The 72,089-nt window shown below is 44.0% G+C and overlaps 1 protein-coding gene across 3 annotated transcripts; it reads right to left on the reverse strand.

Moving 5' to 3' along the window:
- Positions 1–215: 215 nt before the first annotated feature.
- KMT5B (lysine methyltransferase 5B) lies at positions 216–51,318 on the reverse strand. 3 transcript variants are annotated; one of them, XM_065881448.1, is made up of 11 exons: positions 50,953–51,318; positions 32,899–33,134; positions 26,175–26,322; positions 22,488–22,556; positions 17,979–18,144; positions 17,504–17,613; positions 15,451–15,617; positions 15,156–15,175; positions 14,938–15,074; positions 9,186–9,382; positions 216–2,284 (listed from the first exon to the last, which is right to left on the reverse strand). In XM_065881448.1, the coding sequence occupies exons 2-11, from the start codon at positions 33,056–33,058 to the stop codon at positions 807–809; spliced, it is 2,652 nt and encodes an 883-aa protein (XP_065737520.1). In that variant the 5' UTR covers positions 33,059–33,134; positions 50,953–51,318; the 3' UTR covers positions 216–806. The 3 variants fall into 3 exon arrangements, with proteins under 3 accessions (XP_065737520.1, XP_065737521.1, XP_065737522.1); XM_065881450.1 differs by lacking the exons at positions 216–2,284; positions 50,953–51,318 and adding an exon at positions 8,105–8,139 and having other exon boundaries at positions 32,899–33,058; XM_065881449.1 differs by lacking the exons at positions 22,488–22,556; positions 50,953–51,318 and having other exon boundaries at positions 32,899–33,058.
- Positions 51,319–72,089: the final 20,771 nt, after the last annotated feature.

The following is a 72,089-nucleotide window of genomic DNA, read 5'->3' on the forward strand; positions in this document are numbered from 1 at the left end:
TTTTTGAAAAAATAAGCACCAATCATTCTTGCAAAGAACAATTTTATCTAAAAGGATTGAAAAGTGTTAAATACAAGGTCTTTAATTTACATGACGAGCAATAAATACGCTGTATCGAAACTCCTCCTGCACACTGCGACCCTCGTACATATAACGTACTGAAAAGTTAGCTGTCACGCATGTAATTGTTTTTTGTTTTTTTTTTTTTTTTTTTAAGAAACCGATTTCACTCCCACCCGACCGATGGTCTGCTATTTAACCAAGGTCACAAACAGTACACCTGGGCCAGCAAACTGTGAAACTGACAAAACTCCAAGGGGGAAACATCTAGCAAATAAATCAAGCCAAAGAACATTGCTGGTGATATTAGCATATACTAGAAAACTTTAATATGCTGCTACTGTGATTTGTTTTAAATTATTTTTAGTCATATATTAAAGAGCCAGCTGATGCTCTTAAAGTTAAAAAAAAAAGAAAACTGTGCAGCCACATTATTGTTCTCAACGTCCTGTGTGGAAAGTTGCTATCACTGTACAATTTTGCTTGAGCCTTTATTTTACAACAGGGCTTTACCGCTAACTCAGAATTGCACATAAGAAGGCTATTTAAAAAGTACAATAAAAATTTGCACAAATCAGACTTTTAAGAAGAGTCAGTACGCTGTACACTTTCTACAGTATTATGCTGATAAGTGAAAAGACAACAGAAGTGCTGCCCCTAAAATGTTTGCGGTTGAGGAGTAATTGACTGGAATTGTTTATTTCTTTAAAGTAGTTATCCCGGGTCAAATCAAGACCAAGAGCTTACTATGCGTTAAGCCTCAAAGACTGATCTTCTCTTCTCCTGGAAGAAATGTCAATATCTATAGAGTCTTTTCCGACTATGAGCCTCAGCCGCTTCGCCGGAGGAAGAGGGATAAAGTCGTCTTCAAAGTCGTCATCATAGTCATCCTCCTCTCCATCTCCCTCTGAAGAGGAGGAATCAGCGGTACTTTCTTCCTCATACTGACTATAGTCATCGACTTCCATGCGAGACTCCAGGAGAGAAAGAGGATCACTGCAGCACACCCCATTTTCGTGAAGCCCCTCTGTATACGACCCCCTACTCTCCTCGTCCCGTTTTAGCTGGATTTTTAATTTTGTAGAGCTACTGCCTGATCCTGAGTTAAATCCATTATTAAGCTTTGCTACATAGAGATTATTATCATTTTCATGGTCTTTACTTAACTTGATGCTTATTTTTGAGGAATTCACTCCATCATTCTCTTGGTCATTTGTCTTGCTGCTGCTGTCATGACGCCTGCGAAGAGTCAATTTGGGAATCCCGGAGTTATTTTCTAGGATTAACTGTGCATCATACCTAGTGATCCGCCTCTTCTTTTTACTTTTTGCAGTTCGGAAGCTGTCTTTTGCTTTGAAGCTGTCTGATGCGACCACAGAACCGCTAACAGGAGAAGGGGGCCAGTCCGTGTAGCTCCCGGGCACGCCCTCCAGGCTGCTGTGCTCGCCCTGGTCAGGGTGGGACCCCACCCCCTCTCGCCCCGCGCCAGCTCTGCCAGGGGAATCGTGCACCGCAGCGGATTCCTCTGCTTCTGCCAACTGTCTCACCAGTTTCCCTTGCCGTGACTTCTTCTTTGACATGCTGCTGTCGCTCTTAGGACACTTGGCCTCCCCCTTCTGTGCAGCTTCATGCGCCAGTTCTTCCTCCTGCACCGCAGGAGACGGTTGCTCGCCGCTGTCTGGGCAAGGTTCCGTCAAGCTGCTTTTGTAGCCATCCAACGTATTTGGTTCAAGCTTGATGTCGGAGGTCTCCTTCAAATTCATCCTCGTCCTCAAGGACCGCCGGGTTGTGTAGGTGCAGGGGGCGCCCTCCACGTGCGCAGGGGCGCCTCGCCCGGAGTTCTGCTTGTGCTCTCGTGCTGCGTGTCTAGTTAAGCACCCACTGGCCGCCGTGGCCGGGACTGGTCCCTCTGGCTCCTTATCTTTTTTAATGGGCAAATTTTTGTACAGAACTACTTTAGGCTCTTTAAGTACTAAGTTTCCCATTTCGAGTTTTCCCGAAGCACTCTTCTGCTCCAGCCGTTTGCAATGATTTCTTAGTTTTATCTTTGAAAGTAAAGGCTTTGCAGGTTTTCTCAGTTTCTTTGGTACCCTGGAATTACTTATAGGAGTTAGCTTAGATGAGGTAGAGTTGGAAGGAGCTGGAATTCCTGACAAGGACTGCCTTGTCAATGCTCTGCTCTTGCTGTTCTTTTTCATGCCAACGGAAGATTTTCGGTTAGAAGCTGCAAAGTTTAAAAAAAAAAAAAAAAAAGCATGAAAAACAGTCTTGGTAACACGGTAATGTTCAACAAAACAAGGCCAACACCCAGACGATTAGCTATGAAATGTTTAGATTATACAAAAAACATGGTAGACAGACCCCAGTTGCATTTCCGCCAGCACTCCTACAGTTCTCCTTTACATTCGCTTTCTAATTTCTGCCTCTAATTTAAGAAGCATCTATTCACTTTCCAGGTACGTAATTTCAGGGTTAAAGAGCTCTTAGCACAGCAACGACCTGGATTTCACTCTAAGTGTCCTTAATCTATCACGACATTAGTCCAAACTGAACACTTCTTTCCCTGATTTAGTCTTTTACCACATAAAATATCTGAAGTAAAAGCTAAGTAAAAATAATATTTTTCTTTCATAGATTCTTCTTAAAATCATCATTTAAAATGTTTCTAAAATCCATTATTCATTAACTCAAAGTATGTTATTTGACTAGTAATCCAGAACTGGTGACAGGTGACCAACGGGCTCTCAGAGACAAATTCTATCACGATGTTTTCAAGTAAGAAAAAGAGATCCTAAGAACCACATATTGTTACCCCCACTAGACATTCATCCCCAAATACCGCACCTTCTAAGCCGTTCCCTTCAATGCTGTGAGGACTAGCAGAGACTCTGAAGGCTGCGGGACTTACTTGGCCCCATCCCTCCGCTGACTGCCCGCTGCCGACAATCAAACCGAAACAGGGAAGAAGCGCGCTGCTAGAGTTACACTCTCGGGACAAGGGGGACCCAGCTTCCTTCCTCTGGACAAGGGGATGACAACCTGAGAACATGACAACTGGACGGCTTCTCAAAAGGCTTATATGTGACTCAAGTGTAAGGTGGCCCCGTGGTGAGCCGCTGACCTTGCCACCGACTTTCCTTTCCGCCATCTTTGTTTTTCTCTACGTCTACATTTTGGATTTCTAGTCACAGTGTTTTACGTGAGTCACTTTCGCCATCACTTAGTCTGCTCCCCATCCCCCACCTGAAAAGCTCTTCCCATCAAAATACCCCTTTAACTCATTCACTAGGGAAGTTGAGATGACCGAACGAATCATCACCACCTCTCAACAGAAAACAGAGGGAATAAAAACCAGTGAACGTGGGTAAGCCCAGCACGCTGCCCGACAGGACTGCTGCTTCCTACACCCCTGAGGGTCGCCAGGGTGACTGCTGTTCCTTCTGCATGGCTGAGCGAGTCAGGCTACCATTAGTTAGTTTTTATTGAGGGAGAGGAGCAAGAATGCACAACAGCATTCCAAAAACATCAACCCGCCAAGAACAGAAGTCTCTGTACTCAGGAAGACGGGCTCACAAATGGCTCTGGGATCTCCAAACCAGAATTCCCAGGAATGAGACCCACTGACTGAACCAAGAACATGCTTATCTGTGCCGGATGCTACCAGGGAGGCAACTTTTTTTTAAGAACAGTAGTAGCAGTAAAGTTTGGGTGCCACCCAACTTGAGAACCACCGACGTGTTATGAACTGAATTATACAGATCTTACCAGAAATAGTTTTTTAAATATAAGGATATTTAGGGAGTGCTTTTGCTAAAGGATTTCTTTGTGCTTACAAGGCTTCCTACGAGGTGAGAGTAGATGTGCTTATGATGTAAACACACCAGTGTTGGTGTCTGCCTTTCTCAAATGTGGCTATGGTGAGACTTTGCTGTCTATGGCTCTTCAAGGACCATTCTATGACCAAGGTCAGCGGTTCTCATTTCATACCTGCAACCACCCCTCCACAATGATCACTTATACCGTGTATCCTTGACTGCAATCCCCCTGCAATCTGGATCCAACCTGTCCTCCTAAACAGCGCCTTTGCCAGTCTCCCTCACAGACTCCTTGTCGTGAAATCCGGGGGGCCCTTTCAGCCCGTACCGTTGTTTCCTCCTCTGCAGAATGTGACACTGCTAACCATTATTTTTCCTGAACCCCCTCCTGAACCCCCTCTCTCCTTGGCTGCTCGCGAGAGCACACTCTCCTGGCCTTCCCTCCGCGTCCCGACCCTCTTCCTCCATCTGCCCGGTGGACTGCACTCCTCAGGCCTCTGCTATCCTAGGCCCCTTGAAAACTCTACTCAGTCTCCAGGCCATAAGCAGCCACTCCTCCACGGCTATCACCATCGATATGCTGGCAGTTCCCAAACCAAAGTCTCTAGCCTGATTCTCGCCTTAATTACAGATCCGCATCACCGAAGGTCCACTGGGACCTTGATCGCCCGCTAAGATTGTCTCATGAGCCCCTCACAAGTCAACATGCCCAAAGGGAACTCAACACCAAGCCTAAGTTCTCCATCTTGGTCAATACCACCAACACCCAGCCAGCTGCCCAAGCAGACACGGGGAGGTCATCCATGACGCCTGCTCTCGCTAACTCTCACCAACCAGCCACTGGTCCTGTGGAGTCCACTCCTGCCGTGTCGCTGGAACCACCTCCTCTCCATTCCTGATGCCACCATTTCCTGCCTTGACTCCGGCACTAACACCCGCCTTTCCTTGCCTCCCTACTGCTTCCCCGACATTCCATCCCCCACCACGCAGCCCAGATGATTCTCCTAGTACGCCACGTCACTTCTGGGCTTTAAACCTGCCAATAACCTAATACCTCAGAATAAAGTCCAAAATTTTAAATTATGCTCCTATCCCTCCTTCCCACCTTCTACTCCAGCCCTGATGAACTTCACTGACGCAAATCCCGCACTCGTGCCTACACGTTCATCTGTGACGTTCCCTCGGCTTGGAGCGCGTCTCACTTGGCCACCTTCTCCTCCCCTTTCAAGACTCAGCTCAGCAAACACGTCTCTCAGGAAGCCTTTCCCGACTCTGCACATGCCAGGTGACCCTTCCTATGACTCTTCATGGCACCTGAGATTCTCCTCACTTGGGCACTGATTTTCAATCACTGGATGGATCTCACTTACGGTGATTTTGAATCTGGGCTCTCCCACTTCCACCCCTCCTTCCGAGAGGTTCATTGTTAGCTGACTGCAGCGAACCACTGACAAAGCACTTCAGTGTGTGTTTTAAAGAGCACAAGAGAGGCTGAATTTGATGCTACGTGTTATTCCGATAGAGAGACTTCACTTACATATTTATGTATTTATCAGTGTGTTCTCATTTTGTTTGAAAAGCGTTATCTCAACAAAAGCCCAGCTAAAAGGTGTGCTCAAGTCAAAGGGCACAAAAGGCACAGTCCGGCTGGGCAAGAGAAATGCGGGCAACGTGACTGAGCACCCAGGGCTCTTCGCGGCGCCACGAAGGTGCTGCTACACTATCGCGGGGGGATGGGGGGTGAGCGCCAGCAACAGCAGGCTGAGGGAGAGATGGTGGTCACAATGGCAAACTAAGAAAAGTCTGCCATGAGACTGAGGACCCTGACACAGTGGAGGGAAGGCACGGCCACGGCTCCCCTGGCTTTGGCACTAACACACCACGTGTGGCTCTCTTCCCTCACGGCTGGGACAAATCCCAAATGCATAAACCTAGACAGTAATTTCACGTGAAGGTACACATTCTTAGCAGTTAGTATATACTAGGTACAGCGCCAAGTGGGCAGATCAGTGTGATCTCCATCATCATAAGCATTCCCTGAAGTAAGAGCTATGACACTAAGTGAAAACCAAGCTCAGGTGGGCTAGCGTGCCTGAGCGCGTCCATCCGGTCAGCGGCAGAGATGGGACTCGCACCGAGGCCTGTGGCTCCAGATCTCAAGCTTTTCCCCACACCATCACACGGCCTCTAAGGGACACCACAGAGCTATTACGGGGCCAGTCCCAGCTCCTGGGAAAGGACCCGTGGTATGGCTACCGCGGTTCCCTCAGGGTGTCCTCAAAATCATAAGGCAGCTCTGTGTGGGCATCGAGAATGACAGCCAGACACAAGAGCAGCAAAACGACATCAAAGCTTCCAGAACGCTCGGGCTGCACCCGTGCCCTGCGCTGGACAAGCCCCAGAAACACACACGGTGGAGCCAAGGGAACACGAGGGCCACACACAGCCTGGCATGTTCCCAACACGAGGACCCAAAAGCCCTCAATAGGATTTTAAAGACTTCAGTTCAAGGAGGCTGTCAGGCACGAGAAGCTGGCTCCACCTCATGCAACCAACACAGGAACGAACGGCTGGAAAAAGGTGCTGGAAAGGATTCTGAAGCAGCCTGCAGGCTCAGCAGGAAAGTGTTCAGACCAACCAGGGATGTCTGCGGCAGGCGAGAGAGTGACAGGTGGTGGCCCAGCCCACCGTCTCCAGGACAGGCGCTCCTCAGTCCAGCTGAGTGAACTTATTCCACTGGTGGGAGTCCTCTGGGACTTGCACCAACTCGTGGCATTTTCAGTGGCTCACATCCAGGACGCAGCACTATGGGGGTGGCCTAGCCGCTGAGGCACAAGAGGCCTAAAAAACCCGACTCTTCTAGTAACGGCGTTATGATTCAGGTCTGTGGACTGAATCTGTGAAAATGGATTTCTTGTCTCCTCTCTGGATGCTAAAGCAAACAGTCAAGTTGTGGTTCTTGAGACACCTTCCAAAAAAGGACCTGCATGGAAGGAAGAAATAATTTTTTCTTCCAACTAGGCAGAAACGTTTCTTTAAAAAGAACAAACACGCTGTTCAGAGAAAGCAGTTCCTCTATAGTTGTCAGCTGCTTAATTCTAACCAAACTGCAGGATAAGATGGGTACTCGGAATCTATACACAAGATGTATGCCCACGCCCCTTGGGAGAGAGGCTTGGGCACCTCTGGCCTTGCATCCACTGCAGTCTCAAAAAGTCTTTTTTTCTTTCAAACAGGTAGAAGGGTTTGGTCAAGACACAAACAGCAAAAGAAATACAGCCTAGAAGAACACATGTAAGAGCCCGAGAAAACACTGCTATGAACATACTTAGTGCACAATGTTCTCAGAGACCGCTGGAGTAAACCTCGAGCTCCTTCAGAGCCCTGAGCCATGTCTAGCAACTGTCACAATGACCCTCAAAGCTACTTATGCCAACCCCTGAATTACTCCAGACAATCACTGTGCAGAAAAGTAACCTGAATAAAGTAAGCACCCTGATATAAGCAGTCATGGTGAAGGGCTGTATTTCTGTTCTGTAATGCTGAGACTACAGCGCAGAGGGATTACCTATTCCCTCTAGCCTTTAGCAAGTGGCATTTACGGTCTGCTCTGCGTAGTTACTGTGTACTGGTCCCATCCTGGAGCTAAGGCATAAACTCCCCAAGGGAGGGGCCCAAGTCTCATACACTTTTCTTTCTCTTTTTAACAACTAGCAGGCTTTGAACATGTATTTGGTTTATTAATAAATATCCCATAGATGGTCACATAATAGAACACTCAACACCTTCCAAAAATTTTTCCTATTTTGATTTTTTAAACTGAGTGGCGTACTGAGTTCAGTATCTACACATCAGTGTATGGTTAACGCGTAAGAACACAAAGCACCCGCACGAACGTCACAGAGCCACGTGGACAGTGCCGTGGCATCTCCGCGTGTGGCTGGCAGCACACTCCTGGGTGTTCTATGCAGACATTTATAAAATGGGCCTCACAAGTCGCCAGTTTCACCAAGGAACCAGACTCAGAAAACAAAATGTTGATTATGCTGCGTTTATTATTAAAACCAACAGTCAACAGTGAATGATGAACTAACTGCTCTTCTTTGCTCACTCTGGACGTTAAAGACTGGAATAGGAACGCGGCATCGCTCTTCCACGGCAGAGGTTACCCCTGGCCTCTGACCCCCAGCAGAAGGTAGAGTCAGGATTCAGGGCAGTGACAGTCACCATCATGGGAGACATCTTCCCTTTTCTTTGGGATTTTCTGTAGTGGAGAGGAGTACCCAGAGCTGGGCTGAAAACATCTGAAGACAGGGAGAAGAGCCTAAAATAATCAGACCTCAGACGGTACTTACTGCTAACAAGTGTGTATGGACATTCAGAGTGCCCAAACAGGCATACTTTGGGGACCATCAAGTTAAAACTTTTAAACTTTATTCCTATCAGAGACAAGTCAGACTAAGGAGCCTACTGCTTCAGTGGCAACTAGAGAAAACTGGTGCTACCCAGATGGAAAACAGTAGCAATCAGGATGGTTCCAGGACTTCAAGGTTCCAAAAACGTGATGTGTTTTCTTGTGCTCACTTAGGATTCTTCTCTTTCTTTTCTCTTTATTCTTCATTCTCTTTTTCCAGTTTCCATCAGGTCTTGCCCCCCCACACAACTGGTATCTTAAAGCTTGTTTCCTTCTCCTTTTCATCTCTCTTGCTACTTTCGGTCGAGTGGCTATTACAACACGTCAGTATAATGACATTCAAACTGCTCCTCTATCACAATTCTGAGTCTGGTAACTGGTGATTTGGTGAATTGGGTCAGTTCATTTTGAAAACGGCAAGCAAGCAGTAAAAGGGTGGAAGCCTTGAGGCCAGAAGCTATGAATTCCCCAAGTCCATCATCCATCCTAACAGACTGGCCAGGCACAGAACACGTATGTGCCTGTGTGGCGCCACCCCGTCCTTTGTCTTCTTGCGGGCCTAACAATATCATTACAGAGAAACTAAGACCTTGAAAAGCTTTCTGTCAAACATATGATGACCCTGGAACACACGATGGAGAATTTAATATCCAGTTACCCAGTATTCAAGAAAAGCAGACAATTTAGTACCATATTAAATCTGGAGGCATGATACAGACTGCTTTTGTGCTCGAATCACTTCTAGAACCTTGCAGTGCTGGTGAAGTGCATGAATCCCAGAGTTTCTCTCAATGTTTAAAAGATCAAAACTATTAGAGCATGCTTTAGAAAGCAAACTATGTGAAAATACTTAAAAAAAAAAAAAAAGATATGCTTATCAAATCTCCCTTACTTACTTGCATTGTTTTTTTCCTGAGTGGTATCTGCATCAGTGTTAGAGCTGACAGATTGACTGTCTGAATTTTTGCTGCTGTCACCTAACTTTTTAAGCCTATTTAAACGTTTATCTGTTTCTCTGAGTCCATATTTGCTATTGATAACAGGAGCAGGCGCAGGCAGTCCCACTCTGGATTTAAAAGCACCAGTTCCCCGCCTGAAAGAGAAACAGCACAGGTTACACAAACAGCATTCTCACTGACGTAAGCCTGGTTGCTGAGCGCACTTGGCCACATCAGATCAGCAAGTGTGATGAACTGATGAGGCCCTAATCGCCACTGGAAAGCCGCTAAGCCTAGGACTCTCAACATACATACATATATAAAATTAATGCAAAAAAGCCCCAGACTTAAAATAAAACAATTTTTTATGATTACTGTCAATCAATTGTTAATTGCTCATGAGAAGCTACTGGTTGGACCCTGTAGAATTTCAAGTGTAGGTAAAAATAAATAAATAAAATTTCAATTTCAAAACCGACTGGTACAATAATTAGGTCTAAACTGTAACTGAAATAACCCACCTATTAATTATATCCCAGCTTTGTTCTGCATAATTTAACACTACGTTACTGAATATTGAGAATTACAGAATTAAAAGAGGAACCAGCGAATTTCCATAAATTAAATCATTGCTTAGAAGCTAATGTTAGATACAAACAAATACTAACTAAAATTCTGAATAAGAAGGCTAGGCTATCTTAGTGAAAATCTCACTTCTAGAATAATGAAAACTGTTAAATTCCTCCTTTAAAGTTACTGAATGAACATAATTAACAAAACGTTACTAAATAAAAGACATTAAAAGACTTGCTTTTACCACTGGCTAAGAATGATTTGTAACCTGCTTTAATTATTTATATTTATATAAATTCTAATGAAGTGGGTGCTTAATAAGAAGTCCTCCTAAACTTCCTTAATGAACCTAGCTTTGCAAATCTTTGCTTTATTCAGTTATAAAGGTAAATTTCTACTTGCTTTGCTCAAAAGAATAAATAAAATATAAATTAATGAGGTTAAAAGAATTAAGCACTCCATATTGCATTTAAAAGATGATAAATCTCTTTGGCCAAAATTGCCTTCACTGACTTGCCTTTCACTGGCCTTCGCTTGTTAAAGAAAAGCCATATAATAACAGCTTCTGAACTTGAGGCAAAATTGTGAACACTTCCCATTATGAAAGCAATATTGCCCTCCAAAAGATCCCATGTGATTTACTTTTTTCAGGATTTAGATGAGGAGAAAATAACTTTTCTCCTCCAAGGAATCTGAGTATTTCACCTTTTGCTGAGGGAGGACAAAAATTTTATTTTCTCTCCTTCCCTCTTAAACCTCTTAATGCTAGGGAGGAGCACAGACCTAGTCTGAATGCAGAGACCATGTCTGGCGACTAAGGTGAGTATTCTTGCCTTCTTCGCCTTCCTAGGATGGATCTGGAATTCTACTTTTATTAATGCTTTTGTAAAAACGACAAACATATTGTGGGACTGCCTCAATTCTTTTTTCAAAAGGTGCGTTAGAAATCCCTGTAAAAACCTCTAGGTAACCTTCACCACAGCAGGCCAACAATTACACTCCACTCCACCATGAAGTATATTCAGAAAGTAAATGCATAAATCCTAAAGGCTGTTTCATTTCAGGTGGATTAAGGAATTAATAAATTTTGTTCAGATACTGTGCCTTTTTACCATAACTTGTAATATTTCTGGAAAGATGGGCCGTACTTTAATACAAAATAAATGATCATGGTGGAATTACCTGGAAATTTATTTATTTTTAAGTAAAACTCCCCCATTCGTCTGTTTCTCTACTTCCTTTACTTCTTCTTAACTTATGGCAGTAACACATGCTTGTGTTTGCTGCAACAGGTGAGACAACCTTAGGCTCCGTCTCCATAAAGCAGAAGTCAATAGTGCTCCCCAGCCAGCCTCCATCCCCAGAGCCCCCCCACCCCGCCCTGGCACCAGTGCTAACCACCTGCCAGCACCTCATCTCCTGCTCCTTTGCCATGAGCTACACACCTATTCACATTGTTGTTTCTTCCTAAGCAAACAAAACCCAAAGAGGATAATACCATACATCTTACTCAGCAACCAGCTTGCTTTCTTATTACATCATGCGCAAGTAAATCTGAACTGTTTTGAAACTTGTACCTTTTACACAGACTAAACATTCCATAATCTATTCAAGCACTACTGGTGATTACTGAAACTTGTAGGTTTGTGGGTTTTGCTTGCCACCATGAATGCTGCTGCTACCTTGCTTTGAAACCAAATCCTTACTAGCTAATGCTCCTACTTCCATAGGATAGATTCTTCCATATGGAACTGACTGCCAGACAAAAGGGTGTGATGATTTTGAACAAATATTGCCAGATTACTTTCCCAAAAGGTTATAGCAATTTACAGCCCTAGCGACACTGTGTAAGTGCCTGTTTCCCCACATCCTCACCAGCGGCACAGACTGCACTTCTAAATTTTGCCAATTTGATAGTGAAAACGGATACCTAGTTATTGTTTTCCTTGTTTATGGCCATCATTTTCTGTGTAGCATCTTCCTTACCTCTCTTTTCTCTAGTGGAAGTCTGTCTTTTTTTTAAATGAGCTTATAGGAGCTTTTTGTCCTTGGGATATTAACTCTGCCGTGTATGTACTTTCTTCCCCCTTCAGTTTGTCATTAATCTGACTTTTGCTTTTAGCTATTCAAAAATTTTCATATTCACCATTTCTTGTCTTAACTTCTTTCAGAAGATTTCCACTACCCCAAGGGTAGACGTATACATTCTCCTAATTTTTTTCCTAATCATCTTACATTATATTCTTAAATTAAAAATTTTAATCCATCTGGAATTTATCTTGTATATGGTGTGAGATAGGAGTTGAGCTTGGTTTTCTTCCAGGCGCACAATGAATTATGTCACTATTATTTATTAAAGGAATCATCATTTCCCCATACGTGGTATTAAGACTTCATACACACTCGGCTCTATTTCAGGAGTCTGTTCATGTCCTCTTATTTGTCCATATCGGCCAGTATCATCAAGTTTTGATCACAACTGTTTCATAGTAAATTTTTAATAAGGCCAGCTGCCCCTAACTATACTTCAGAATCTAATTTTTTCTTAGCTATCATCAGACATACTTTCATATAAGCTTTAAAACAATTTGGTCCTTCATATTCTTCGGTCCCTCATTAGATTTAATTTCTCAAGTTTTCTAGAGTGAACTTTGCAGCACTTACTTATGAAAGTATTACAATTCCTATTTTGTTAGGATGGTTACTTCCCAGAAGCACGCATCAAATGTATCCTGGACACTGTATCCACGATGTCAGCACCTCTGTAAACCCTCTGTCCCCTCTCTTTCCTTCTTTTCACCCTTGAGCAACTAGCACACTGTGCGTGTGTCCCTTTCATGGCACTGCCCTCATGGCTGGCACTGTGCTAGTCTCGTTTACCCTGCCTGCATGAGGCCTAACATAAAGTAACTAACTATTCAGTTACTATATGATGAATAATTGAATGAGTTCCTTTGGTCTCATCCTCTCGCCTAATTTCTGGAAAGGCAGAAACAATCTGGTGTTCCTGAGAATTTCAAGAATATTCCCAGCCAACCTTTAAATCAAACTTCCCAAATAGTCTGACAATAGCTGAGCCTACTGCTCCGTATGAGGCCTTTCCATTTAAAAAGGATGTGCACATGTTTCTGTTTATTCCTCACACTAACCCCGTGGAGCAGGCAGGACAGCCCTTCTGACCAGCGAGAAACAGTCTCCTGGAAGAGAACTAATCTGCCCGAGGGACATGATGACACAGGGGGTTCTAAACGAGGCAAAGAGCTGTTTCCGGGGTGGCCTGGAGTCCTGTGTATGTGGTCACATGTTTCAGGACAGCCTCCAAAAGCATATTTAGCGTATTACTTACTCCATTCCTTCATTCACCAAATATTTATCAAGCACCTACTATATGTCAGGTACTGTTCTGGATGCTGGGAGCACAGCAGTAAATGAAAAAGATAAAAATCTCTGCCTTCCTGGAACTTGCAATCTAATGCGAGAATAACCAGAAACCACAAAATAAGTTTACAGCTAACATCTAATATTAACTGTGTGCTGTTTTACATACTTTTCGTGAGATAAATTTAATCCTCACAGCAACCCTATGAGATAGGTTCTAATGTTATCCCCATTTTATAGATGGGGTAATTAAGGCACAAAAGCAGCTAAGTTGCCCAAGATCACACAGCTAATGAAATGCAGAGTCACAGGATTCCAACTCAGGGAGCCTGACGCCAGATCTCATGCACATCACTGTTATACTATGTTATCTCTAAAATGGTTTTAAAGCATTATTCAACTGTAATTAAACTACTTCATGGATTAAAGGGTCTTTTTGTGGACTGGTCTAAGATTTAACCAATGTTTGAACCATTTTTTTAATTTAGAAAAAGATAAATTTTATCCCCCTGCATTCCCACTCCCTCCCTGCAAAAGGGGCAAAAATTCAGCAGCATCAGGAATAGGTTTTCTGCCCTCCCTTCGTGGCAAAGATCCCAGAGCTGGGAGAGAAAGAGCTGGGGTTGTACCACGACCCCGTGCCTCTGCTCTCTCACGACACAGGGGAAACCGCTGGCTTCCCTGAAAGAAGGGAAACGTGGGCTCTGGGGAGTCAGCATTTCTCCCGAGGCCGGATGGCTGGCGGAGAAGTAGGACCACCGCCTATCCTTGCTTCCATGCGTGAAAGGCTCTGAGGTCAGGCTGACTTGGACTTCTGCACCTGCAGTGTGGCCACACCACCAGCTCTCTCCCAGGGCAGCTGTGAGGACTGAATGAGTCAGGGTGAGTAAAGCACCCAGTACAGCACGTAAAAGGGGCTCAACAAATCCAGGTGTGCTCATCTGAAGAATATACACACACACACGTATACCCGAATCGCCGCGCCGCACACCTGAAACTAACATGATCTTGTAAATCAACTATACTTCAATTAAAAAAATAAAAACAATAACCAAAAAACCAAATCCAGGTGAGCTCCCTGTGTGGCCTATGCCAGCATGGGGGCCTTCCTGCAGCACCGGCCCGGACAAGCTTGTGAAGCTGCCTCTGAGCTCAGACACGCAGAAATCGCCACAAGGAGACGAGCAGTGTGGACAAGGAGTCCCGCCAAGTCAGATGTGGGGGATCTCTACAAGGACTCCAGAATCTTGATGGGTCCCAAAAGGAAGTTCTTCACCAAGTAACGGAACTTAGAAATTATTAAGAGCACGTGCATCAGAACATAACAATTCCAGAAGACACAGCTTGGTAGTACCCAAGACAACCTCAGGGTTTTTACATGATCAGTAGTGGTGAACTTCACTGGCCATTTTCGGAGCAACCCCACCCTGGCACCGTGTGTGTGTGGGCGTGGGCGTGTGCGTGTGCACGTGTGTGTAAGGTATTTCCCATTCTCTCTTTAAGCATATTTGCATTCTGATTAACTCATAACGATAACTGCTGGTAATGATTTAACATTTTGAAGGGCCAGGTGCTGGGGCCCCTAAATAGTCCTGTACTCTTCGGTTTTGCTTATGCATGCTGTACTGCGTGCAATGCTGCAGAACATGAAAGACTATCCCTTATCATTTAATGCATGAGGAGGTAACACGAGTTCATGCTCATAATCACCAGGTGGTTAAAAGAACGCAAGAGCCGAATATCTTACTTCATACTTTACCTTTCACAAGTGTAACACTCGCAGAACTCATTATTTTCTCCAAAAAACCCATCTCCATAATAACAAGAAATTTCTTCTCCAGGTTCAATATCTCTTAGAGCCTTCACACATGCTGTGTCTCGACCAGTTGACACAAACTGAAATAAAATCAACTCATTAAGAAACTCATACCTGAAGCAAACACAAAATACTTGAGATAAAATACTTTTTATGCTTACCTTACAGTTAGGTCTGCAATCTGAAAAATGTCCAAAAGATAAAGTCAATTAACTGTAGATAAGATCTGAAACACGAACAATTACAGAAATCTGAAATAAGCTTTCCACATAATTTTACCAACTTTTGACAGAAGTTTCAGGTCTTAAGTTAAACTACAGGAATATTTATTTTAATAGGTTTATGCAAAAAGAAGAAATTTCTATTTCCAACCCTCCTTTAAAGGAAGATAAGGTCATTCTAAGTTTCAGAAGTGCTACCCAACACGAGAGCTAACACCTTAGAAACAGAGCTTACCATGGTTTATAAACGCTGCAGGACCAAGCCAGAGCTGAGCACAGTTTTTCCTTGTGGAATACATGACACTGAAGTCGTTTTCTCCATGTCTAAGTAGCATGTTCTCCTCAATTTCTGAAAGTTCGGCAATACAACCCACCAGTAATTCTATTTTGTCATTTCGTTTCCTATTTAAAATATGTGATGTTAAAAATTACTAGTAATTATAAATCGTAAGGCTTCTTTTAATAAAATAAGCCTGTCCAACAAATACCAGGAATCGAGAAGACTTAGCTGTGCATGTTTTAGCTGACTCACTTGGATCCCCACCTGGATGTCATCTCCTTTTCCCTGGAAGCCCCACAGCCTTGTGCACAGTTACTTGTGCAGCTAGCTGCCTCATCCCTACCAGAGACTAGAAAGTCCACTAGGAATCGTGCTACCTACACCTCTGAATCCCCTACCGGACCCAGCATAATGCTTTGCAGGCAGAAAGGACTCAAAGACCCGCCGCACTGCATTCAACTTGCTGACACTGGAGGAGGAGAGAGACAAGCAGCAGGAGGGTCGGGAGAGCCCAGAACTGGGACGCCGCCCTGCAGAGCAGCAACAGCAAATGTCATGCAAGCCAAACAGGCGCTCGTCAGTGTTCTAGCAGCCACATTAAGGAAGGAAAAACAGGTGAAAGTACTTTCAGTAACGTATTTTAACCCGGTATAACCCAAATACTATTTCAGCAGGTAATCAGTATGAAATATTAATGAAAAATATTTACAATTTAATATAAAATCTCACATGTATATCACAATTTGTAGCACTTCTCAATTCAGACTAGCCACATTTCAAGGTTTCAACAGCCACCCGTGGCTGGTGGCCATGGTACTGTAGCTCTAGAACCCAAGACCTCAAACCTCCACAGCCATGTGCAACACGGAGCCACGGGAGCCGATGAGCAGGCTGGATTCCGTCCCACAGCAAACAGATACACTCACTCACATACACACACCCATGCAAGAAGCCCAGGAGGAAGGCTCTTTCCCATTCCAATTTCAGGTACCTGACCCTAAAATTTTTGCTATAAAAAATACTGGGAGTGGGCTTCCCTGGTGGTGCAGTGGTTGAGAGTACGCCTGCCGACGCAGGGGACACGGGTTCGTGCCGCAGTCCGGGAAGATCCCACATGCCGCGGAGCGGCTGGGCCCGTGAGCCATGGCCGCTGAGCCTACGCGTCCGGAGCCTGTGCTCCCCAACGGGAGAGGCCACAACAGTGAGAGGCCCGCGTACCACAAAAAAAAAAAAAAAAAAAAAAAAGTACTGGGGGTGGTGTAAGAGAGGGGTTACATATTTCTTCTGGGAGATAAGGCAGGGAATAGGCATTAGAGGAAAGATATAAGTACATATTCTCTCTTTCATGTATGGCTTTTATCCCTCCTAGCTGAGCTCAACTTTACTACTTTTATTTAAGCTGGCACACATATATATATTTTGAAGCAGGCATTGTGCTAGGAAGCTTCTACGCCCGAAATTCCTACGTAACCTTTCTTATAGGCCAGTAAAAAACTGACTCTGGACGCCAGGTTATTCAACCCCAGCGTCCCTAACCTCTCAGTAGTCCTTGAGCAGGCATCCAGACTCAATGAAAGGAAAACACAAAGCATTCTGGCTTAGAGAGAGGATCTGGTTCAACTCAGACTTCTTCTTCTTGTTTTTTTTTAATAAAAAAATTTTTTTTAAGTCTTTCTTGAATTTGCTGCAATACTGCTTCTGTTTTATGTTTGGTTTTTTGGCCCTGAGGCAGGTGGGATCTTAGCCCCCAAACCAGGGATCGAACACGCACCCCTGCATTGGAAGGCGAAGTCTTAAGCCCTGGACCTCCAGGGATGTCCCCAACTCAGACTTCTGACTTCACTGTCCCGACCGCAGTCACTGGGCTGAGGCACTGGCACTGCACTGGCTCCTTGAGGGTAAGCTCTGGCCTTATGCCTTCCTACAACTTGCTTCGCACATGAACAGCAACTGAAGAGAGAACTGTCTACAAAATTACTTTACGGGTTTATACTAGTATAATAGTTACCACTCTTTTGTTGCAACAATTTTGGCTCCATTTTGTTCCGATGAATATCTATTACAAGGCAATATTTCAAATCCACTGTCGGTTGCAAACATTCGCAAGTAAATAAATACCTAAAACAGAAAAAAAAAAGTGATACCTACTTTACATTATTTATCTTGCTAGACTTCCTCAGAATTATAAAAGCAAACCACCACCAACAATGAAAAAATTTAAGATTAAGTAACCAATTTTGTTATTTTAAAATTTCCCATACTTGTGTACCTGGTGACTTGGCTATGTTACTCTAAAAGTTCACAGTAAGTTTCCCTTCTGGATGACAGAGTTTTCTCTATGGATAGTCACACAAGTTATCTGATGTGTTATTAGGTCTTCATATTGATTAGTTTTATGAAAATTTGATTTAAAATTTCGGTGTTCCCTACAATTTAGGCTCATGCAGACAGATAAACAGTACTAATTTGGTTAATGAGCTCACGTGCTCCTTGAACAATCTCTCCTGCGTTTTGCTCTTGTTGAGAAAATAGTGCCGCGCCCACTCTCCTGAGGTCAGACATTTGAAGGCTTTCTCCAAGTGCTCATCTTTCTTGAAACGTTCAATTACTTCCTTTAGTTCTTCTTGTCTTCCTTTAATAGGCCGAAATCTGAAAGAAATCAGAACAATAACTTTAGTTATCTTCCATCATCCTTGGGCCACTGCTTAAGAGACCTTGAGAAAAAAGTAACCTAAAAACAGCCAGACCTAACAGAAGAGTAATAATAAGTAATCTTGACGATTATGACTAAAGTAATATTGATCACCAGGAGATATAAGTTCTCTTTCTTCAAACTATACTTTAATCTTTTTATTTCAGTTAGCTCATTAACTGAGAGGTGACCAGGTGATTCAAATGAAAGCTGTCTGATTCAGGCTTCTATAACTAGTCATCTACTTTGGGAGGTACAAAACAATAGATCTAGAATAGAGCTCATCTAACTGAGTTAGAATGACAAGAATTTTTTAAAACATGCAGAGTCAAGCCAGAAGAGTGCAAGGCAATAAGCTTCAGAAGAAGGATGAAGCAAACAAAATCATGCCATAAACAAAAACATCCTCTATGTACATAGTTAGGAAAACCCCAAACTAAGCATCCCAACAGGTCTTGAAACACACCTTGATGTTCCAACATCCATGTCAAATTAATCTTTGATAACTGCGTTCAGAGAACAAAAAGTGTGCGAAAGTGCAACTCTAGCGGTGATACTGCTGTGGTGGTGATGGAAGGAAAAACTGCTGGGGTAGAATTTTAGAAGGCTTCCATGTAAAATCAGCTATAATGACTACAGAATATCACATGGCTATGCACATATTAACACATGATACAATCATGGCCCAAGGAAAACTTAAGTTGTACTCATTTTAAAGCTATGTTCTCAATAAAACATGTAATATGATTGAAGGTACTTGGATCTTAATTCCAAAATTTCTTCTCATGTCGATTTCATTTGGTCTACTTTCCAAAATAAGGTTAGGTTTTTTAAAAATTAACATCCAACAAAACAAGGAATTACAGACTGTTCTTCAAATAAAACACATTAAGAAAAAAATATTAGTGTCTCAGGAGAAAAACTATTTGAACTATGAATCTTGCTCTAGCATCTAAAACTGCACATCGCAGACACCCGAGAATTCTAAACTGAGATAACATCTAACGTAGACTCCAGCGAAGGAAGCATTCAAGCAGTATTTTGTTTTCCAAATAAGCTATCACAAATGTATCCATCACATTTCAGTAAGATTTTAAGCCACAATATTTCACCAAGGCTTATTTATTAGGTGCTGTGTACACATGTGCTATGGTGGAAAATGTAAGCTAGAAGACATGGCTACTGTTCTTGAAGGTAAAATTTTGCTGGGACCGAAAGCCATATGCATGCATCAAACAGATAAGCAAGGCGTCAATATGCGAGTGCATGTTCATGTGGTACAAACAACACTGCAGCAGCACTCTGAAGTATGGATATTTTAACTAAGGTGTGAGGTTTGTTTGGGAAGGGGGCGGTTTGGAGTTGACTTTGATATGGGCAGTGAGGAAAGTGGTGAATTTAGATTTCTAAAGAAAAAGCAGAATACTACTATAGGCAGGAAGGAAAATCAAAAGAAGGAAAACAAAGTGAGAGAAATTCTAAGCAGAGGATCTTAAGGCTTGCTTCAGAGATGACAGGAGCTGAGGGAGTCAGCTGGCGAGTAACAGTAAAGGAGAGTTCTAAAACGAGGAAGAGGGGAGACATGAGGAACAGGACAGTAACACAAGTTACTAGGCAGGATCTCGAGAGGCCTTCAGATGTGTGAGCATGCTGACACCTCTAGGAACCTACTAGCTGCAGACTCCAGTTTCAGTAAGCTCTTAAAACTACTAAGTAGAACAATCTGAAGGAGTTCTAGAGACATCATATGAAGAAATGGACAATGCCCTGTTTTATTTCCCGTTTCAATCAGTTAGCACACCAGCCCTCACAGACAGACGAGTGGAAGTCCTTTAGACAATTCCGAATGTCTTTAATTAGGCTGTCAGACTATGGTATCAGAGAACCACTAACATAAAGATTTGCAGAACTGTGAAAGTATCCAAACTTCCATGCAGTTATAATATTAAACTACTTACTTGCAGCCATCATTAAGTGATTTCGTCAAGATTGGGTTTCTCTAAGAAACCCAGTCTAAATCCTTCTGGCTGCAACCCTACACCACGGGGTTATTTGCAAATGAAGGACAGATAAGACCACCAAGCAGCTGTTAGCTAAGGCACACCACTCCAGGCAATACAAAGTGATGGGAAACAGATAACCGGAGTTTTATGCAGTAAACAGAAAAGCAGTAGTTCACTTTGAGCAAATACGATGAATAATCCATGATGTTAAGTGATGGACGGGGCTGCAAACGACAGGAGCCAAGCAATCTTTACATGTTCAACGTGGGACTGACCAACGGTGCCACTTGTAAAGTAAATGCATGGCTCGACACATTAGAGAGCAAGAGTCAGGACTAAGTTCACCTGAAGATCTTAAGAACGTGGCAGAAAGTAAGTTACAGACCTGGAATGGACACTGGCTATTCCTGACAGGTTTTACGTGTGCTCTCCGCTCCCTGAAACTTCCTCCCTATCTAAAAATACCTTTCAGCTATCCTTTTGTTTACTCTTTGTTCATGATGCCAAACAATTTATACGCTAAAACCAACACAAAATAATCAACTCTTGAGTTAATAATATTCTGCCTTCCACATATCCTGGGACTTTTATTTCTGCTTTCCTGCCTTCTACTGCCTCAAACACAAACCCCCAAAACTGTCCCTTGTTGCCCACTAAGCAAGAACCTCTACTTTACTTAAAATGTAATTTACTGTCAAAACTTACTGTCACAGTTGGCTGCTATAGGCGTGAAATGATAGTGAGGCAAAGGAGGAAGAAAATGGTTCTGGGTGCAGATGGGAAGGGGAAGAGACAGTTGTTTTCGATAACCCTATAGAAGAACATCAAAATCACCTGGCTGACAGTTCCAGTCAAATCCCATTGTAACAAAAACTGCGGGGAAATAAAAATTATTTAATAACATAAGATTGTTACAACTATTAGGGCCAGAGCAAAAGGCACTGAGGACCTTAGAAAAAAATTAAAGTAATTTTCTATTACTGAATAGAAAAACACGCTCTGTCCTCTCCTTAACCACAATCACTCTAAATCTCCTGTACGAACTGCACAAAGCTATCCTTACGCCATGACTCCTAAAGCTAGGAGAAAATTTAGATTATCTAAAAATTATCTCTTGTTCCATAAATGAGGAAAATAAGGCCCAATGAGGGCTAACTGCTGGAAGGACTGGGACTGTTACCCAGGCCTTTCTCGGCCCCGCTCTTATCTGAACCACGAGAGCCCTCTTGTGTCATTCTGTCATGAGAACAGGGTCTGACTTGTATTCACCGCTGCGTGCCAGCACTGAGCTCGGCCAAAGACAGCGCTGACTGGTACCCTGACAGCACCATGAAAGGGGTGGAAACAAATTGACTATTTGGGGGTGGGTGGGCTGGGGTGGGCTGGGATGGCAGGGGAGGCAAGAGAAACAGGTATTTCGGCATTTCCACATCAACGTGCCCCTCTCCCCTCTTGATATTTAACATTTGCAACTTTAAATAAACCAAACATTTATTTTTCTCTTTCCACACCTCTCTGATCAATGGCTGGTATAAGAAATTTAAAAATATGTCATTTACAATTGTTTACTACTAAAAGGGGCAGAAAAAAACATATGAATTCACACTCCCACACACCTGTTCCCCACTCTTTCCAGAGACTGACTTCCCAGGTTTTCTTGCTATTTGGTTTTTCTGTTTCCAAACCCAAGAGACCACTGTGGCAATGAAGAAAAGTTGCAGATTTGTATTAGCTGCACTACCGTGCCCTTCCATTAGCATGTACAACCAAGAGCTACTGGAGGGAGGGGAAAGAGGAGGGGGGACAGAAAAAAGGGAGCAAGGGAAGGAGGGAGGAAGAGAGAGAAAAATGCTCAAATATTTAAGATATAAAATAAAACCATGAGTCAACATCGTGAACACATTTCCCCCTTGAAGAAAGATTAACTGCGAACTGACAGTTCGTAGATGCCGAGTGGAGGAGTCATGCTAGGACCACAGCTCTTCATTCCTTCTTGACCTGAAAATAAACAGCAACCAGAAACATACCTGGCTGAGTCCTGCAATCAGTGCTCAGCTAATCCCATGGAGTGACTCCTGATTTTTGGACGATTTCTCTTAAAATTACCCTGTTATGGAGTACAAGTGGTTTTTTAAATACAGCTATTACTAAGACCAAACTAGTTTAAAAGGTTTGCAAAATGTTCTAAAAATCGTGTTTATGCTGACACCTCCAATTACTTAACATAAGAGAACATTTATAAAGGCTGAAACAGGTTAGTTTGTATCTTATTACTGTTTGTAATGCTCTCTACCTACCTCACAGGGTTGTTGTGAGAAAAACTGTCAGATTTTGAAAAATGCCTTGAGCTCCTCGAAGGAAAGGCGCTATATAAATGCAAAAACAAACAACAACAATAAAAAACTATTTGTATAATTTGTACTTGTAATTTCTAAACAGACTTACAATACTGGTTGTAGCAGAAATCCCTAAAATGCTGTGATATTCAAGAACTTTATGAAGACACGGGTCGGCCTAGCATGATAACAAAGTCCAGGAAGCTAAAACGCTTTCCTTCCCACATAACATCATTTTACCCTTGATTATATTAAGTTAGAAGGTCGAGAAGTTTCTTTATGCTTTCTAGTCAAGCACTTGATATTCAAGAGGCATTTAAAGTGATTTATAAATTCATATTCAACAGTGGATACGAATAATCAAATATATAAATAAGGAAAATAAAAATTAGATGGTTACAGTAGTGGAAGGATGAGTAAGGACTACACAGGCTGAAGTCTGTGCCCTGAGAGGACTCTTCCCATTTCTTTACAATGTGATGTCCCCCAACTCCTCAGGATACCATGAAATCGCTGGTCACGCAGCCTGAACGAGGGCGCATTACTGAAAGCATCCATTCCTGCTTCGCTACATTCACCTCTCCACTAGCTTTTTAAAAAAAATTAGAGGTATTACTAACAACTCTGTTCCCTGGTTAAAAGGAAGAACTTAAGTTTCATAACTGACAAAAGTCAACTAAATTGAAACATTTCCCAATAAATTGAAATTAATATTTTGTTTATGCTTTTTCTAGGCATTCATGCCACAACTCTGACTGCCTTCTTAGGAAATACAGGGATATGTTAAGAGTAAAAACATAGGCAATTCATAATATAGCCAAATAATTAAATATCTACTGTTTCTGAACAGTATTCCTGAAGGTACAACTGAAATAAGTAGAGAGGAGGAGGGCATAAAAAAAGAGAAACTAAGTTCAAATCACAGATGTATAAACATGAGAAGAGACCACCTATATAAGTAACAGACGGACAGTTTGGAGAATTAAAACCCAAAGCTCCAATCACGTCCTCCAGTCACTTCTTTTGCACCCCAAAGAAAGAGAAGTCCACAAAAAGCTAATAATTTAAGAAATATTTATGGTTATTCAAATAAAGCACTATAGATTTTCCTTATTGTCTATAAAATATCTTTGAAAATGGGGTAAGTGACATTCTGGTAAATTCTTGCTCAGAAGATAAAGAACTGTAAGTGATAATTTTCAAATAAATCCACTAAGATTAAATGAAAATGTATATACCTTTCATTAAGATTAACAAGCTTCATTAATAAAAATTCTGTATATTCCCCAAATGTCAGCTTACGAGAGTCTGTTAAAATACCTCTGGAATGAATGCCTCTGCTGAAAGGCGGAGAGCACACCTTGCTTTGACACAGCAACATCAACTGCTCAACCGCACTGGCCTAAGTGCCGACACTGTTACAAAGCCAACGCAGTCTAACCAGGGAGCAGTACCATTACCTACACCATGAACGGCTATTTTAGGAAGTGTCTGAGTAGGATTAAATGTTGCACTGGAAAATATGAATTTAGAGGTACCTGGATATGGTAAGGTCTTAAGTTTTAACAATATCTGTGTGGTAAACCTAAACTTGACATTTTAGGATTACATGTTTTAAAGTGAGCCCTAGAAAATGACTGATAAGGAACTTTCTATCCATTTATCACATCGGGACAAAGCTCAGTAGGCTAGACGGTTTAAGACCTTGCTTCCCAACTGTAACTGGGAGCACGTTAGAAATGGAGACTCTCAGGCCCCACCTCACAGTTATTGAATCAGAACCTGCATCTTAACAAGATTCCCCAAGTGACTCATATGTAAACTAATTAAAAGAAGCAGTTGTCAAGGAGGACTTTTTAGAAAACATGAGTTATTTACTGTCGCAGAACCCAGTAACAGGTACTCTTCATCCTCTGGAATAGTCAAAGCGTGGGGGCTTCTGAATACATGGAGTTCTTTCCCAAGCCACTACAACTTTTGTTGTAATTTTGATGGAAAACTTTTAAAAATGGTTTATTTGCTTCCATGTTTCAGTATACAAGGCATAACGAACAGAATCTGTTTCAATGATGACTCCAGGCCGTAATTATGGGCCTTTGTGTAATATTCTGAATGCCACTAGACTGTTGTGTGAAACAGTGAATCACATTTCTTACCTCGGAGAAAAAAAGGCTAACAGGTGAGTTAAATACTATTAGGACCCTAATAGTAGGAGAATGAGCCCTGGTCTCTTGGGTTCACTGGGAAATAGGGGATGTGGGCTTAAAATAATGCAAACTAGATTTTTAGTTGGACACTATGGCATCCAATTCTGCTGATTTTCCAGAGAACAGCCATCCATTTGCCTATGTAGAAAATTTAAGTATGTGCCCCTCTGACCGCAGGGAACTATTTAAATAATCTCTCAAGTCCATCCCAACTTTCACTTCGTTTTAGTAAGTAAAGATATATGATGACAGGAAATTACATGAAAATACCAAAGGCACGTTTTAACCTGAATTACTTCTTTTGGGATTTAGACTATAATTGATAAATGAATTATCTTGTTTTAATTCTAGGAAGGGACAGAATTAAAATAGGAAAAAACGGACACACGATTTTCCTCTAATCACCTGCCCCCAATTAATTACTGGTGACCACCCCCGTGGTGATCAAGCGCCTCTAGGGCAGTCACTGACACTGCAGCTACGTTAAGAGTGAACAGTGGTCCAGAACGTGTTCCACATTCTAGGAACAGGTTAGGCTCTTCTATCACTCGAAAGCCTTTGCCATGGAAGTTATGAGGCAACACAAAGTTGTAAAGTTCTGATTTAGTGCTTGGAGGCAGTTAATTATGAAATTACCTAAAGGCCTTTTTGGGAGCGAGATGATGTTTAAGAGAATTAGAATAAAGAAATTTAAAGGGTCACAGATTTCAAGAGCTCTGTAGTATTTTATATAGATGGCATTTGATACTCAATAAAGTGGTTACACATCTATTTTCTTACCTGCATACTGAATATAACCACGTCTTTAATAATATTCACTCTAACTTATAATGACTAGCTGAGTCTCAAAGATAAAACATAATGGCAAAAATGGGATAGGGAGGGTGGGAGGGAGGGAGATGCAAGAGGGAAGAGATATGGGAACATATGTATATGTATAGCTGATTCATTTTGTTATAAAGCAGAAACTAACACACCATTGTAAAGCAATTATACTCTAATAAAGATGTTAAAAAAATAATGCTAAAATTCCCTATATACAGTGGAAAGTATTTGAAAGAATAAAAGTTTGTAATAAAATCATGAAAAAAAACTGATGCAACCTAATTTAGGTAGAAAAAAATCATACACATTTTCAAGGTTTTACAGGATGCCTGTTTCTTTCAGGTAATTCTCATCAACATTTAAAACAGAATATGGAGATGCCTCTCCAACTCTGTATTTTAATAGAAGTATCCCAAGATAAACTAAGAACACGGAATTAAAACTGACAACTCATGGAAGCTTATGTTGCTTTTCTTGACTCACACATGGAAAATCCTCCTGCAGCAGAATCTTTCCTTTAATGTCATTTTAAATTTTGACTGAAAGTAAAATTAGCCATCTATTTTCTTAAGTTCAACGGTATCATCTGTTCCACTCAGGATAAAGACAAAATTACCTAGTATTCATTTTGTGTGTTTGAAAACCTAAATAGGGATCAAGAACCAAACTGGTTGCTAAGTCATCATTTTCACAGAGTTCCTTGGCAGACATTCCAGAAGATGGTACATATCGACTCTGTCCTTCGAATCCTGAATTACCATTACCTGTGAGAAGAAAAAAGAAGAAAAATTAACTCGCACTGAGTACTACTTAAATCTACCTTAAAAACCTTTAGCTTCACTGCCCATTCAAGTTAGTAATTAAGAATTGAAATTGCTTATTTCTATCAGTTTTACTAATTAAGAATTGAGTACCCTTTGCAAAAACAGAAAACCAAATGCAGTAAATTAACCGAGTTATTGAGAGCATTTTTGTTAGATAATATTATCAGGTTTCCCAAGAACGGTGTCTGGATAGTTGTGAGACTCTGGCTCAGATGCCTTACTTGCGTCTCCAAGGAAGAGTTGAGACACAGGAGATGGGCAGATATTCATCACAGTAGCAAGGCAGCACAAAGGGCCGCTACAGACAGGGCTGGCATGAGAAGGAAACAAGAGGAACACGAGATACCCTCTGCAGTAAGCGCCAGAAGGCTAAATCTCAGGAACCAAAACGGAGCCTCCAGGCGTTACCTTCCACTTCCTGCTTGTGGGCAGACGTGTGATTATCATCCCCACTTTGCTGGCAACTCAGGCCCAGAGGTTAAGAAACTTGCCTGTGATTACACAGCCAGGCAGGAGAAGAGGGGAGAGAAGTAGAGAGAGTCTGACAGGCCTATTTCTAACACCTGTTTGAACCAGATTTTGAAGGAATGGATAAAAATAGGAAAGTGACTGAAAAAGATAACTGAAGGAACTGGGTTTAACTGTGGAAGGAAAACAATGTAAAGAGAGGAAAGCAAGGCCAAATTTGTATGGATGAAGCTTCATCAGTGCTGATTCACGTTTGATGTATACGTCACTGAGGGTCTTCGTGGAGTCAGCACATGCAATTACAGAGGATACCAGCAGTATAACTTTAAGCCTCTCAAAATTAAGAGGTGGAAGAATGAGTGACAAAGTGAGACGTCTAACCTTTTCACCCACTGTTCCAATAAAGAAATAAACACTTACATGTCTAAGTCCCTGCCAAAGGGTCAGTATACGATTTTGAATCAAATTATTTGCACGTAGGTACGTATAAAACTATCAAAGTTGTTATATTTTCTATACCAGTTTTATTAACACTTAATTCACATACCATACAGTTCACCCATTTAAAGTGTACAATTCAATGGTTTTAAGTATATTCACAGAATTGTGTAACCATCACCACAATCAATTCTGGCACATGTTCATCCCCCCAAAAGAAACCTCATACCTACTAGAAGTTATTATCCATTTCTCCCTCCCCCACAGACCCTGGCAACCACTAATCTACTCTGTTTCTAGGGATCTGCCTAGTCTGAAAATTTCATATAGATGGAATCATACGTGTTTTTTTGTGACTGGCTTCTTTCAATTAGCATGTTTTCAAGGTTCATCCACGTTGTACCATGCAGCAGTACTTCATTCCTTATTATGGCCAAATAATATTCCACTGTGTGGATAGACCACATTTGGTTGCACCATTTTATGTTCCCAAAAAATAGTGTATGTAACTTCTCCACATCATCACCAACACTTGTTACTATTTGTCCTTTTGATTTCAGACATTCTAGTGATTGTGAAGCGGTGGTTTTGATTTGATTTTCTCTGATGACTAATGATTTTGAGCATCTTTTCATGTATTGGCCATTTGTCTATCTCTGGAGAAATGTGTCTATTCAGATCCCTTGCGCATTTAAAAATGGAAGTTTGTCTTTTTTTTTTTTTTTTTTTTTGCGGTACGCGGGCCTCTCACTGTTGTGGCCTCTCCTGTTGCGGAGCACAGCCTCCGGACGCGCAGGCTAAGCGGACATGGCTCACGGGCCCAGCCGCTCCGCGGCATGTGGGATCTTCCCAGACCGGGGCATGAACCCGTGTCCCCTGCATCGGCAGGCGGACTCTCAACCACTGTGCCACCAGGGAAACCCTGGAGTTTGTCTTTTATTATTGACTTGTAAAGAGTTCTTTATTCTGGATACTAGTTCTTTATCAGATATGTGATTTGAAAATATTTTCTCCTGTTCTGTAAGCTGTCTTTCCACGTTCTTGATGGTAACGCTTAAAGTTTGCAACTTTGGTAAATTTCATGTACTTTTTTTTTTCTTTTGTTCCCTGTGCTTTTAGTGTCATATCCAAGAAACCACTGCCTAATCCAAAGTTATGAAAATTTATGCGTATGTTTTCTTCTGGAGAGTTTTATAATTTAAGCTTTTAATTTAGGTCTTTGATCCATTTTGAGGTGTTTCTTTTTTGCGGTACGCGGGCATCTCACTGTTGTGGTCTCTCTCGTTGTGGAGCACAGGCTCCTGACGCGCAGGCTCAGTGGCCATGACTCATGGGCCCAGCCGCGCTGCGGCATGTGGGATCTTCCCGGACCGGGGCACGAACCCGTGTCCCCTGCATCGGCAGGCGGACTCTCAACCACTGTGCCACCAGGGAAGCCCCATTTTGAGTTTTTTACATACAGTGTGAGGTCGGATCCAATTTCATTCTTTTGCATGTGGATATACAGTTTTGCCAACCCCAACTGTTGAAAAGACTATTCTTTCCTCAATTTTATTGGCACTTTTGTCAAAAATCAGTTGACTACAAACATGAGGGTTCTTTCTGGATTCTCAATTCTATTCCACGAATATATATCTACCCACATGCAAGTATAAGACTGTCTTGATTACTGCAGCTTTGTAGTAGACTTTGGAACCGAGAAGTATGAACCTTCCACATTGTTCTTTTTCAAGACTGTTTTAGCTATTCTGGATCCCCTGAATTTCCATAAGAATTTTAGGATCAGCCTGTCAATTTCTGCAAAGAAGCCAGCTGAGATTTTGATAGGGACTACATTCAATAGGCAGGTCATTTGGAGAGTATAACCATCTTAACGATATTAAGTCATCTAATCAATGAACATGGGATGTCTTTCCATTTATTTATTTTTCTTTGCATTTATGTATTTTTTATTTATTTTTGGCTGTGTTGGGTCTCCGTTACTGCACGAGGGCTTTCTCTAGCTGCGGCAGCGGGTGCTACTCTTCGTTGCGGTGCGTGGGCTTCTCATTGCGGTGGCTTCTCTTGTCGCGGAGCAGTGGCTCTAGGCGCGTGGGCTTCAGTAGTTGTGGCTCACGGGCTCTGGAGCGCAGGCTCAGTAGTTGTGGCACAAGGGCTCAGTTTCTCCGCAGCATGTGCGATCTTCCCAGACCAGGGCTCGAACCCATGTCCCCTGCATTGGCAGACAGATTCTTAACCACTGTGCCACCAGGGAAGCCCTTTCCATTTGTTTAGATCTTCTTTTCTTTCAACAATGTTTTATCATTTTCAGAGTTTAAGTTTTATACTTTATTGTTAAATTTATTGCTTAATATTTTTTCTTTTTGATGCCCTGTAAACGAAATTGTTAATTTCATTTTTGGATTGTTTACTGAAAGTGCATAGAAATACAATTGATTTTTGTATACTTGTATCCTCCAACCTTACTGAACTCATTTATTCTAATATTTTAGTGGATTCCTTAGGATTTTCTATATACACAATCATGTCACCTGCAAATATTGTTTTACTACTTCTTTTCCAATTTGGATGCCTCTAAGTTCATTTTCTCACCTAATGGTTGTAATCAGAACTTCTAGTACAATGCTGAATAGAAGTGGTGAGAACAAATATAGTTCTATGTTGTTCCTGATCTTAGGGGAAACCATTCACCATTAAATATGACATTAAGCTTTATCAGGTTGAAGAATTCCCTTCTGTTCCTAGTTTGCTGTTTTCATCCTGAAAGGGTGTTGGATTTTGTCAAGTGCTTTTTCTGCATCTATTGGGATGACAGTATGGTTTTTGTCCTTGATTGTATTCATATGGTATTATATCAATTGCTTCTCAGATATTAAACCAAACTTGCATTCCTGGGATAAATCCCACTTGGGCATGCTATAGAATTCTTTTCATCTGTTGCTGGATTTGGTTGGCTAGTATTTTATTGAGGATTTTTGCATCTATATTTATTAGAGATATTGGTCTATGGGTCTTCTTCTCTTATGATGTCTTTGGTTTTGGTAGCAGGATAATATTGGCCTTTTCTTTGTAGGTAGTGTTTTTTTTTGCTTTGTTTTTAAAATTACTAATTCAATCTTTTTTACTTGCTATAGGTTTATTCAGATTTTGTATAAATAAGATTTATTAAATCGGTTTCAGTAATTTATTACTTTCTAGAAATTTGTTCACTTAATCTAAGTTACTTAACTTCTTGGTATGCAGTTGTCCATAGTATTCTGTTACAATCCTTTTTATTTTTCTAAGGCAGTCTAGTAATGTCTCCTCTTTCCATGTTGATTCTTGAGTCTTTCTCTCCTAATCAGTCTTGCTTAAGGGTTTGCCAATTCTTGTTGATCTTTTCAAAGAACCAACTTTTTAGCTTTGCTGATTTTCCTCTATTCTCTTTCTATTCTCTATTTTGTTAATTTCTACTCTGTTATTTCCTTCCTTCTGCTTACTTTGGGTTTAGTTTGCTCTCTCTTTTTCTGGTGTTTTAAGGTGAAAGGTTATTGATTGAGATCTTTCTTCATTTCCCTTTTGATTTCATCTTTAACCCACTGGTTATTCAGGAGTGAGTTAATTTCCACATATTTGTGTTTCCCAAATTTCTGTTACTCATTTCTAATTTTACTCCATTGTGGTTGGAACATATATTGTGTGATTTCAATCCTTTTACATTGATTGAGGGGCTTAAAGTATGGCCTAGTCTATGGCCCATTCTGAATAATGTTTCATGGCTCTTGAAAAGAATGTGTATTCTGCTGCTGTTGGGTGGAGTGTTCTATAGATGTCTGTTAGGAAGAGTTGGTATCGGACTATTTGAGTCTTCTTTCCTTCTTGATTTTCTGCTTAGCTGTTCTATCCATTATTGGAAGTGGGGAACTGAAGTCTCCAAATTATTGTTGAATTATCTATTTCTCCCTTCAATTTTGTGAATTTTTGCTTCATGTATTCTGCGGCTCTGATGTTAGGTGAAGTCGTTGCAGTTTATCTAAGGTGATGCAATGCTTTGTTTCTCTTCATCATTGGCTCTATTTTTGCACCATTTGTGCCCAATAATATTCAATGTGATGCTGTTCATCTTCACACTCTCTGGGTTTTTCCAACCCATCCCTCCAAATCTGTCTACACTTGGCGAAGTGTAGCTCATGTAATGGTCATTTTCTAAATTCTTATGTACCTCCAACAACCAAACTAATTAAGACCTTTTCACACTGATGCCCAAAAAGGAGGCCAACAGCAATTTGGAAAAAAAAAAGATTTAAGAGATGCCTAATTTACTGACCAGAGCCAATACCACTGCCATAATCACTACATTTCTCAGCTCCTTCAGGTTCCCACCACATGCTAAGGGGGTGAGGAGGTGTCCAGGTAGAGGCAAACCCGTCAGTCTTGGGCTCTCTCCTTACCCCTATCCCAAGCAGGGATATCGTCTAGTTTATTTGGTTTGTTTGTTTTTTGGTTTTTTTAAACAGAAACGGTGACCTGATCTGATATGGAAAAGTTAAGGGCAGCCTGGGCCCAGTGAATAGCATAGACCCATAAAAGGTAAGAAGGAAATGAGATCAGAACTGGTGCACTCTATCTGAAACTGTAGCAAATGCCAGGCTAATCAATCCAAATCTACCGGAAGTAGGCCAATTCCAACACAAACTAAGGCTATTTAGTTGTTGCTAAATTAACCTTAGGAAAAGAAGAAATATAAAAAGTTGTCTGGGACTTCCCTGGCGGTCCAGTGGTTAGGACTCCGTGCTCTCACCGCCAAGGGAGCAGGTTCAATCCCTGATCGGGGAACTAAGATCCTGCAAGCCGCATGGTGCAGACAAAGGAAGGAAGGAAGGAAGGAAGGAAGGAAGGAAGGAAGGAAGGAAGGAAGGAAGGAAGGAAGAAAAAGTTGTCCTTAACATGGCCATCTAATTTTGGACAATATTTATATAGCTGCCTACTTAGCTTTACACTTATCCTGGGGCATTTTACTACTCTTAAAAGAACTATGAAACATGTATCAAATCTACACTTTCTTGAACTCTCAGTAAGTAGCCTCATTATCACCAAGAGATATAGAGGTAAAAAAGTAACTCATTATCAATACTTCTTCTCTGTTAGGATAAACTGTTCACCCTATATAAATAGAAGAAATGGTGACAATTTGAAAAGCTGCCCTAACTTCCACTTATCATGTAAATTAGGGTTGACTTTATCATTCATATTGCTCTGTAAGTTTTAAAAAAAATACGTACTTAAACTTACATCAAATATAAAAAAACACAGTTTGAACTTAAAAGAAATTTAATAGCAGTACTTTAATATTTTTAATAGAACAAATAACCATTCAGTTATAAATTCTACAAAATATAAAGTTATGCATATAAAAACATTATATTAAGAATTAAACTGGAGTTGTATACAATGTTTGATGAGAATAAAAGTTGATATAACTTTGAAAGAGTAAAAAAACTATACTGTTAACTGTGAGAACATAAAAAAATTGTTTTGAAAACAACAGAGAACAGAATACACATTACAAAGTGGAAAGAATTACTGCCCCATATCACAATCAAAAGAGTGACAGCTGAAGTATGTACATACATCTGCTTGACCTCCTCTCGGCTGCGTTCCTGCCAGCCTTCACGGTGTCCTTTCCCGTGTGCTGTAACTTTGATTGATTCTGCTGATGGTCATTAGACAACTTGCCTCCATTTCTCCTGCCATTCAACACCATGTTCTTGGATTCTCCCAACCACTTCATACCCACAGACAGCCTGACCCAGGTGCATTTAGTCACTCTCTTCAAATAGCTTAGAGAATAATTTCAATGTTCTCTCCTAACAGAAACAAAACATGAAAAAACAAAACAAAATGGGGAGGTAAATACACAAAAGACCATATGCTACACAGACCCCTGAGACATTTTCAGAGTATTCAAAGTAACTTAGCAATTAGTGTTTCCGCTCTTCACAGACTACTTTGGCTCCCCCGCCATCCCATGTCACGCTGAGGTCTACGGTGCCCCCAGAATGAGGAGGGACTCGTTCTGCCTTGCTCATTGCTTGTGCTTTGAAGAGCGATGGGTAACTAGTAAGTGCTCAATAAATATTTATCTCTTTCAGTTGCCAGTAAGAATCATCTTTGCTTCTTACTACCCTGATACCTAGGTATATAGCTCAATAACCTGCTCAAATTACACGTTTTGGTAACATTCTATTAACTCTGTGAGGAAACAAGGAAGTTCTCTCTTCTCTTCTGAGGAGCTGAAGAAAAGGCATCTCAGTTAAGCTTTGTCCACAACAGCTTTGTAACATCCTTTTGTTGCTGTTAGTTTGAAGTCAGGATTCAGGATATTTAAGGGACCAACATTCGAATATCAAAGTATTGCCCGTCATGAAATACCTGCCTTAGCATTCCTTTACGATGGCAACAAAAATTGAGATTATAGTATTTGCTAATATAGTGGTATCCCTCACTATCTGAATTTTAATTAGCTGAATTTGGGAACAAAATGTCTTGGATAGGGAGAAATGTTTGTAATTTATAAGGACCTTCGGAAGTGAAGGTATAATAGATTACATTTGTTGGTAATGGAATGAGAAAGGATGTCCATGACATCACCTCATTACGGAATTATGCTTTAGTGTAAGTCAGACTAAAAAGGCTCTAGGATAAGAAAGTGTAAAAACAGAACTTGAGAGCTAAAGGAACTCTAAGATTCTAGCATAACTCTTCCAATTTGCAGATGGAGCTGAGGCAGCACGCCCAATGCCACACAATCAGCCTGCAGCCGCAGCCAGAGGAGAACCAGGCGTTGCTGCCCAAGGGCCTCTCACCTCACCACACCAGGCAGAGCTCATTTTCCCTCACTTTTTCCAAACACACAGAAAAGTACACATGATAAATTATTCTGAAGTACTCCCAGAAATGTACACCTGGAGATGCCTTTAATGATGCCCAACACAAATACAAAATATTAATTTTTACTTGACCTCCAGTCTCTTTCATGTCACAGGAATTCTGTGTGAATTCACAGTGAGGTAAAATGTGGGTGAGAGCAACATGCTTAGGCAAAAACGTGAACAACAGCTGATCCATATTAAGGATACTTTTACAATTGTTCTCGAACATGTAATTTTCTCTTGGTTCCTTCACTATGAAAATTCAATTAGCATTCAACTTTTATTGTGCCTATCTTTTGATTCTTCTTGTAGGTTTCACTAAACCCAGAAAAATGCTGCTACTTAAATAATAGAAAAGGGCAAGTAAAATATTGATACATCAGTTCTAAGCTAAATATTTTTCAACTAATACTTTATCAAATTACACAGAAGACCCCCTATTGATGATCAAATATCTTATATTTATACTTAGACAACCTGTCGTTTTGATTGGCTAATTCCTTCATGTTCCAGGAAGTCTTCCTTGACCCTCACTGCCAAATCCAGGTGGACACCCCTACTATAAAACTGGGTGAGGGACTTCCCTGGTGGCACAATGGTTAAGAATCCACCTGCCAATGTAGGGGACACGGGTTCGAGCCCTGGTCCGGGAAGATCCCACATGCCGTGGAGCAACTAAGCCCGTGTGCCACAACTACTGAGCCTGTGCTCTAGAGCCTGCGTGCCACAACTACTGAAGCCCGTGTGCCAAGAGCCCGTGCTCCGCAACAAGAGAGAAGCCACCACAATGAGAAGCCTGTGCACCGCAACGAAGAGGAGCCCCCGCTCGCTGCAACTAGAGAAAGCCCACGTATAGCAACGAAGATCCAACACAGCCAAAAAAAAAAAAAACCTGGGTAAAAGCCCTTATGTCACCATATAGTGAAGGCCTGTCTGCCTCCTTAATGGACTGAGAGCTCCTGAGGTCAGGGACTTACTTTTCTTTTCTCTAGTACAGCACAAAGCAGATCAAAGGCACTCAACTTACAAAAGAATAAATAAATTAGGTTGTGGTCTAAACCACCTCAAAGGAGCTGCCACTTTTGTACGTTTTTTAAACTATAAATTATAACCTGACCTCTTCAAATTCTCTTCTTCCTCAAGATGCTCGTGCTGTCACAGGCGGCTGGAGCAGCTCTGGCACAGGCAAGACATGGCAGGAATCAGCCATCACCGCCATCAACTTCCCTACTACCTGCCATTATGCTTTCTGGTTCACCCCCGACTCTGCACCTCCAGAGAAAAAGAACAAGAAGGTGGTAAAGTGCTTTGGGTCCTTTAGGAAATTCATCTCAAGAACGCCCACATATAACATACAACTTATAGATAATGATGTAAGAATGTGTTTTTAAGACTCTGTGGAGCCCTAATACTACTCAATGATTAACACATAAAATGTAACTATACGGAACAGAAAAGAGCAATGTGGCTTTAGACAGAATTAAGAGACAAAAGAAAGAGCAAGTCACCTCTCCAGAGAATCCTTAAGTCGCAACCAAGCTTCCTACTCAGAGATAAAAAGTGGAAAACCTGGGAAGAGGCCCAGCAATCTGTGTTTTAATAAGCCCTCCAGGTGATTCTGACACTAGTTTTCCAGTGTCAGAACTATTGTTCTAAGTTACTTTTCATTCATTTGTTCGTCTGTTAGGGCAAAGAGCAAATACCAAAATTTTAAGAAGTATGGAATAAAACTTTTTAATTTGAGGAAATTATACCTATCAACCTAAGTTTTACCAAGCATTTGGAAAAGTTCACCAATAAATTATTTTAGTAGTATACTCCAGCTACTGTGTACTAGAACACAGTGTGGAACACAGACTGAGATCCACTCTAACTTACACATCATTTCAATTAAATGTGGGTTAATGATCCAAAATGGAGCAAATTCCTAACCCTGGGTCTCATTTATATCGCAGTCAACTGATATGATTTTGTTTGAACTTACGGTACCATAGCATAACAAGCACTGTCAATCACAAGACATGGCTGAATTTCACTAGTATGAACACACTGTATGTTATGTCTGGATGTATCCTAGCAGAGGCACCAATACTCTCCACTTGTCCAGATAACAACAGCTATCATTAAGGCAAAAGACTTAAGCTCACAATGAATATTTTGTAAAAGCAGTTCTAGTAAAGCTATCAGAAATTGGGGGCTATTTATAAACTTTTAGCTCAAAACGAACATATACTCTACTCATCATCAGGTCACTGTTGGTTCTGCCCTCATGAGTGCAGGATCTGCTGTTGGCATGATGATTCCCATAAGACTATGAGCTGGAAGAACACTTACACATTAAAGGTGGAGACGGAATTTCAAAAGCTAACACAAGTGGATAGTTTAGTAGGAGAAACAGGAGCTGAAGACATTGGGTGGCTCCCCCAGAGCTCCCCCCTCCCAACAGAGCAAGGGTGCAGTCTCTCTGGCTTGGAACCCAGCTGGCTCACATGGAAACGCTACCACGGTCATGGCCTGGTGGACATATCCGAGCTAACTGGCCACTGACTATATCTACAAGTTAAAATTACCTCAAATTTATTCCAAAATTGGCAGAAAAACAATTTTCAAGAAAGGAGTACTGGCGACTCCTTAAATGGCCTAACAGCTACAAATCTTTCTCTGATCTGATTTCCCAATATAAAAATATCATGAGGGCTTCCCTGGTGGCACCGTGGTTGAGAGTCTGCCTGCTGAGCAGGGGACACAGGTTCGTGCCCCCGTCCGGGAAGATCCCACATGCCGCGGAGCGGCTGGGCCCGTGAGCCATGGCCGCTGAGCCTGCGCGTCCGGAGCCTGTGCTCCGCAACGGGAAAGGCCGCAGCAGTGAGAGGCCCGCGTACCGCAAAAAAAAAAAAAAAAATCATGAAAATTATTAGACATCTACTACATTCCAGACACTATTCCAGGCACTGAGGATACAGCAAATGTTTCTCACCCTCACCTGTGCCTTATTCTAACGAAGAAAGCTCTGGGAAGCAACAAATGAACAAATAAATGCCAGCACCCTGGAGAAAATGAAGCGGTTTCTAAGTGGCGGGAGTGTTTCAGGTGGAGCCAGGGCAAAAGCGGGGCAGCACTGGGGAGCGAGCACCAGGCAAAGAGCAAGTACAAAGCCGAGGGAGCAAAGCAGCTGGTGTGTCCGAGGACCAGCACAGAGCCCAGTGTGGCTGGAGCAAGAGCAGGGGGTAAGAGGGGCAGGAGGAAGGCCAGAGGGCCTCCAAGCCCCTTCTGCGACTTGGGCACTAACTCCCAGGGAGAGAGCAGAGAAGTGACAGGAGTTAAGTGTTAAAGGCCCATGCTGGATGCTTGTCATGTGGCGAAGAGTTGGAATGCTTTTGAAAAGGCAGGTCTAATAAAGCGACTAACAATTTGGGGGGACGAGAGAGAAAGCAGTTCAAGAGACCACAGCAATCAGTGAGAGGGGAAATAGATGCTGGTGGCTCGCAGCAGCAAAAGCGGTGGGAAGTGGTTCGTCTCAGGATCTTTTCTGAAGATTTTGCCGACACTGTGTGAAAGAGAGAGGGCTCAGATGTGCTTGCAAGTGGAAGAATGGAATTAGCAGTTATGGAGGTGACAAAGACCACAGGGAGGTCGGGTTTTGGCAGGGGGTGGGGTGCAGGAGTTTGGTCATGTTTGAGATGCCTACTAGAGACTGAGCAGAGATGTTTAGGATCTGGAGGACAGGCCCAGGCTGGATGTATAAACTTGGAGTCAGGAGACTAATGGGATTTCAAGCCATGGGGCAAGAGGAAATCACCTAGGAAGTAAGTAGAGATAAAAGAAGTCTAAGGACTGAGGGACACCCAAATATTTAGCGATCAAGATGAGGAAACAGCAGCTAAGGATACTAAAAGGAGCAACTAGTGAGGCAGGAGGAGAAGCAAAAGCAAACCAGGGCCCAGCGCTTCAGGAAGGAGTGACCCAGCTGGGCACAGGCTGCAGCTGCTCATAAGGCAAATCTCTGAGAGTTGAAAGTCATGACAGATGGGCCACTGTGAGCCTCTCTCAGAAACGACAGAGAACTTCTGAAATGGACATAAAGTCTCGAAACATGGGCTCACGGGGAAAGAATGAGACGGCAGAAAGGACTCTAAGGAATAATGAATAAAGAGAGTCCTAAGTTCTTGTTATTTGTTTCAAACAAGAGAAAAAGAGTCCAAATTTCAGGTGCCAGAAAAGATGAATGTAATATTCACAGGATGGGAGATGGTGGGAATAGGTTAATTTGAGACCAGCATGCCTTGAGAGAGTTTACAAGGATCTTTGTTTAAAAAAAAAAAAAAGTTTTTAAACGAACAGATTAATTAGCTCTCTGGCCTGAAGTAATAAATCACCTGAGTATGCTGATGGACGGAATCCCTGAGGGTTCTGTGCAAGGCTTTGCCCCCTCTATTTTTATGAGTGTCCGCAAAAATGACACAACCAGGCTCTAAGGAAACGCAGCTGTGACTATGCTCTGGCATGGGCACACCTTGCACCCACCCCCAGGGACTACCTGAAATCAACAGGAAATCAACAGGAAAGGTTTCACTGGACCAATAGGTGGGGAAGGATGCACATACTTCAGATTCTAGTATCAAACGCACACAATTTATGACAACACAAAACGTGCTAGAAAACTGCTAAAATAAGAGTTGCATTTAAAGAGGAAAGTTTAATCACATTTTAATACCACAAAGGTAAAAAGCACACACACACATCGTCATACAATCCAAATCACCAAGAGCAATGGCTGTCTTCAGGGGAATGGGATTAACATCAAGAAAAGATTTTTTCCCCAAAATGTTTACAGTGAACCTATTTATTTATAATTGGAAAAAACCCAAACAATCCGCTTCCCCCAATACTTGATATTCACGTTTCTAAAGAAACCACAGAGTTGTTCCATACAAAAATGCGCTTGGTTTATGTAAAGTGCCCGCTCTATTCCCAGTGATGGACCCTCGACAAATGTCAACACTCTGTTAGCCTCCCACTGTCCCTTTATGGACACACACAAGGATCGTAAACTCTTAGTGACTTTTGAGCTCAGCTGCTCACCTCCAATTTGAGAACTTTGGTTTCAATTCTTTTTCACTTAAAGCTTTTGGAAAGGAATTTTTTGTTGAATATCCTAAAAACAAATCAGGATTTCAAGACATCTGTCAGAAAAATGAAAATATTGATTCTGAAAGACTATCAAGAATTTCAAAATAATTCCTGTGCCATTACCAAGAACTCTATCCAGTTTACAAGCTGAACTTGTCTGCAGATAGTTTATCTTTGAGAAATTATCCATCGAAATGGAAACAATCCCCAAGTGGCTGAAAATGAAAAGATAACATATATTTTTAAAAAGCAGGGTCTAGCTTGCTAGAGCACTTTTGAAAATCTTTACTGAGAAAAAGCAGAACAAACATTTTTCAAGTGATTCAGTTACAATTTGCTAAGAAAACAATGCGATACACCAGCTAACAGTTTTATCTTTGGAGAAAAAGATTACAAGCGATTTTTTTAACTGTTACATGACATATTCTTCAAAAGGTTCAACTTTTCAAAATGAACATATATTACTTTGTAATAAAAAATAAAGGTATATATAAGGAAAATAAAACAGATTTCACAAAAATCCTTCTGCATCATCCGTATGTATGTAAGTTAAAGCCAACTTCTAAAACTTTAAACACAGCAATTCAAATATCAGACTCCTAGGTTGATGGGAACTGAAAAAATATCACTGAACTACTTCCACAAGTTTTTGATGCCTTTGCTTGTGGACTCTGATGCTCAAGTGTCACAATCCCAGACTCCCAGGGGCTTTTTATTTAAAATAAGCGCAAGGAAGACAAACACAAATAAAAAGCATAGAAATGAAAGAAAGTACTGTCCAAAGAAGAAACAACAAACAAACACACAGCCCCTACCCCCACCCCAAAAGAGCAAAGAGCACAAGGTGGACCAGGGGTGAAACTACTCAGACTACTATCAGTTCCAACAACATCCCACTAGTTAAGTAAAAAACCAATTCCCCCTTCTAGGGCCTCATGTGTGCAGCCTATCTCACATGTGAAAATTACATGCAACAGCAAAAATAAAAGTATTTTGAAGCTGTTAAGACCTACCATTAACAGAATTTACCTTACTTACCAAGGCCTACAGGTCCTGCATGATCCAGCCCTGCCAGTCTCACCCCTTGCTCCAGCTAATACTCCAGACACAGCCTAGCTTACGACCCTCTAGTGTGCAAGGCATCTTCCCACCACTGGCCTCTGCACTTGGGCTACTGCCAGCCTGCCCATCAGTGCCCACCTCCCACCCCTCCACCCAGGAGATTTGTCTGGGTACATGCTTGAATATTCCTCCTTCATGGTGCTTATCACAACTGTATTCACTTCTTTATGTAATTACTTGGTGACACTTGCCTTCCCCACTGCAGTATAAACGAGCTAAGGTACACTTCCGTATCACTGGAACCTAGCACAAGGCCCAACATACCACAGGTCCATTCATATCATATCCCCCTTTCTAGTCTCAAACGTAACTGCTACACATAAGCCCCAGTGGGTATTAGTTTTCTCCCTCAAATCTAAAATTACAAAAGGACTCTATAATATATGTACCAAAGAATTCCATGTCAGTATTTATCAACGGTTATTCCAAATTCACCTGCAGATAACATATAGCCAAGGTTCCATGGAATCCTACAGTAATAATTCACACAATCAGACCAGTTGAAGAAGCCCTGAGAAGCCATCAGAAGCATCTGGGATCACTATTCCATTGTAATTCTGTAATGCAGTTTGACAGGGTAATTGCCCAGTTGCCAATTTCTTAGATAGCTACCATGAATCCATGATCTCACCTATAACCTTAAAACTTGCTCCTATGAACACTGTCAGAAATAAATCTCATTTAAGAATTTAGATGACCTGTCAGAGTTCAACTAGTCCTAGTGGTACGAAAGAAAAGTCTTGGGCATTTTTCTTCTTCTTAATTCAGCATTAAGCCCTTGTTGCTCTACAACTGGAGCCGTCATGCAGATTCAACGCTAACCGGGTATCTAGCACCAAACTCCAGAGCAAAGAATACGTCTTTATACTTGTAAAATAATTACTAATGACATGCCATTATTAAAAGTATCATTTCTGCTTTCCTTTTCCAGCTTTTGTAGAGTCAAACTCATATGCGTTTTGCTTCAGCCAATTTAACAGCTTTCTCAAGTAGCCTCAGGTGACAAAGCCCCAATCAGACCAGCAAGAGGATGGTGCCTGAAAAGAGCAGTCCCACCAATGCATAATAATGCTCCACCCACCCCCTTTTAGGATAAAATGATGGCTAGAGATAGCATCACTAATCCTCCTAAGTTGGTTGCAATAACTTCTCTAAAGGAGGCTGGAAAATGGTCCCCAAAGATATCTATCAGGTCTTAATCTGAAACCTATGAATGTTAATTTATAAGGAAAGGGGTCTTTGGAGATATGAGTAAATTACAGATTTTGAGATGAAAGAGATTATCCAGGTGGGCCCAAAATGTCATCCCAAGTGCCCTTAAAAGGGAGAGGCAGAGGGAGATTGGACACCACACACACTTGAGAAGAAGAGGAAAAGAGTGGCGTGAGGTGGCCACAAGCAAAGGAATGCCACAGTCACCAGAAACTGGAAGAGGCAAAGAACAATGCTCTCTTAGAGCCTCTGGAGGGAGTCCTACCCATATCTTGATTTTGGTCCAGTGAAACTGATGGTGAACTTCCGGCCTCCAGAACTGTGAGAGAATACATGTCTGCTATTTTAAGCCACCAAGTCTGTGGTACTTTGTTACAGCACACACAGGAAACTAATACAGAGACCAGGAAAAAGCAAATCAAAGTAAAAATGCTTTCTAATTAGACTCCAGAAATACATAAAATTCCAACATGCCACAGGGAAAGAGATTTTAAGCACCTTTAAAAAGTTGTCTTAAATACACTTTTAAAAAAAGACATTTCCCCCTTCAACTGCACATATGAAACACGGCTACAGAGAGAGCTATATGGATTTTGAAGATAAAGCTGGTGTCTCAATTACATCTAATTACTCATGCACTGTTTAAGCACAGTTAACCAAGATCTTCCTTAGATGTAACATACTGAACATTATCATATTTACATATATGTTTACAATAAAAAAAGAAAATCAGAACTATTAGACTTTTTCATTTAGCAGACCATTTTAAACAGCAAAACAGCCACCACTGGTTAAGTCTACGATCAGACGTTTGCAACCCTTATACTTATTCAGCCACTGAACTACAGCTGAGCGTGTGATAAACTCATTACAGAAAATACTGTTTCACAGTTCCTTATTTATGTACACCACACGTACACCAACACGTATCACAACAAAGGGTTTTATGTAAGAAAGATCTGTGTCTCCAATTGTCTCAGTAGGTATTTCTAAAATAAAGGTTTTAGCTGACGTGGTTGTTGAGGGGAATTCTGCCCCTAATCTCCCTAAAATCTCCTCCCCATCTCTCCGTGTCTGACCCATCCGCTTACCTCGTAGTGCCTATAAGTAAAATCAAGGACGCTTCCTTTGTTAGAGTAGTCTCTGAGACCCAAACAGCATTTTACTTTTCTAGAAACAGATGCCACCTAGTGTCAAGAGTCTGTAAGTACAGCCCACAGTTCCTGAGAGGCTATGAGGTAAGTAGAACAAAGGACAATTGATTCTTACTGGGCAAAGACAAGGGTGAGAAAAAACTTCCAAAAGGTGGTTCTTGGGCTGGGTCCTAAAGGCCAGGTGGCAGACCGTGCAAGGGGCAGCGCGCACAGTGGCTCAGGACGTGGATCGGGGTGGAGTCAAAGCATCGGTGCCGCCCTGGCTCCACTCACTGCTCTCCAGCAATGTGACCCTGGACAAGCCATTTAACCTCGCTAATGTCTCATTAGTAAAATGAAAAGAGGTTTGGCACAAGGATTAAATAAGCAGAAACTGCTAATACAATAAAGGTCTCCAACTGTCTCCTCTTTTCATGTAACTAAGAAACAAAGAAGATTTGCTGATGTATTATTCACAAAACTTTAAACAATCAAGTAGAAATCTCCCCTCCATTCCTCATCCTACCGTAACTCCCACAGGAAAGAAAAAAAAAAATCACATCACCTCATCCATTAAAAAAAGTACAAATTTTCAACAGAATAAAAAAGGACCAGGGGTGCTAATTTATGATACAGAGTTGAGATCAGCTTTGCTTTTCCTACAGCTCCTGAAGAGAAGGAATGTGACTTCTGGCAACAATGTATAGTTAAACATCACTGAATTAGCCTCACATGTCAACATTCAGAGGGACTGCAGATTTTGTTACAATAGAATATACCTTGTTGTGTATCTGATAAAATATTATCTTAGTGTAACTCCATTTGTTAAAATAATTGCTCCTCCATTCACTTAGTGCTTCCTATATTAACTTTATCATTTGTCACGCCCTGTAAAGCAGGTACCTTTTTTTCTGGTTACACAGATGAAAGACTGGAGAATTTGCTCAACTGTACCCATAGAAAGGATCCCACTAGCTAAAAAGCATGTGATTGGTGGCAGAGAGACCAGTTCGAAAACTAAATGCAACGAAGAGTAGAAATGGATGGGAAGAGAGAGGAAAGCTCTGGTTTTTCAGATACGAGCTTGGCAAGACTTGGTGACAAATCAGACATAGGCGCTGAGGGACAGAAAGGAAGTCAAGTCAGAAATCTCTAGTTGGGGTAGAAGTTTCAGTTGGGGAGACTGCAAGATTGCCATGAAGTGAGTTAGGGACTGCAGAAGGAACACATTTGCAGGAAAGATGAGAAAGTTTGGTTTGCTGAATTTGAGGATGGGGCACTACCCACGTGAAACTGTCGTAAGATGTTAAAACTCAGGAGAGAAGTGACTGTGAAAAGAGTAACATTAACAGAGGACTTTACAATTCACCAAGCATTTCAACATTATCTTAATTCAAAAAATCACAGAATTTCAGAGCAAAAAGTCTTAGATTAAAAGAAACAGGCTCAGGGACACGTATTACCTGCCCAAAGTAATTCACTTCTTCTGACAAGATAATATGCTACCAATATGTGAAACCAAAAAAAAAAAGATATTTTTGAGCTTTATCATGGTCAGTTAAATGAAAGGAAAAGGGGAGTGAAGAGAAAAGGGAATAAAATAAGCAAGAGACACATGCTGGCACCGTGAGAGTCAGAGAGGCCTTGCAAAGGAGCATTCCCCACTTACAGCGCCTGGGGCATGCCGCTCAATGCCTAGCACAGTGTCCAACACACAGCTAAGTAATGTCCGCTCAAGACGTGAGTGAAGAACTGAGTGCCATGGGGATGACAGAGAGACACCTCTTAGCTCCAGTTCTCTGGGCACCATTTCACACTATTGCTCGTTACTACGATCCAAGAACTGTGCTAATAACTTCACATATATCATATCATTTACCCACATCACAGTCCCTTAACATATACGATATATTTTAAATATTCATTAACATATGATATTAAATTATGACATAATTCATATAATAAAAACATTAAATATATACAACATATACAATACTACTATTATCACCCCCACTTTACAAAGGAGAGGAAGCCTTAGAGAATTAGAAAAAAAAATTAGCCAAGGTGGGGTTTAAAGACTGTACACTCTTGACACCATATAAGAAAGCAATATAATCCTGACTCAAATTCTTAAACATGCTTCGCCGCATACTTGAAGAGGAAGACCCTAGAACAAAAAGGGACACGGTTCCTGATTTTATGGAGCTCAGAGTATAGTGTGGGAAGAGACAATCAAATAAGCATGAAATAGTAAATTCTGGTAAGAGCTACAAAGGAAACAACTAGGATATCAGGAGAGAATAATATAGGAACAAACTTTAGACTGGATGATCAAGGAGGATAAATCAAAAGCATAAATACAGAAACAATCATCTTCTTTTTGGATCAGAAACACTCCTGGTATCTGTTTATATCCACCAAACAAATATTTTCTGAAGCAACTGGCTTTGTCTAAATCCTCCTCTGAATGAGGTCTGATTTTTGTTTCTTTTTTAACGGGAAGGGAGAAGCAGGTTTGTATACGGCCTCTCCGGCTCCAGACTCTACGGGCTCACTGGCTGAAGGATCAGCCCCCTTTACTCTTTAGCTGGGGGATCCATTTTCCTAAGAGTAGGTTGGTTTTCTTGCTAAAAATATATATCCCTTCATAACATGCAACATAAAGATTTTTTTTGAAAATAAAAATACTTTTCAGAGATCACTGATACTTTTCAGAGATCATATATTTCAACCTTGTTATAAAAATGAGACAGACAAAATGAATCATTCGGAAGACCTAGAATCAACTCAATCCAACATTTATCAAGAACCTACTGGGAGCCACCGGGCACTGTTCGTGGTGCTGGAATATTGGTTGTGCGCAGGGAACACTAGAGGGCGCACGAGAGTTTCAGCTTCCAGGAAAATCTACGCGGGGCTACTAAGGAGTGGAGGACCTTGCAAAACCACACGGAAGCATGTGAAAACCAAGTATCTGATGAACAGAGCAGAAGAGTGCAGAATAGGAAGCAGAATGACCCTTCACTGAAGGGATCTTTTGCCTTAAAGCTGAGAGGCAATCCTAGTGTCATGAGAGATGTACTGACCCGGTGTTCCTATAAAGATGTGCAAGTCAGGTGTCTACTGCACCCTAACACGCATGACTGAGGGTTCACCAGCTTGGCAACCCTATGAGGTAGGCGAGACAGGTATTACCACTACAAATGAGATGGCTAAAGCTCAGAATGAAGTTGCCTTCCTGAAGTCAAACTGCTTTAAGGTGTAAGGCTGAGTCTAGAACCCGAGCATTCAGGCCTAAGTCTGGGGTTTACTTCAATATTTGAGTCACATGTGCATCACCACAAACAAACAGGCTTATCACTGGGGAATGCTTCCTAGCTCCACTGAACTTTTGTGTACTCTTATAATACAGAAAAGAAGACATCTTGCAGAAATGCAACTGATAGGCAGGAGCCACAGAGATGTGGGAACCATATAGACCTTAAGAATTAGGCTTTTGGGACCCTAGTCTCCAAATTCGAAAACCCAAATGGATGTAAGCTGTATCATCAACTTAATATTTCAAAACAAGGAGAAAAGACTACATGGAATAAACAGAGGAGCTACGTAAACCGACTGGAGAGATGGCAAAATACGACTAAATTCGCTCTCAGAAGGGAGAAAATGGGTGGCGATCAAGTCTAAAAGATAAAGTATAATTTAAAATTGGAAGTGATCTCAGAGATTAACGTTTAGTTATTTTACAGATGAAGAAACTAAGGCTTGGCCCTGTCAGTGTGTTACACAAATAAGGTGGAGCAGACTGGAACACAGGTACTGATTCTTACTCCAGCGGACCTTCATCCAGCCCCAGAATTGTAAGTACAACTGTAGTTCTAGTTATAATCAACCTTAGGAGATGGTGCAGTGTTTGACTCTGTCTCACACAGATACCAGCCAGCTTCAAACCTGGCTGGCAGACGTGGGAGCCAGAGGCAGCAAGTGACCAAAGTGGTCCAGCGTCCTGGGAACCATTTAATCTGCTGGAAGGAAAATCACGAAGCAAGGCCTAACTTACAGAACAAATGACTACGGACATCAGTGAGTTTTTTTTCCCCCTTTTGTGACAATATTTTAGAATTAATGCAAACGGTTCTGGTTCCATCACCAACTATGTAAAGATAATATATCCACTCTAACTTACTGCCTATGAGCAATATGGGGATCAAAAGGAAAGCGTTTTTTTTTTCTTTTAGCTAGACATAAATGCTGATTTACAACAATAAGGTGATGAGTCCGTCATGCACAGATGGATTCTCTCTATTCCACACCTTTAAAATAGCAAAATCCTGTAATGCATGTAGAATAAGGTGTGCGTGACTAAAATTTGGGGATGTGTCTGTTGAATAAGATGTAACTGTAAGTGAAAACTTACTTAGACTTTCTGTAATCTGACCAGGACAAACTCCAATCACATTAATAGAAAAACACAGGGTTAGATACTGGTCAGGCATGATGTTTCCTCTCAACCAGCAGTTCTAATCTTCTAGGAAACACCAAATTACAGGGAAGAAAAGGGATTATTGTAAGAACTAAAGTAAAAACAGATTTGTAGAAGGTTTTTTTTTGGGGGGGGGGAGCGGAATGTAGAGTTGGTAGAAAGAATTTAAAGGAAGTTGTGAAACCTTCCTAAGACCCGGGGTCCCCTGATTTGCTCGCTAGGACCCTTCCCCATTCAGCTTGTTAAATGAAACATTTAAAACCACAGGATTCAATTCAAAGATTTCAGAGCTGACAGTCTGTCCAAGAAAACAATTACTTTTCAAATCACTGTGTTCTAATGGTTAGAACTCCCTAATACTTGAAATTTAAAGTGCATTGGCTCGTTTTATCCTGTAATAAATTTAAGTTTGTGCTTTTTATTGCAATTAAAACCATTTCCTACACCAAGACACATCAGTAAAATACATTTTTTCCCAAAATAAAAAGTAACTAAAAATCAGGCTAAAAAATTAAGTTACATCTTACACATAAAACTTCTATTGCGGGCTTCCCTGGTGGCGCAGTGGTTGAGAGTCCACCTGCCGATGCAGGGGACACGGGTTCGTGCCCCGGTCCGGGAAGATCCCACATGCTGCGGAGCGGCTGGGCCCGTGAGCCATGGCCGCTGAGCCTGCGCGGCTCCGCAACGGGAGAGGCCACAACAGTGAGAGGCCCGCGTACCGCAAAAAAAAAAAAAAAAAACAACTTATATTGCATAGAGCTCTATCTGAGATACAGATATCCTAAGCTCTCTTCCTGCATTTACTCAGTGTATCTATGGAACCAACAGTGTGTCATACTGGAACAAGGACACATGGTCCCTATCTTTAACACTGTGTGGAAAACTCAGCAATTAGTGTTCTAGGGCTGACACAGTCGTGTAACTCTTGCCCATGAAGGGGAAGGAGTTTGTGAGTGGAGAGAAAGTAGAGCTCATATATAGCAGGCAAGAATAGAAAATAATGGAACTGACATCATTCATCTGAAAGGATTTGCTCTCATAAGCCGTGGGAAGGGCATTCCTGTGGACAGGGAGCTGCTCAGATGCTTCACACACAAATGACTTTGCAACACAAGCAGGCCACAAGCTCATGTCCTATAAGCCCACAAATTGACACTCAAAGAAAAATCAGATTCAATCCCAGATACAGATGACCCAAGGGAAAATTTATAAACCAACATGCTCCACCCACAAAACTCTAAGCTCAAAGACACACAACCTGCTACCACTTCCTTCACATGCATATTCTGCTATACCCCATCCTCCCCTCCCCCCATTTTGCCCACTGGTATTTGGTTCAGGTATGGAGCATTCAAGACATAAGCACTTCAGTGTGTCTGTGAAGACAAATGAAAACATGGCAAGAGGGCACGTGGAAATGACTTTGAGTGTGGTTTCAAAGTTTATGGGCTAATAAAAAATTAAGCCTTACTCTACTCTCCTGTTAAAGAGTAAGTATCCCCATTATTCTTTTCACACCCAAACTAAGTTGCTGTGTCAATGACAACAACGTTTTCAATAACAATAGAATGAACAAATTTTGAAAAACTAAATATAGGGACTTTCCTGGTGGCACAGTGCTTAAGATTCCACGCTCTCAATGCAGGGGGCTGGGGGTCGATCCCTGGTCAGGGAACTAGATCCCACGTGCACGCCACAACTAAGAGTTCACATGCCTCAACTAAGGAGCCCGCCTACTGCAACTAAGACCCAGCACAACCAAATAAATAAATAAATATTAAAAAAAAAAAAAACTAAGTATAAATCACCAAGCTCTATTAATTAACATTTTTCATCCAGTGTCTACTGACCACCTACTCTGTACCTGCTCTGAGCAGAGGAGATAAATAACGAGCTCACAAGAAAGCTGAGGGGAAGGTCAACAACCAAATACGATACAAGGTAACAACTGCTCAGGGAACAAAGCAGAAGTGTGTCTTCTCCTGAGTGGGTCAGCCCCTGCCCTTGTGTTGTAAGAGGTCTGCAAGGGGTGTGAAGATTTATCCAGGAGGTAACACTCTCACCGGGCCTTCCTGAAGGCGAGTATCAATCCGGGGGAGGGGATGCAGGAATGCCAGGCAGGGTGCGAGCAAAAGGCACCAGGCAGGGGAAACCACTGGGGCCCGGGCTTGGAAAGGAAGAGGAGAATGCTTAGATGACGGGCCCACACCTGCGGTGGAAGTTGCTAAACATTCGGCTACAAACTTGTACCTATAGTAAGTAACTCTTTAAGTAAACTTCCCAGTACGCACAAATTATCTGCGATTATTTCAGGCTAAACTGATTGCCCTCTCCCTTTTCAAAATATTTACGCTTTTATGACCAATCATCAGAAGTTACAGGCGTGTTCTTAACATTAAAGGAAGAAAAGCTTCAGCTAGCAACTGTTTCCTCTGATGACCCTATAAAGCCACGTTCAACTATACTTTATATCAAAATGGTTTAAATCTAAAAAGGTCCTGATGAAAAGAAGCGCAATCACAACCAATCAGTTCTTCTGCCTACCACTCTAGATAAGACTTTTCCCCCCAGGGTGAATTTCATACGGCAAGTTCTGAAAAATTAACTTCGAAGAACACATGTTCACCCCCTCAGTATTCTTAAAGTTCCCCCAGTCAATGGATCGGAAGTAAAAGAGCTCTAACACGGGGTCAAATAAAGCCAAACAGAGAGGGAGTGAGTTTCTCTGGGTCCAACGTGCTTCTCTACCATTCCAGCAAGTTGGGTCGAGTTGTCATCTTGTAAACGTTTCCCCCACTCTCATAGGTAGGGGTGATGCTGATACATCACCTTTGGATATGTGAAAAGAATCGAGTCACTCTGGGAGGACCGACGCCTTTTCTCGGGACCCGAGACGCCGGCCAACTTAGGGGGCCCGGGAGGCAAGCCCCGGCCAGGAGCCGGAGCCGCTGTCAGGGGAGGGACGGAGCGGGGCGGAGGACGGGCCCGGGAGGAAATCTGAAAGGAGGCTCGAGCCCAAACAAAAACAACCCAAAGTTGAGCGCGGCAGAGGGAGCAGATTGGGCGAGACCATTCACGGCTGCCCATTGGAGAAAAGGGAAAACAGAGTCCCCCAATCGCGAGCGGCGGGGCTGCTCCCCTCGTGCGGCCGCGGGCCGGCCCGGCGCTGCCCGGCGGCCGCTACCGCTCCCTTCCGGCGGCGGCGCCCACTGCAGGGCCCGCGCCCCCCGGCCGCCGCCGCCGCCGCCGCCGCCGCCGCGCCCCTCCCCCGGCCGTCCCTCCACCCCCGAGGCCCCGGCCCTGGCCCCCGCCCGGCCCGGCGCCCCCGCTCCCGCCGGCCCGCCCCCAGCCCGCCGCCCCTGCGCCCCCCGCACCGGCGCCCGCCCCCCGCTCACCGCCGGGCGCTGCCCGCTCCTCCTTGGGGCGCGTCGAGGCCCCGCCGCCCCGCCGTTGCGCTGAGGGGCCCGCGCTGCCCGGCGACACTTCCCCGTCCCCTAAGAATATTAATCACCAAAAATAATTCCAGAGAAAAATGGAGAGTAAAATCCAAGATGGCGGCACCAGCCGCAGCACCGCCCGCTCCATCCGCTGTCTGGAAATGAGTCCCAGCCGCGGCCGGAGCCCCCCGCCCCCACCGCGCCCCCGCGCCCCCGCGCCACGGGCCTCACCTCGCCTCGCCTCTCGCGCGGCCTCGGGGTGCAAAAGGCAGCCGCTGGCCTGGGGGCTCCGCGTTCTGAGTCCTGGCGCCGCGCGTGCTGCCTCCGGTGCCTGGGCGCCCTCACCTCATAGCCCCGGAGCCTCACCGCCCGCGCCGCAGACGCGTCGCCGCCCCCGGTGAGCCGCTCGGACGCCGCCCGGGAACGGTGGAAGGACACGAAAAGGAGTTCCCGCGGCCAGGCGGAGGGACACCACTTCGGCTCGTACCGCTCTGGACGCCTCTGTTGGTTTTACGGGACCAGGGGTGGGGGGAGGCGGAGAAACCCGAGAAAGAAATGAGTTCCCCGCCGGGTGCTCCCGCGGCGGAGGAACAAAAAGCGAATTTTGAGGGGATGAGATGAGTCGTTCCTTCGCTTCGCTCGCGGCGGAGGGATCCGTGTTGAGCAGTCGGCAGGGATCCCTCCGCTCCTCGCTGCCCTTTAAATTGCGGCTGGAGGCGGTGCCGCCGCGCGTCCCTGGGGCGCCACCCGGATCTCAGGCCTCCCTACGTACCCGGGCCCCGCGAGGCCTCCTTCGACACTTGGTCCCTTGCACAGCTGCACCCACCGGGGACAGCCCTGGGGAATGGGCAGGCTCCTCGCCCACTGCGCCTACCGGGTGCGTCTAGGGGAGGTGGCCCCACGGAGGCGAGCCTCTTTGTTGTGGGAATGGGTGTCACTGGAAGCAGATACACCCTTAAAGACCATGTGGGCAGCCTGAGCGTTACACCGCTTAGTGTGGGAGGGAGAGAGAGGGAGTGAGCCTGCATTAATCGGACCACGGGCTTCCTAGTGTCAACCGGCTATTTCTTGAGCACCTACTGTGTGCCAGGCTTTCCGAGAAACGGGTTTTTCAGCTTCTCGCTCTAGTTGGGCAGTGCCGGTACCAAGAATGCACCTCCCTCCAGGAGCTTTAGGCTGGCGGGGAAGTTGCCCAGAGGCTCACACGGGCCAGGTGCTGCCCTGCTGGGAGAGTGCGAAGCCTCGCCCTTTGGATCCTGCAGTCGATGATAATGACTACAAAATAACGATGAGAGTAACATGTATTACAGCCTTTACTGGATACCAGGCACCGTCCTCAAGCTTTGGTGCCCTATCTCGTTTACTCTTTACAACGACCCCCAGGAGGTGGGGACCGTTTTCCCCATTTTATACGAAGGGAAGCTGAGGCACAGAGAGGTTAGGTGACCTCTAAGACAGCCAGTCAGGGCTTGAGCCAGAGCCCTTATCCAGTACTCTGGTCAAAAGCTCAGACGTCAAGAAGTTGAGGTGGCCACAAGCTGGGCAGATGCCTAAAGGTCTCCCCCAACCGGAAGAGTGGAAAAGGGAGCGGTTAGGAAAGGTGAGCCCAGCAAGTGCAAAGGCCCTGGGGGCTGGGTGGGGGAGGGGGTGGTAAACAGCCTGAGGCTTCCGGAGGTCCAGCGTGGTCATGCAAAGAGGAGGTGGGCAGCACAGGCCCGTACTTCTATTCCGGGAAGAGACCCACGTCTGCCATGGTTTCCTGCCATCCCCAGGGCCTGGCACAGAGTAGGCACACCAGAAAGGATGCTTCAGTGGAGAGTGTGGATGACCACAAGGTCTGTGGTCCAATGAACACCGACCACCAACACGAGCGCTTACCCCATTTTCCCTCCTCCTTGACCTTGGGTGGCAGACATGATGCTCATTACCCCTTCCACAGATGGGAAACTGAGGCCCAGTGATTTGCTGAGGGCATGTATCTAACAAGAGGTGAAGGGAGGTCTAGATCTTACAAAACAGAGCTCCTCCCGTTGCCCTCCCCCTCCCCCCGGGGAAGCCCACCTGGTGGGGTTGGTGGGTTTGGGGGTGCAGAGCCTTCACCACCCCTCTGGTAAAGCAGGTGCAGGCACGTGGCCCTGCACCCTCTGCTCTTTAAAAGCCTCCGGGTCATCTGTGACATCAGAAATTGCCTTGCCACGTTCCTCTCTGCAAGCACAAGTAACGAATGATTGCTTTGGTTTTATTCGCTTCTGATTTATCGCTAAACTTTCTTTCCAAGATTTTCATAGTGTTTGGCTCTAAATACTCAAATTGCATCCCACTGAGACTGCCTTTGCCACCCTGTTTCCTCACTGGATGCCCAAGGGAGGAGAGCACAGTGGGCACCACAGCCCTGTGTGGATCCCCCTGGGTCTCGGTGCCTAGGCCCCAAGTCCAGCCATGCCTGGGCAGCCCTTCACAGCCCCAAACGTCAATGTCTTCCCCACTCCAAGCTTTCCAGAGTCCACCCCGACAGTGACCCCTGAGGCTGACACCCAAACCCTGACTCTGAAAAGCCCCCAGACTCCCAAGACATTGGCACTCCCACTCACTAACCCTAAGTGCCCAGCACCAGGCCAAGCGTTCTGGGTGCAAGGGAGCAGGCTGGGGAAGGGCAGGGGAGGCAGATGGGCGAACCCAGACACAGGTTCCTCTGGCTCCCCGGTTCTGGTTCTGTCCCTCCCCCATGCCCCCTGCACTGCTGTTCCTCCAGCCTCAGCTGAGAGGCCCAGGGTGGCCGGAGCTCTCTGCAGAGCCGAGCTGGAGCTCAGGACCTAGATGGGGCCACGCTGAAGGGAGGCCAAGGCTGAGCTGGGAAGAGGCCACAGCCCAGAGCGGCCCTCCTGGGGGAGACTGGAAATTCGACTTCCCCACAGGGAGTGTGGCCAGCTGGAGGCCTCCTCCTGCCAGCTGGCAGAGGAGGGGGGATGGGGGACAGGAAGTAGTGTGCCCAGGCACCTGCCCAGCCCCCACGTGACAGGAGCCATTGGCGTTTACACTGGGAAGCCGCTGGATGCCCCAAGTGGAGGTGCTAAGCCACAGAGGCGGTGGGACCCCACCAATCCCGGACAGAAGGAAAGGTGACGACTCTAAAGAAAGACTGAGTTGGCGGAAGGGGCCCAGGCCAGCCCCGGAAGTGCCAGGAGTGCCAGCCCAGCCCGGAGCTGACCTGGGAGCCACACCCTTGCCAGGGTGTGGGCTGAGGCCACAGAGTCACTTCCAGTCCCCCCAGTAGGGCCCAGGGGCACCTCAGAGACCTAGCCTGATCCCACCAACCCTGCATCACTCTCCAACTCCCCTTCTTCAAATACCAGGTTCACCCAGCAGCTGGCTGGCAGGGATTTACTTGCTGGAATCCTGTGCCCACAGGGGGGGTGGCCCACAGGTCTTGCTGAGCCCAGAATTCCAGGCTGGGTGGCGAGTGGCTTCTCATTGTTAAGTGATATCTTGGCTTTCAGACTCTGCACTCGTGTCTCCCCCACACTCCGTCCCCCACCCCTGCCCTGAAGGCAGAGCTGTTCTGATGAAAGCAGGTGCCCGAGTAGGAGGCGGGGGAAGAGGGACAGGGACATACCCAGGATGGTGCCGGGGACCTGTCTGGTTGGCTGCGGCTCCCACACCACCTGCCTGAGCACTGCTACGCCCGCTGCACCATCCTTGCCCCTCCACTGGCCACCCCTCCCTTGATAGATGAGGAAAGGTCGAGTGACCTGCCCAAGGCCAAGTCAACAGAAGCCACAGCAGCCAACTTTACGGCAGCTGTGAATGGGGGCTTGGCGTGAGTCTGACCTGGGTTTGAATCCCAGTTCCACAACTCACCAGCCACGTGATTTGGGGCAAATGATGCAGCCTGTCTACACACCAACCCCTCAACTGTGCAAAGGTGCCAGTCCTTGGACCTGCCTAAGTAGTCTCATTCGTAGCTTTAAAATCGCTTACGTACTGAAGATGCCCCAAATCCCACCTACGGCCTGCATGTCTCTGAACTTCTGACACCACGCTTAGGTGTTTAATAGGCATTTCAAATATAGCAAGGCTAAAATTGAAAGCACACACACACACACACACACACACACACACACACACACACACACACACACACACACACTCTTCCACCTCTCAGAGAGATATTCTTCCCATTGCTCAGGTCCAATACCTAGCTCTTATTCTCCCTTAATGTCCTGTGTGTTTTGTTTGTTTATTTTGTTTTCTCCTTAGTACACATCACCATCTAGCATCCTGTATCTTTTACTTATTCACTGCATGTACTGACTGCATCTCTTCCAGGCTGTAAGTTCCTTGAGGGCAGGGGGCTTTGTCTGCCTTGTTCACTGTTCTATACTCAGCATTCAGAACGATGCCTGGAGAACTGGTACAGAGGCTTAATCCATGAAGACTAATGCTAACCTTCCAGGATTGCTACAGGGATAAAAGGAGGTATAAGCGGTTTTTAACCACTCTCCTCTTTCTGGGGCTCAAGCTCACGTCGAGGAGTTTTCTCTGCCACCCACCCCCGCAAGTGCACAAACTTCCCTGCCTTTCAAGCTCAGGGCTGCCTTGGGCTTTGTGTCTGCCTGGGGCAACCCCTTGGGCCCCGGGAAGAGCCCTGTGCCCCTGAGGGGTGGTACTCTGTCGGGTTCCCACCACCAAAAAGGAGCCCAGCCATAGCCACCCCTGTCCTTTCAGACACACCTGGAATAAACACAGAGAGGACCAATGACAGCTGAAAAACTGGTTTCCTCAAGGGCGGGGAAAGCTTACTCTTATTATCAGTCAATAATTTCAAACTCACAGGAAGGTTCCAAGTATAGCGCAAAGAATTTTATTTTCCTAACTGTGAGCTGTTGCCGAGATGCTCCGGGAGTTCTGAGCAGAGTAGGGTGTGTTTCCAGGAAGCTGAGATTTCCTCTGACAAAACCAGGTAACTAAGATAGAAATGGAGAAATTAACGTGGGTGGGTGGATGCCAAGATTTCATCTTCACACCATAGTCAAGTTTTCCCAATGACCCTAGTAATGTCCCTTATAGCAAGGGAGCTTGTCGGGAACCCCAAGTTACCGTGGTTGTTGGGGGTTCAGCTTCCTTCACTCTGGAGCAGTTCCTCACCCTTCTCTTTAATTGCATGACTTGCGCAATCCTGAAGGTTAGAGAACAATTATTTTGTAGTACGTCCCTCAGTTTAGTTTTTTCCTGATAGTTCTCCGTGATTAGATTAAGGTCAGGTACCTTTGGCAGGAACGTCACAGAAGCAAGGCTGTGTTTTTCTCACTGAATCCTCTCAGGTGACGAGGGCTTTCAATTTGACCCATAACCAATGATACTCACTCGGGTCCCTTAAGGAGCGTGTGCCAGGCTTCTCCACTGGCAAGTCACTTGTTTTCCCTTTGTAATAAGTAAGTGTTCCGTGGAGAGGAACTTCGGGAGGATGTACACGTTCGATTTCTCATCAAACTTTCAAAGTATTAATATATTTACATCAGTATGGACTTATGGGCTCTTATTTTGTTACATAGTTATAATCTGTATTCCTCTGCCTCCCCCTCACACCCCCTTCTCTCTCTCTCCAGAGATATTTATGACAGCTTTATCTATAATAGCCCCAAACTGGAAACAATGCAAATGCTAACCAGCAAAAGAATGGATAGACAAAGTGCGGTCTATCCACGCAGTGAAATCCTACTCAGAAATAATAATGAATGAGCTACACATGGATGAGTTTCAAAACCATTACGTTGCAGTTAAAGAAGCCAGAAACTAGAGTACAAATTGCTTGATTCCAAGCATACGATGTACTAGAAGAGAAAGAAACTGTTCTATGGGGATAGAAATCTGAAGCATCATTTGCCTCCGGGCAGGTGGGATTGACCAGGTAGGGACACTTTCTGGTGTCGTGGAAACATCCTATATCTGGGGCTGGTTGCCTGGGTATGTACAGTTTAAGTCTAAGTTCTGTACAAATTACTGAATGTAAATTATACACTCAAACAAAAGAGGAACAATCTGGAAAAAAGAAAAGCGAATTGAACTGGGCTGCTGCTCAAGGAAGACCTCTCCAGTTTTTCCATGACTTGTCCTGTGGTTGAGTAAAATTTGCAAAATAGTGTTTCCTTGGCCGTTCCCCAGACATTGCTTCTGGGAGTGACCCAGGTTCAGAGGAGTGCACGTTCCAGGTTCAACGTGCAGGTGAGGGACCTGAAGATTCTTGCTCAGCCATCTGGCACTGTTAGACCCGGCTATTGCTGACTGATGTTTGAAGGGACGGGGGTGCTGCCCTTGCTTCTAATAGACTTGATGGAAGTTTCTACCACCAGGTGAGTTTCCCTGCTGCAGGCCCTTGGGCCATCCCCCAGACGCCTTCTGACCTGCACCAAACGGGGACCCTCCAGCCAAATTTTTCTTTTTTTTGCGGTACACGGGCCTCTCACTGTTGTGGCCTCTCCCATCGCGGAGTACAGACTCCGGACGCGCAGGCTCAGCGGCCATGGCTCACGGGCCCAGCCGCTCCGCGGCATGTGGGATCTTCCCGGACCAGGGCACGAACCCGTGTCCCCTGCATCGGCAGGCCGACTCTCAACCACTGCGCCACCAGGGAAGCCCCCTCCAGCCAAATTTAATTCAACTTTGGTCTTCTCAAGCCAAGATATATGAGTTGCACACGGGGTCAGCTCTTTGCTCCATCACATCCATGATTCCCTTGTCATACCTCATAGGTACACTTTGGGCTATTGGGTTGTCCCCTGGTAAATTCCTGGGGGTGCTGTTTCCTGAGTCAAAGGTAGAGATGATTTCCGGCCAGAGCATTCTGGGTGGCCAGGCAGAGAAGGTGTCTGGGGCCCTGACCCTGGCTTCAGAGTTGGGGGCCCCTAGAGGTTCAAGAAGGCCTTAGGATGGCAGAGGGAGCTAGCTCACCAAGGGGGAAACAAGGGGCTTCAACTGTCTCTCCTTAGGGTCATTCCTGCTCTTTAATCAAAGAATGGAAGAAATGTGACAAGCCCCCCTCCACGAGCAGCTGAAAGGGTGAGCGCCAAAGACGCAGAATCTTCATTTCCTTTGTCCCCACGGCCCCCAGGCCTTGCCCCCTGCAGTGCCCAGGCCTCAGTGCGGGCCTTCAGGAGACTGGACATTCCGTCAGCCGCGGAATACAGCGGAGCCCAGTTTGGGGCGGTGAGTTTCGGGGACTGGTGAGAACTTGCTGGAGAGAAGGAGGTTTCCAGAAGAAGTCCGGGTGGATGTGTCGATGCATCCAGAGGGTGGGGAGGGCAAGCGAGTCCCCAGAGTGTTGGAGCAGGATAGGCACAGGTCCTCCCACACGACTTGCACCACAGGCAGCCACAGTAACACGCTGGTCCAAGCCACCCGCCCCCGCCGCACCCTGCCTCTGAGCCTCTGAAGGGAGACCTGGCTGTAGGGATCTCGTTCCAGCCTGATCCCAGCACAGGCTCTTCACAGGGTACCTCTCGTTACAAAGGGTTTTAAACCAAGCAGAGAAGAGCCATTCAACCCAGAAAGGGCTCGGCCCAGAGGGAGGTGACTGTCTTCTCACTTCTATTAGTTTCCTGCGGCTTAAAACAACAGGAAATTATTCTCTCACAGTCTGGAGGTCAGAAGTCCAAAATCAAGGTGTGGGCAGCGTCACGCTCCCTCCAGAGGTTCCAGGGGAGGATCCTTCCTGCCTCTACCAACTCTGGGATTTCCAGGCGTTCCTTGGCTTGTGGCCGCACCCCTCCAGCCTCTGCCTCCGTCTTCCCACAGCCCTCTCCCCACTTGTGGAATCTTAGTTCCCTGACCAGGGGTTGAACCCGGGCCATGGCAGAGAAAGCGTTGAGCCCTAACCAACGGACCACCAGGGAACTACTGCCCCCCCACCCCGCCTTTCTCTTACGACACCTTTCATAGGACTTAGGACCCACCCAGGTAATCCAGAATGATCTCATCCAGAGATCCTTAACTTAAAATTACATCTGCAGGACTTCCCTGGTGGCGCAGTGGTTAAGAATCCGCCTGCCAATGCAGGGGACACGGGTTCAAGCTCTAGTCCGGGAAGATCCCACATGCCATGGAGCAACTAAGCCCGTGCGCCACAACTACTGAGCCTGCTCTCTAGAGCCTGCGAGCCACAACTACTGAGCCCATGAGCCACAGCTACTGAAGCTTGTGCACCACGATGAAGAGTACCCCCTGCTCGCCACAACTAGAGAGAGCCTGTGTGCAACAATGAAGATGCAACTCAGCCAAAAAAAAATTACATCTGCAAAGACCCTTTTTCCAAATAAGGTCACATTCTCAGCCTCCAGGGGCTAAGATGCAGACACATCTTTCTGGGGGACACGATTCAACCCACTGTGTCACTATTTATTTTGGTACCCAAATTGCCCCAGATTGGACCAGTGGGAACCTTTCCAACTGACTTCTGTCTCTTTCTATCGGTCTCCATTGCTGTTTGAGCCCCAGCCTGGGATCAATCCTTTCTCCAGGGAGCTCTGGTTCCTTTAAGGGGAGCCAAGCTCTGGGTGCCTGGTGTGCTCAGAGCCTCTCAGTGGACCGAGCCAGAGAATGTGTGTGTGGGTGTGTGTGTACACGTATAAGTGTATATAGTATACACACACGTTTGTATGTGTATGTGTATGCCCACACACTGTTACTTCTATATTTCTATACCTAACTATCTCAATCCACACAGATCTCAATCCAATTCCAACCCAACATCATGGTTTCAAGTTATTGATAGTTTTCTTCCTTTCCACCTTTGTAACTCCCTTCACCAACAGTTGAAAACATGGCTCCGCTATAGTTAATACATTTACTTATTTGTCATTATTACATACAACCCCCCTGTAGGTAATGACCTTGTATAGCACCTGCCAGCTGCCCCCCAGTGAACGATCTCCTCTGCCTGCTCAGGCACCCCTACTCCGTGCGAGACCACCCCTCTATGTGGACGCCCACCTCACTCAACTCTGACCCCTTGTGCTGGGCCACCCTCCCACTCCCCCTGCACGGGTGCCCCCGTCACCCCGCTCAGGCTCCAACACCCCACAGTGGACCCTTCCTGACATGGGCATCCTCCTTACACACTGGACCCGCTGCCCTCCTGTGCAGACACCCTCTGCTGTGGCTCCCCTCATGCAGGTGGGCACCCACCTTAACTCACCTCATGGCTTTTATTTATTTATTATTTTTTAAAATTTTAATTAATTAATTTTGGGCTGCGTTGGGTCTTTGTTGCTGTGCGCGGGCTTTCTCTAGTTGCGGCGAGCGGGGGCTACTCTTCGTTGCGGTGCGCGGGCTTCTCATTGCTGTGGCTTCTCTTGTTGCGGAGCATGGGCTCTAGGCGCGCGGGCTCAGTAGTTGTGGCTCACGGGCTCTAGAGCGCAGGCTCAGTACTTGTGGCACGCAGGCTTAGCTGCTCTACAGCACGTGGGATCTTCCCGGACCAGGGCTCGAACCCGTGTCCCCTGCATTGGCAGGCGGATTCCTAACCACTGCGCCACCAGGGAAGTCCCACCTAATGGCTTTTAGACTGGAACTTTCAAGAACGGAAGGGAAGGGAGAAAGGGAGAAGAAGAGCAGAATTGGTGTAAAAGGGTTTAAAACCCTTCCTGGAAGTGAGAAAAAGTAACTGCAGCAAAGGAAAAAGGACAGAGTTGTTTCCAAATTAAGACCGGCTGCCTGGGGGGTGATGCAGGTAAAGCCGTGGGCACAGGGCACAGGGCTCTGGTGTCAGGTGAGGCAGGAGTCCCTGGCTCCCACCATCCCTTCTGAGCCCTGCCTCTTCATTTTATCTGGGAACAGAGTTTCCAACGATGAAATAAAACTTAAGGGCAAAGGCGCTCTATCAGGAGAGGTGCCAGTATCTGGTTCAGGTCGGCATTCTGCAAATGCTTGCTTATTTAATTAAAATAATAATACCATACATCCATGTTCATAGCAGAATTATTCACAACAGCCAAAAGGTGGAAGCAACCCAAGTGTCCATGGATGGATGGATGAATAAGCAAAACGTGGTCCATCCACACAGTGGAACATTATTCGACCTGAACGAGGCAGGAAATTCTCACATGCGCTACAATGTAGATGAACATTGAGGACATTATGCTAAGTAAAATAGGCCAGCCACAAAGAGATGGATACTGGATGATGCCACTTATATGAGGTCCTAGAGTAGTGAAAATCATAAAGACAGAAAGTAGAAGGGTGGTTTCCAGGGGGCTGGGGGAGGGGGATGGACAGTGAGTGTTTAAAGGGGACGGAGCGTCCGTTTGGGATGGTGAAAAGTGTTCTGGAGACGGATGGTGGTGACGGTTGCACGACAGTGAACGCACTTAATGCCACTGGAGCGTGAGCCTGGGTGGGGCAGCTGAGGCCACCCCTAAAGGGGGCTGCCTGCCAATAGCACACCAGCAGCTGGGCAACATGTCTTCCATTCCTGGAGGGGATCCAAGTGGTGCAACGGAGCGCACACCATAATGCACCCCTTTACCGCTTGGACCCCTCTCCATATAGGGAGCAGCTTCTCCAGGGTTCAGGTGGATCACTTTTCCCAGGGGTGACTTAGGAGAGAAGGTTAATGGGTGAACTACAGCTCCGGCCACTGCAGCTGGTCTTGGGACACAATGATATTTATTGTCTCCACAGTTATTTCTGCAGGGCCAGTCTCGGTGTGACCCAGACCCTCATCCTTGGTCACCATGATTTTCTCAGGCTAAGGCTGTGCACTTGGGTAAAAGAGCACCAAGAGGAGTAGTTTTTCTAGATACCAAGTGCATTCCTCCCTGCCCGTTATGCAACAGTGGCTCTATCTCCTGACCATCACCCCGCCAAGGTGGTGGTTTCTCCTATCTGCTGGTCCCTGGACACAAGGAGCCTCACGTGCCCAGGTGGAAGCCATAGCTTCTGGTTCAATGGGCCTCTTGCTGTGTCACCTGGTAGAAAACTCCCCCCTTTGGGGAAGTGTCTGACCCTGAAGAACTCACAGTAGTGGAAGTGGGAGGTACAAAACCCCTAAGGGGGTTGCTGGGAGTGATGAGAAGCAGGGCCACTCCTCGGTTACTGAACTAGTGTCTTCTTCCTACAGGGGACACAACTCCTTAGAAAGGTCGCTGATTTAAAGCACAGACTGCCTTCTGGGAGATGGTATCCCATCTTTACCAGGCTCTCACCTACAGCCTGACTCTTTGGCTGTGCCTTCTGCAGGCCCTTATGTAGCTCCACCACACCAGCAGCTTGAGGGGCACTGGTGTGTGATATGTCCAGTGGATCCCACGGTCATGTGGCCACTGCTGCACGTCCTTTGTTGTAAACTGAGTCCCTTGGATGTAACGGTATGGGGGGACCCCGTGCAGATGGATCGCCCTGTAAGCCGTGGTGCCAGCTGAGGCTCTGCAGGGAGAGAATCAAACTCATACCCAGAATATGCCTATTCTTGTCAAGATGAAACCTGGCCCTTCGTGTTGGAAGGGGTCCAAAGTAGTCAACTTGTCATCAAGTGGCTAGCTGGTCTCTTTGAGGCCTTATCAGGGACCCAGTTTTAGTCTTAGAATAATAGGGAAGAACATTTTGTATTCTATTACAAGTTAGCCACTAAAGGGATGTTGCCTATAAGCTTAAATTATACATAATGGCCCATCTCTGGGAACCCTGCCTCCCAGGTGATGAGCATTAAGCTAAAGTATCTTTGTTTAGCTCACAGGAAACATCCTGACCAGGTCTACAGGTGAATGACTGCAGGGAGGAAGAAATTAACACATCCCCTCCGGAGGCTGACCAGAACTGGAAAGCGTTTGACTTTACTCCCTTCCCCTTTTAGTATCAAAGAAGCCTGAATTCTAACTCAGGCAAGATGGTTCTTTGGGACACGAGTCCGCCACCTTCTCGGTCTGCCGGCTTTCCAAATAACGTCACTATTCCTTGTCCCAACAACTCGACTCTCAACTTACTGGCCTGTCGTGCGGTGAGCAGTACAAGCAACATCACTGCTTGCAGGTTAGACGTTTAGCTGAAGCAGTGGCTAGATCAGTCTTGGTAGGTGAGTGTACATGCCATTGGCCCACACATAGCCTCTGTCCCTGCCGCCATGGCTGCTCCAGTCATGCGCCCAGTGTGCCAGCGCTAGGGTGGCTGTTGAGAGAAGCTGGCTGGTGTCAGCTGGCGGGTCATTCTGTCCACTTGTTTGTTTGCTGACTCTTCTGTGTGGACGTTTGCTCATGGATGTTAACATGCAATACAAAGATCCTTGCACTGCATTCATGTGTACCTCCATATAGCCACCCACCTGCCTCTACCCCTTGGTCCCCAGTCTTCCAAACCTTCTCCTCCCGGGGCCGCTAATCAGCCAGCCAAACCACTCACCACTGCCCATGAGTCTATATATGCTCTAACTTGGCCAATTATCTCTCTATACAAAGTGGATGATCCAAGAATGGCCTTGGCAATGGATGAGATGACTCAGCAGGAGAGCGTAGACGGAAAAGAGGGTTTAGGACAAAATGCCAAGAAAGGTTCAGATTTAATGGGTGGGCAGAGGCAGACAAGTGCACAGTGGAGGCCAAGAAGGTGCTTCCAGAGAAGTGGGAGGACACCCAGGAGATGTGGCCTCATGGAAGTGACAAGAAGAGACCGTTATAAGAAGGAGGATGGGCCAAATGCTGGAAGAGGTATGACAGCAAACAAAGGAAGACAATCTGGACACTATAAATATGCCTTGGTTTTTGTAACAGGGAAGGGAGAGCCTGATCTGGACAAGCACAGTTTCAGGGGAGTGGTGGGAGTGGCGACCCGATTGAGAGGGTTAAAGGGAGAGCAGAGGGGATGAACGGAGTTGGAGTGTGTAGGCGAGTCTTTGAACAAGGGCTTAGAAGAATAGGAATTTCGTTCTGATGGCACCCAGTTTCTCTGTGAAGATGGAGGTGAGGTTGCCAGAGTAAGTGGAGGAAAAGGTGAGCAATTTGAGGACAGTGGAGAAGGTCCTCGTGTGGAGGAGGGGAGAGCAGCTTAGGAAAATGGGAAGCCTTACTCAAAGCAGCTGAAGGGAATTGTGAATTGGTGGTGGAACCATCTACATCACCATGAGATTGCTTCCAACAGCACTTGGCATCTCCATGAAGGAGGCAGACGGCTGGATTCTGTGGCTTTTCCAGGCAGGTGGCTGAAAGCGCAGGGGCCAAGAGAGTAAGGATCAGATTAGACACCTTTCATGGGCTCCGCACAATCCATGACCTTCTCATCCATAAGAACCGTGCCCTCAGCCTCCACAGGGGTTATTTCTGGCATGACTCTGCCCCCATGGCCAGGGGTTGTCATCTGACCCAAGTTCAGCCAATCTCTCTCCCAGGGAGATTCTCATTCTCGGTTTCAACCAACACTACCATGTGCCAGGTCCTGGGGAAATAACAGCAAACATGAGAGACAAGGTTCCTCTAGGTTTATGGTCTAAGAGGGGAGATGGACATTCAACAACTAAACAAACAAAGAAACAAAATAATTAGGGATGTGATAAAGGGGATGAAAGAAGCAAAGTGGCCATTGGGATGGTAAATGATGCTGATGGATGCCTGCCTTTTTGTTTTTTAATTTTTATTTATTTTTTTGGCTTCACTGCAAAGTTTGCAGCATCTTAGTTCCCCGACCAGGGATTGAACCCGGGTCCTTGGCAGGGAAAGCCCAGAGTCCTAACCACTGGACCGCCAGGGAATTCCCAAGATGCCTGCCTTCGACAGAGTGGTCAAGGTCAAACTCTCCGAGCAGGTGGCATGTAAGCTGAGACCTGAAGTGTGAGAAGGACCCAGCCACACAAAGAACTTGGATAGAGGTATTCCCAGCAAAGGGACAAGCAAACCCAGAGCCCAGAGTGAGAAAGAGCTTGGTGTGGTCCCCTAGGAAGTGTCAGAAGACCATGGACACTGGAGCATGCTGAGCAAGTGGGAGACACCCAGAGATGAAGTTGGAGAAAAGAGTAGATGTGGGATCACATAGGACCCTCTAAGTTTTCCTGAAGAACCTGGATTTTATTTGAAGTACAATGAGAAGCCAAGAGGGACATGATCCTGCTTTCTGGGCAATATTTTCTTTTTATATAATTCCAAACAAAATTGCAAGTCTAGTACAAGAAATTCCTATATACCCATTCCTCATATTCACCAATTACTCATAGTCTCCTTCTCTGTTGCAGTTATACAGTTGCTGTAAATACTGAATCATCGCTCCTGGGAGAGATACAGGGGTTGTTCCTGCGAGTCTCTGGCAACAGCATTTTCATCAACTGACCAATATGCAACCTTGTTTTGTGTTTCTGTTTAAAGATAACTTATTTAATATATGTTGTTGATTCATCAACACCGAGCCCACGGCCAACAGCATGACAGCTCATGCCTGAAGGAAGCTCATGTAACACACGTGATTTCTCCATGAAGCACATCACAGCCTTCTTGTGCTTAGGGGCACCAGACAGCCCTGAAGCACATCACAGCCTTCTTGTGCTTAGGGGCACCAGACAGCCCTTCAGCACTATGCCTGGGGGCTGGTTTGTTTTGTTTTCTTTTTTAGTTTATTTTTTTTGACTGCGCTGGGTCTTCATTGCTGCCCTCGGGCTTTCTCTAGTTGCGATGAGAGGGGGCTACTCTTCGTTGTGGTGCGAGGGCTTCTCATTGCGGTGGCTTCTCTTGTTGCGGAGCACGGGCTCTAGGCACGTGGGCTCAGTAGTTTTGGCATGCGGGCTCTAAAGCACGGGCTCAGTAGTTGTGGCGCACGGGCTTAGTTTTTCCGCAACATGTAGGATCTTCCCGGACCAGGGGTCGAACCCGTGTCCCCTGCAGTGGCAGGCGGATTCTTAACCACTGTGCTGCCAGGGAAGTCCTTGCCTGGGGGCCGTTTTAAATAGCAAAATCACCAACAAAAAGCACAAAAATGCGAAAACATGGCATTAACTAGACTGTGAAAAGGACATTTATTTACAGTATGAGATGGGGAACAAGAAGGAGGGGCATCACCTAGTTCGACCTCGGCTGGCACCGGGGCCTCTGCAGACTCAACATTCTCACCTCTGTGCACACATGCGTGTCCACAAATGACCGCAAAAGCACCCAAGTATCGATTTTAGAGCTACAAATACATTTTTGCTAGAGGGGAATTTGCAAATACGGAATCCACAAATAGTGAGGATCGACCGCATAGATGTACTGTTGACCTTTAAAAATAAAATAGCCAGTTATTTTACCAGCAAATGAATTTATGTGGGAATAGCAGCAGAATTGCAATTCGGGACGTGCAAGCAATGGCAAAGCCATAGGCAAGTCCAGAGAACAAAGGAGGGGAGCATTACTTTGTAGAGAAAAAGGAGGAAGGTGTCAGGAGCTGCTATGAACAAAAAGTCCATTGGAAGGGAGCAAGAGCCTCGGGTGGTTTCTTTTTTTTCTTTTCTGTTTTATGCTGTATGATTCCATTTATTTAACATTATTGATGTGAAGAAATTACAGAGATGCAGGACAGATTATTTTCAAGGATTAGGGATGGTGGGGAGGGAGAAGATAAGATCTATACCTACACCTCCTCAAGGTAGCATGAAGAACATCTTTTACTTCTGTTTCCTGATTGTAGGGTGTGAATCTACACATGTGGTAACATGACATAGGAGTACACACACACAGCCAGGGTGTTTTTTTTTTGCGGTACGCGGTCCTCTCACTGTCGTGGCCTCTCCCGTTGCGGGGCACAGGCTCCGGACGCGCAGGCTCAGCGGCCATGGCTCACGGGCCCAGCCGCTCCGTGGCATGTGGGATCCTCCCAGACCGGGGCACAAACCCGTGTCCCCTGCATCGGCAGGCGGACTCTCAAACACTGCGCCACCAGGGAAGCCCCCAGGGTGTTTTCTTATTGGCTGAGTCGCGCAGTGGCATCTCGTTGGCCGGGCCATGGTCGGGGGAGAAGGAAACCTTCCTTCCTCCTGCTGGGGTAATAAAGTAAGCTTCTTCCCACCCAGAATTAAGCTGCAACTGGTGTTCTGTGGGCGAGAGCTCCCCCTTCTGGCTTCCCATCTTGAATGAGGTTTCCTTTATTTATTTTCGCAATATGTATACACAAATATTATTTTTTACCTTTTCAGTAGTATGTTGGAAACATCGTGTCTCTGCACCCCTGAGTACTTCAGTGTATTTCCAAAATGGCCATTCTCTTACATAATCACAGTACAGTTTTCAAAAGCAAGAAATTTACCAGTGGCACTGGGGAGGGGAGGCAAATCAATCAATCAATCAATCAACTATAGTTCAATAAAAAAAAAAGAAACTTAGCAGTGATACAATACTATTATTAAACAGCTTTTCGCCCCAGTCCACGATCACATATTCCTTGACTTTTGCTGTCATATCTTTTAGTCCCTCAGTATTTCTTCGCCTTTTGTGACCTTGTTTTGTAGAATATCCTTCAGTTTGGGTTTTCTGATGTTTCCTCATGATTAGATTTAAGTTGTGCATTTTTAAAAAAATAAATTTATTTATTTTATTTATTTATTTTTTTGGCTGTGTTGTGTCTTCGTTGCTGTATGCGGGCTTTTCTCTGGATGCGGCGAGCAGGGGCTACTTTTCATTGTGTTGCACAGGCTTCTCATTGCGGTGGCTTCTCTTGTTGCAGAGCACGGGCTCTAGCCGCACGGGCTTCAGTAGTTGTGGCACACAGGCTCAGTAGTTGTGGCTCGCGGGCTCTAGAGCACAGGCTCAGTAGTTGTGGTGCATGGGCTTAGTTGCTCTGCGGCATGTGGGATCTTCCCAGACCAGGGCTTGAACCTGTGTCTCCTGCATTGGCGGGTGGATTCTTAACCACTGTCCCACCAGGGAAGTCCCTCATGTAGTTTTAGTTTGCATTTCCCTAGTGACTAATGATGTTGAACCTTTTTTAATGGGCTTATTTGTCATTTTTATATCTTCTTTGTTGAATTGTCCGCCCAAATCTTTTGCCCATTTTTAAATTGGATTGTTTTCTTATTGTTTAGTTTTGAGGGTTCTTTACATATTCTGAATACAAATCATTTTTCAGGTCGGTTATTTGTACATTTTTCCCAATCTATGTCATATCTCATTCTTTTAACAACGTCTTTTGCATAACAAGTTTTTTATTTTGATGAAGTCCAATTTATCGATTTTTTTCTTTTAAGCATCATGATTTTGGTGTTGTAACTAAGATTCTTTGCCTGACTCAACATCATAAAGGTTTTCTCCCATGTTTTCTTCTAAGAGTTTTATAGTTGTATGTTTTACATTGAACTCTGTGCTCCACATTTTGTTAATTTTTATATAAGGTGTGAGATACAGGTTGAGGATTTTTTTCTTTTCCTCCTCTCTCTGTCTTTTTTTTAATACAGATGTCCAGTTGTTCCAGTGCCATTTGTTGAAAGACTATTCTTTCTTCATTGACTTGCCTTTTCATCTTTGTTAAAAATCTGGGGAGTATGTATAAGTTTTTCAACTTTGTTCTTTTTCAACTTTGTTTTGCTATTCTAATTCCTTTGTCTTTCCATATAAATTTTAAAATCAGATTTTGATGGTGATCAAATGCAATCTATAGATTAATTTGTAGAGAATTGCCATCTTAACGACATATATATATCAAGCCTTCCAAACCATGAACACAGTATCCGTTATTTAGGCCTTATTTGATTTCTTTCATCAGCATTTTGTAGTTTTCAGCTTATAGATTCTATACATACTTTGTTAGATTTAAACAAATATTTAAAACTTTTGGGAGTTGTTTTAAATGGTGTGAGTTTCACTGCCCTTGTTCGTTACTAGTGATCCCTGAGATCATTAAAAACTTCATGACAGGGCTTCCCTGGTGGCGCAGTGGTTGAGAGTCCGCCTGCCGATGCAGGGGACACGGGTTCGTGCCCCGGTCCGGGAAGATCCCACGTGCTGCGGAGCGGCGGGGCCCGTGAGCCATGACCGCTGAGCCTGCATGTCTGGAGCCTGTGCTCTGCAACAGGAGAGGCCACAACAGTGAGAGGCCCGCGTACCGCAAAAAATAATAATAAAAATAAAATAAAATAAAATAAACAGGAAAGTATGGCCCATTCACAGGAAAAATTAAAAAATCTTGACTGAATACATCCCTTAGGAAGCCTAGAAATTGCAATTGCCAGTCAAGAACATTAAATCAATTGTCCCAAATATGCTCAATGAGCTGAAGGGAACCATGGACAAAGAACTAAAGGAAACCAGGAGAACAATGTTTGAAGAAAATGAGAATATCAATAAAGAGATAGAAAATATAAACAAGGAGAACTAAACAGAAATTCCGAAGCTGAAAAGTATAATAGTTGAAGTGAAAAATTCACTAGAGTGGCTCTATAGCAGACTTGAGCAGACAGAGAAAAGGATCAGTGAGACAATTTAAATTATCCAGGCAGAAAGGAAAAAGAATGAGTAAAAATGAGCAGAACCTAAAGGATCTATAGGACACCATCAAACATACTAACATATGCATTATAGGAGTCTGAGAAGGAGAAGAGAGAAAGAGGCATAAAAATTATTTGAAAATGAAATGGCTGAAAACGTCCCAAGTCTGTAGAAAGCATGAATATGTGTATCCAAGAAGCTCAACAAATACCGAGTAGGATAAATCCAAAGAGATCCACACCAAGACATATTACAGTGAAACTGTCAAAATCCAAAGACAAAGAGAGAATTTTGAAAGCAGCAAGAGCAAAGCAAACCATCACATACCAGGGATCCTCAATGAGATTAACACCTGATTTGTCCTCAGAAACCATGGATGCCAGAAGGTAGCGGGATGAAATATATAAAGTCCTGAAAGAAAAACAAAAAACACAAAAAACTGTCAACCAAGAATTCTACATCAGCTAAACTGTCCTTCAAGAATGAGGGAGAAATTAAGATATTTCCAGCTAAACAAAAGCTGAGGGAGTTTATTAACAGTAGACCTTCCCTACAAGAAATGCTGAAAGGAGTCCTCCAGGCTGAAATACAAGGATACCAGACTGTAACCCAAAGCTGTAAGGAGAAATAAAGAACATTGGTAAATGTAACTATATAGGTAAATATAGAAGCCAGTATTATTGTACTTTGAACTTGTAACTCACATTTTTTTCTAATGTGATATAAAAGATACATGCATAAAATAACAATTATAAATCTCTGTGAACGGGCAATGTATAAAGATGTAATCTATGACAAGAACAATATAAAGGGGTAAGGGTAGGGATATATAGGAGCAGAGTGTTGGTATATTATTGAAACAAAGTTGATATCATTCAGACTAGGTTGTTATGAGTTTAAGATGTTAACTGTAGCCCCCAAGGTATCCACTAAGAAATTAACTAAAACTATAGAGAAAAGGAAAGAAGAAGGGAATCAAAATGGTTTTCTACAAAAAAAAATCAAATAAATAACCAAAAAATAGGCAGTAATGGATAAATTGAAGAACAGAAAAAGATAAGAAAACAAATAGCTAAATGGCAAAGTAAATCTTTCCTTATTAGTTATTGCTTTAAATGTAAATGGATTAAACTCTCTAAAAGGCAGAGATTGACATATTGGATTAAAAAAGAACATGATCCATCTCTATGCTGTCTATAAGAGACTCATTTCAGATACAAAGACACAGAGGGGTTGAAAGTAAAAGTATGGAAAAAGATATTCCATGAAAATAGTAACCAAAAGAGGGCTGAGAGGGCTCTATAATTTTCAAACAAAATAAACTTTAAGTCAAAGATGATTATAAGCAATAATAAGGATGTTACATATATTGATAAAGATTCAATCCAGCAAGAAAATATAATAATAATAAACATATACACACCTAGCAAAGGAGCCCCAAAATGTATGAAGCAAAAATTAACAGAATTGAAGGGTGATAGAGATGGTTCTATAATAATATTTGGAGATTTCAATACCTGTCAATAATGGATAGGACAACCCAACAGAAGACCAATATGGAAATAGAAGACTTGAACAATATTATAAACCAATTAGACCTAGCAGACATATACAGAACACTCCATACAACAACACAGAATACATGTTCTTCTCAAGTAGGTATGGAACATTCTCTGGGATAGATTTGTTAGACCACAAAACAAGTCTTAATAAATTGTAAAAGATTGAAGTAATATAAAGTATTTCTTCTGATCACAATTGAAAGAAACTAGAATCCAGTAACAGAATGAAAACTGGAAAACTCACAAATATGTGGAAATAAAACAATATGCCCAGAAACAACCAATGGGTTAAAGAAGAAACTACAAAGGAAATTAGAAGATACCTTGAGATGAATGAAAATGAAAACATGGCATGCCAAAACTTATGGGATGCAGCAAAAGCAGTGCTGGTGGGAAATTTATAGCTATAAATGCCTATGTTAAAAAAGAAGAAGGATCTTAAATCAGTAACCTAACTGTATACCTTAAGAACTAGGAAGAGAAGAGCAAACTAAACCCAAAGCTAAGAGAAGGAAGAAAAATAATAAACCTTAGAGTGGAGATAATCAAAATAGAGAACAGGAAAACAGTAGGAAAGTCAATGAAAAGACCAAAAATGGACAAACCTGTAGCTGATTAAGAAAAAAAAAAGGAAGAAGACTCAAATTACTAAAATCAGAAGTGAAAGGACAAATATTGTTTGGTTTTGCTGACATGATTCTACCATATCTAAAATAGACAGGGCTTCCCTGGTGGCGCAGTGGTTAAGAATCCCCCTGCCAATGCAGGGGACATGGGTTCGAGCCCTGGTCCAGGAAGATCCCACATGCCATGGAGCAACTAATCCCTTGTGCCACAACTACTGAGCCTGTGCTCTAGAGCCTGCAAGCTACAACTACTGAGCCCACGTGCCACAACTACTGAAGCCTGCATGCCTAGAGCCCCTGCTCTGCAACAAGAGAAGCCACTGCAATGAGAAGCCCGTGCACCGCAACGAAGAGTAGCCCCCACTCGCTGCAACTAGAGAAAGCCCACGCACAGCAACAAAGACCCAAGGCAGCCCAAAATTAATTAATTAATTTAAAAAAGTTTATAAAAACAAAACAGGCAAATTCATAAAAACAGAAAGTAGAATGGGCTGCCTGGGGCTGGGGGAGGTGGAAATTGAGAGTTATTGCTAAATGAGAACAGAGTTTCTGTTTAGGATGATGAAAAATTTCTAGAAATAGATAGTGGTGATAGTCATACAACATTGTGAGTGTACTTGATGCCACAGAACTTGAATACTTTAAAATAGTTAGAATGGGGACTTTCCTGGAGGTTCAGTGGTTAAGACTCCTCGATCCCAATGCAGGGGGCCCAGGTTGGATCCCTGGTCAGGGAACTAGATCCTGCATGCCACAACTAAAAAAG

The sequence above is a fragment of the Phocoena phocoena genome, chromosome 8 (genome assembly GCF_963924675.1).
Source record: "Phocoena phocoena chromosome 8, mPhoPho1.1, whole genome shotgun sequence".
Lineage (NCBI taxonomy): Eukaryota > Metazoa > Chordata > Mammalia > Artiodactyla > Phocoenidae > Phocoena > Phocoena phocoena.

Excerpts from the sequence above, each read along its gene's own strand:
- KMT5B (XM_065881448.1), bottom strand. The coding sequence starts at position 33,058 with ATGAAGTGGTTGGGAGAATCCAAGAACATGGTGTTGAATGGCAGGAGA. Across the intron at positions 15,618-17,503 it reads ATTGTTGCAACAAAAGAGTG|GAAACGAAATGACAAAATAG; the intron begins GTAACTATTATA and ends TATTTTAAATAG. Across the intron at positions 2,285-9,185 it reads TCAGGAAAAAAACAATGCAA|CTTCTAACCGAAAATCTTCC; the intron begins GTAAGTAAGGGA and ends TAAACTTTGCAG.